Source organism: Neovison vison, chromosome X (assembly GCF_020171115.1).
Source record: "Neovison vison isolate M4711 chromosome X, ASM_NN_V1, whole genome shotgun sequence".
NCBI classification, from domain to species: domain Eukaryota; kingdom Metazoa; phylum Chordata; class Mammalia; order Carnivora; family Mustelidae; genus Neogale; species Neogale vison.
Genome location: NC_058105.1, coordinates 19,354,690 through 19,426,778, shown reverse-complemented (window position 1 = coordinate 19,426,778; position 72,089 = coordinate 19,354,690). Strand labels below are relative to the sequence as shown.

Genomic DNA, 72,089 nt, shown 5'->3' with positions numbered 1-72,089 from the left:
AAGGCTGATAGCTTTATTCCAAGGTGGGATGAAAAATGCCAAGAGAGGGATTCAAGCAAAGTGCTCAGGTTGGAGGAAGCAGAGAAGACTACCTGAAGAGGGTAGTATTTGAGGTGTTTCTTGAAGGGTACAAAGGGCCTTGGTAGGTTAGATTGGGAAAGAACATTCAAGGAAGAAGAAGTGGACTGAACAAAGAGAGGAGACAGGTATAGTTGTAAAATTATAGCAAACTCTTGCTGTTATTTTCAATGTACCAGGCACTGTGCTGAACATTCTGGATGCTGGATAAATTCTGGATAAATGACAAAGGATCATTTAATCGTTATAGTAATCCTATGGGGGAAGGATTCCTCTATTGTCCCTATTGTATGGATTAGAAAACCGAGACCAGAGAGGCTATATAAATTGTCCAATGTCACACAACTATGAAGTGGTAGAACTTGGGCTTATCTAAATCCAAAGCTGATGCAGCAACTAAACAATAAACTATTTGCAAGTCAGGGTATGGAAAGCAACAAAAGCATAGTGTGGCTGGAGCATGTGGAAAGGAGGAATGGCACCTGCTGCCAAACTGTGGAGCATCTTATTGGCAGCCTGAGGAGTGGGGGCTGGATCCTGTAAACAACAGGAAACCATGGTAAGTTTTAAAGTAGTGGAGTGACTGTCGAAGTGGTGCTTTAAGAAGATTAGTCTGTCAGCAGTACAGAGGATGGATGGGAGAGGGGAGACACTGGAGGCAGTTAAGAGGCTATTGCAATAGAATAGTCTGGGTATAATGTAGTGTATTAAGCACTTGAGCTAAGAAAGCCAAAGAGGGAAATGGACAAAGGAGAGACATTGTGAGGTAAAAGAAAAAGAAATCGTGACTAACTGGATATGGGAGTTGAGGGAGACAGAGAGGTGGGAATTAAATAGTTGACCTGAGGTGTGGGGGAGACTTTCTAACTAGAATGGTGATGCCATCACGGATTTGTGGGACTGCTAGTTCGGACTTGATATTGAAGCTGGGAGAAATCAATGGAAACTGATCCTGCAGCTATGGAAATGACTGCATTTAATGACTATTTATGGAAATAGACTATGGAAATGACTGCAATTAATGTGGGGAGAGACAAGAGCCAAGGGTAAAGCTTGGGAGATGCCTCCATTGAGCTGATGTGGCAAAGAGGTACAGTCATAAAGCAGATTGGCAAGAAATGCTATGGGGAAGGGGAGGAACTGGGAAATAGTGGAATAGGGATTTGAAGAAGATGGGGTGATCAACATTGTAGATATGGTAGAAGGTTCAGAGAAAAAGGAGGATGAGAAATGCTATGGGGAAGGGGAGGAACTGGGAAATAGTGGAATAGGGATTTGAAGAAGATGGGGTGATCAACATTGTAGATATGGTAGAAGGTTCAGAGAAAAAGGAGGATGAGAAAATATTATTGATTTGGATGACTAGAAGATCTTTAGTGATAGATAACAAGCAGTTCCATAATAGAGTCAGATCTCAATGGGATGATGAAGAGAGAGAGTAGGGGTCACACATCAGAGACAATGGCTATAAGGAATGCTCAGAAGAATTTTTGTGGTGAAATTAAAGGAACAAAATAGATACTTAAGGGTTCCCAGGATTATTGAAAGACCTTAGGGTAAGCATGATCCTAGCACATTTGTTAGTTGAAGGAAAATGTTAAATAATATTTGCTAGTGCACATGTAGAGATTAATGACTTGGGGTCAGGTTAGGAGTACTAGTGGTTGGAACAAGATCTTGATGAATGTATGAAAGGGTAAGATCAAGAGCTAGGTGGAATGTTTGCTTTGGCAAATATGGGAGTGATACCTTCTTTGGAAAATAAAAAAAAGAAAAGAGATCAACTGAAGTTACATAAATATTTAGAGATGGAGAGATGACATTAAACTGGAAATATTCTGAATTTCCAAGGAAGTTTGTATACCATGTGCTGACTGCTATTGGTGTTGCCAGTAGATTGTCTGCAGAAGGGAAGGAGAGTGGGCATAGTACGTCCGCAGCAACTGGCACAGTGCCTGGCACACAAAGTGATCAATAAATAGTTTTTGAATAAAAAGTGAATAAGTGGACAAGAGTTAGGGCAATTGCTATGAAACATGAGTCATGATGTCATAGTAAGTGAATAAAAGTATTACAGAACAACAGTCACCGGAATGGAGAAGATGAGAAAGATATCTACCAAATCTGAACATATGCATGTCCCATGATCCAGCAATTCTACTTCCAGGTATATACCCTGGATAAATAAGCACGGTAGTTTACCAAAAGACATGAACAAGAATGCCCATAGCAAGACATATAAAATTCATATACCCATAAAAGTTAGATGACCTGCCTGAAGTTGCTTAGGTCATAAGTGGAAGAACTGGGATTTGAACTCAGGGCTTTCCCTGCCCCATAAAGCCTATGCATTTGCCTCTACACCACATTTCTACTGGATGCCATTTATTATGTCCTTCACTTTACTTGTATTGTTGCGAATACTTACAGTCTCGCAATATGTATAGCATTACCTACACTTTACAAGTTAATAAACTGAGGACCAGAATCTGCTTGCACAAATTCACACAGCTAGTAAATGGTGGGTAAATTTTTCCCACTCAAGAACTGAAGTGTGAGGGACGCCTGGGTGACTCAGTTGGTTAAGCGACTGCCTTCGGCTCAGGTCATGATCCCAGCGTCCTGGGATCTAGTCCCGCATCGGGCTCCTTGCTTGGCAGGGAGCCTGCTTCTCCCTCTGCCTCTGCCTGCCATTCTGTCTGCCTGTGCTTGCTCTCTCGCCCTCTCTCTCTGATAAATAAATAAAACCTTAAAAAAAAAAAAAAAGAACTGAAGTGTGAACTCAGATATGCCAAGCTCCAAAATCCACGATCTTTTTCTTCCATAAAGAAATGAAGGCTTTTCTCAAGTTTTGAGAAGTTTTAAGAAGGAAGTATGGTAAACTGACGTAGTTGAAAACATAGGGATGGTTCAGTGAAAGAATCCTGGCTAGCCTGGTCTTTACTGCCCAAAAGGCAAAGACCAACATCACAGTCAAGTAATGTCCTCCTCCAACCTTCTGTGATCTACTCACTTTATTATAAGTACCTGGGAACCAATGATGGCTCTAGGTATACTGGTCAAGAGGACAACAATTGTTTTAGCAATAACCACTCACTTCCTTTTTCAATACTTTCACTTACTGTAGGTTACCCTCTCATCTCTCTCTCTCTCTCTCTCTCTCACACACACACACACACACACTCACACACAGTCCTCTAAAACAATCTCCTTACCAATCAACACTTTACTACAGAGGATTTGTTAAATACTCAAAGAAACATTAAGGCCTGAAGTGACTTAGTGGCTTTAGCCATCCAAGAACTATTCTTACTTGCCTATAATCCAGTTTGAACTCCTTCTCAGAGGGGATGTTCAGAGTTTAATGGTAAGTATCTCAGACTGTAGTTCTTCCCCATGTCAAGAGCACCAGTACACTCTAAGTGTAACCCTGATTCCCCACATCCTAATATCTTTTCCCTAAAGAGTCCCCTCTTTTACCTTGAATCATTGCCTTAAAAGAAGTAATTCTGGGAGGGGAGATCCCAAGGTGGATTGAACCTGAAGGCCAAGCAAATTTTAAGGATAAAGCAAATTTTGAGGATACCAGGTTGGGCATAGGTGCTCTGACCTCTGCCAGGTCTTCCCTTACTCTTAAACCAGAACCTTGCAGAACAAGCCCTATTACTCTTTCTGTCCCTTCCGTCACCCTCCCTCCCCTGAGTGGAATATATGAATTTGTTGCCATGACAACCTGTGGTGGTGCCTGATAGTGTATTTTCTCAGCCAGTTCTGGGCCCTGGACATAGGTTCTCAAGTTCATTTCTTCAAATATTCCCCAAGCTAAGCCCAGTACCATATCCCAAGTTACACAGTATTTGTGTATAGGTGATGGAGAGACACTCACCTGCATCCAAGGTAAGACAAAAAGAAAGAGGAAGCAGAGTACTTAAAAGTTGCTTTCTGGGGATAAGGAGGTGAGGACTACTAATTTAAGTTAATTAATGGCTTACTACCTGCCTGTCATGATAATGTCCTTCTCCTTCTTTTATTTAATTCCCTCAAACAGCTTTGTGAAATAAGAATCACTATCTTGATACACTGCAGGAATGAGGGAAATGGAAACAGAGAGAGGCAAAGTGACTCGCTTAACATTGCACAGCTGTGATTTCAACTTAGTCTTTATCTGAGTTTCTAAAACACAGTCTCATTGGATGACACTGACTTGTTCTTCATTTTTTGGAAGGAAAGTAAGAGCTGCAGAGAAGTCTTTGCTCAATCCATGTGCCTATGAATGTCTCATAGCCTTTCCCTGGGAATAGGCCCCCTCCTTCAAATGTGGCCCTTCTTCAGACATCACCATCTCTTTCATAGCTCCATTTCCTCTCTTCATTAACTTCTTTCTACATTCCTGAGCCTGTCTACAATTTCTGGCCACTTTTATCACATTCTCAGGAAGATCCCTGACATGGGGCTTCTTCCATGGCATGGGAAGGAGAGTGGGATGGGCTGATTTTCTTGATACAAGCAGAGCAGAGGACACTTTCATTAGTTTCCTATTGTTACAACAAATTACCACAAAATTTAGTGGCTTAAAGCAATACAAATTTATTCACTGGGCTAAAATCAAGGTGTTGGTAGGGCTGCATTCCTCCTAGAGACTCCAGAGAAGAATCTGTTTCCATATCTTTTATAAGTTCAAGAGATGCATTCTTTGTATTCCTTGGCTCATGCCCACTTCTTCCTTCTTCAAAGCCAGTAGACTATCATCTTCAAATCTCTCTGTGAGAGATGTCTAGGGCCTAAAACTGAGAAAAGAAAATAGCAGACCTACCTGAATAACCCAAGGTAATCCCCCCACCTCCAGTTTGTTAATCTAATCACACCTGCAAAATCTCCCTTGTTGTATATAAGGTAACATTCAGAGTTTACAGGAATTAGGAGCTAAATATCTTTGGTGGTCATTAATCAACTGACCACAGCCTCCATGACAAACAATTATATCCTTATAGTAGGAACTGATTGTCCTTCATCTCAAATAGATGAACTGGGACCTCAGAAATTAGAGACAGAGTAGGAGGCACAAGAATGTATGAAGTTAGGAGAGTATATAAACTTGAATTATTTTCAATTGAAGTGAAGGATGGAGCAAGTGACTCCTGCTCTCTGAGGATAGGTCTCTTTATTTGCATACTACCCCTGCAGAGAGATAGAAAAGAAGGTAGGACTTAGAGGTGAAGGCTTCTCCCATTCTCTTTTCCAAAATGGTTGCCTTCTTGTCAATTTTTGCTATTCTAACTGACTTAAGGTGGTACTTCAATGTTGTTTTGATTTGAATTTCCCTGATGGCTAATGATGATGAACCTTTTTTCATGTGTCTGTTAACCATTTGTATGTCTTCTTTGGAAAAGTGTCTGTTCAGGTCTTCTCATTTTTTAACTTATTTGGTTTTTTGGGGTGTTGACTTTGAGAAGTTCTTTATAGATCTTGGATACCAGCTCTTGATCTGAAATGTCAGTTGCACAATGTCTCCTATTCTGTGGGTTGTCTCTTTGTTTTGTTGACTGTTTCCTTTGCAGTACAGAAGCTTTACTTGTGGAGAAAGGGGGATTCTCTTACACTGTTGGTGGGAATGCAAGTTTGTACAGCCACTTTGGGAAACAGTGTGGAGGCTGCTCAAAAAATTGAAAATAGAGCTACCTTATGACCCAGCAATTGCCCTACTGGGTATTTAACCCAAAGATACAGATGTAGCGAAGAGTCACCTGTACCCCATTGTTCATAGCAGCAATGGCCACAGTTGCCAAACTGTGGAAGGAAACAAGATGCCCTTCAACTGATGAATGGATAAGGAAGATGTGGCTCATATACACAATGAAGTCTTATGCAGGCATCAGAAAGGATGAATACCCAACTTTTGCATCAACATGGATGGGACTGGAGGAGATTATGCTGAGTGAAATAAGTCAAGCAGAGAAAGTCAATTATCATATGGTTTCACTTATTTGTGGAACGTGAGGAATAACGTGGAGGATATTAGGAGAAGGAAGGAGAAAATGAAGGGGGGGATATCAGAGTGGGAGTTGAACCATGAGAAACTGTGGACTCCAGGAAACAAATTGAGTGTTTTAGAAGGGAGGGGTGGGGGAATGTGTGAACCTGATGATGGGTACTGAGGAGGGCACATATTGCATGGAGCACTGGGTGTTATACACAAACAGTGAATCATGGAACACTACATCAAAAGAGACTATGGACTCTGAAAAACAATCTGAGGGGTTTGAAGTGGCGAGGGGGTGGGAGGTTGGGGTACCAGGTGGTGGGTATTATAGAGGGCACGGATTGCATGGAGCACTGGGTGTGGTGAAAAAATAATGAATACTGTTTTTCTGAAAATAAATAAATTGAAAAAAAAAACCAACGATATACTGTGTGGTGACTAACATAACATAATAAAAAATAAAGTATAGTTATATTAATTTAAAAAAAATGGTTGCCTTAATGTTCTTCTGTCTGCCTGGGTACTTTCCTGACAGAGGAAGTTGGAGGAAAGGGTGAGGCTCTGGCTCCAGGGACAAAGGGGGACAGCTAGAACCCCTTTCTAGCTGAGATTTATTCTCCCTCTCCCTCTTCAGTATTCTCTTCCCTATCCTTGTGGCCAGTGAGGCACCTCCTGTTTTTGGTAAGTGAGGCTAAAACAAAGTGAAGTCAAGGGGGATAACGGAGAAAAGGAGGATTCTGTAGGAAAAGCCTTCATGTTAGCTCATCTCAGGACAGAGAATCCTCTTCCATCAAGCAGTCTGAGGGAAGAGAGGAGTTGGAGATGTCTGCCAAGCAGGGTAACCAGGAGTTACAGGGTCATTCATAAATAACAAATTATTTCCTTAGCACTGAATATTGTTATCTAGGATGTGAAGACCTTCAAAAACCCCTTTCCACAAACTTCTCTGCCTGATGCTTATCACAAGGAAGAGCTTCAATCACATGTGGCAGGATTTTGAGGTACTCAGATTCTGAAAACCATGAAAAGACTGGTTGGGATGGGAGTTTGCCTGGCCCCAGACTAAATTTTCATGGTCTTGGAGTGTCAGCAACAACATCACAAGCTCAGTGAGGTTTTGATTTATGAGCACCAGATGCAGAGTTGTGAACTGAAGTTTTTTTGTATAGTTTACAGCTGGCTTCCCATATTTCGTTCTTGTTCCAGGATATCACATATTATATTCCTCAGTGCTCCTCCTTATATAAAACCTCATGAAAAATTCTTAACCAAAATCAGCGCCAGGAAAAAAGTTTGTTTTTCTTAGTGAATGTGTCTGGTTTCCTCTGCCAAACAATGAAAAGAATGAAACCCCTCATATGGAAGTACCCCTCCTTCACACCCTAGCCAGAGGTTTGACAAAAACTTTCCAGCTGTGTGAAAAATTTGGGGTCTGCTGGGAGGAGGAGTGTCAGAGGTGAGGAAGAAGCCAAGGACAGCTTGTAGAACTCTCTCAAAATTGGGGAAACAAGGTAAGCCACAACTTCTGAAGAAGACTGACCAGCCATATCAAAAAACCTAACAGATTGTTATGATGAGCACTAGGTATTAAATGCAAGTGATGAATCACTAAATTCTACTCTGGAAACCAATATTACACTATATGTTAACTAACTAGAATTTAAATTAAAAATTGGAAGAAAAACAAACAAACAAACCTAATAGGGAGTCCAGAGAATTCCCCTGGTAACAATGATGGCATCATCAAATTCTAAGCTGAATCATGATGGGAATTCTCTACCAGAAAATTAGAAGCTGGGCCTGGCCTCCAGAGTTAAGAAGAAGCAGGAATATGTAGGAAACAAATCTCAGGTGGGTCTTTCCCTTGAGTATCACTGATCTGAAGGACCAAGAAACTCTAGAAACTGGTAGTGCTCAGGCAAACAGAGGAAAAGGCCTAATTGTCCACATGAAGTATAGGAAGATCTGTTGATCTGATAGCTTTATAGAAGTATACTGAGCTGGCCATGATGGGGTATAAGAAATATTTGATTTTCTAAACCCTACTACCTCCCAATTCAATTATACTTTCTTACTACACTTGTTAATTGATCATGAGGCAAATGGGTCACATATTGCAAAAATCCATGTGGAGACTAGCATGAATGATACTATCATAATCCAAGTGTTAACATAGTATTTTGATTTTCATCTTGTTACCAGGAAACTCAGTTCTAGATTGTATGCTCAATTGTTTTAGCATTCCAGAAATAGGAAGGGGGTTAGTGTACTTTTTCTCCATCTTCTTCCCTTTGCACTGCTTTTATTCTTTGTTAACAGATTTCCATCTAATCGTACCCAGAATTTACCAATTTTTTAAGTTTCTTTTTTAAGGTAGATAAAGAATAAATAAGAATATAGATATATGATATTTTCTTTGTGGGCTCATTAAATTCCTCATATGCCCTTACTTGGATTTAATGTGTTAGGGATACTGACTTTGACTCAGTCTATGCTCACCTTTGTTCTGAAGATTTGTTGCTATTGGCAATGAAGGGGTCTGGGCCAGTGTGTGGTTTGTTAGCAATGGGAACAGTCATTGCTGCAAAAGAAAAAAAATACTTCATTTTGTTAGATTTTTTTTTTTTACCCGTGGCATTACAATAACACTTTCCTCAGGCTTCTTGCCTTGGGAACACCTAATGGCAAGATGTTTTTGGTACTTCAGTAACTAAAGCTCCTTTAATGGGGTCCATGATGGACTTGCCTTGTTTTGTTCTATAGTGAAAAATGTTATAAGGAAGTTGCAGTATATATTTTGTTGGTAACAATGTCTTAAGCTATTAAGGTCGTTTGTTATTTTCTGAAAAGCAAGAGAGATAGATAATGCTGACTAATAAAATTCACCCCACTGCAGGTAGCTCTAAGTTTCTTCCCTACAAAGTGTTCCATAGCTTTTGTGGGTGTGCTTCCTGTATTCATCTTTCTCATGTCCTAAGATGGGGATGGGGCAAAGCTTCTTAGGTGCTGGGGAATTGGACTTCATCTGAATCACAAATAAGTCACAAGTAAAAGCCAGCTTAATGCAAACTGCACCACCTCCTTACAGTTCCCCTTTCTTGTCCCTGGCATTCCTGTTTGCTTCTCCCAGTCTCCTGAGTCTAGCTTGCTTGGGCCTCTGATTCTGGCATCTCCCTGAAGATCCTATCCTTTACTCTATTCCTGCTCCCTATCCAAGATTCAGGCATTGAAGTTCGCCTTAACCCAATTTCTCCCCGAATTGAAAATGCAAATGTGCCTGCTTTATTGTCTGTATGTATTAAGCTTCTACAAAAGGCTTTGTACTAGGCACAATGCTCTGTATGGGGCAGTACAGGAAAGTGGGGGTGGAGGGAGCAGAGTGGCCTCTGAACTGCTGTGGGTCAGCAGCTGGAGTGCTTTGCACTGTTTAGGCATTGATTGGGGTGAGAAGAGCAGAGAGGGTGGATGGGGACAGAAGCAGGGAGAGTTACTGTGGGCTCCATCAGGAAATCAGAGGGAGTTGAACTGGAAATTTGAAAACCATCTCAGGGAGATGAAGCTGTAATTTCCATCTTACTCCATCTCTAGGCACAAACTATTCACAATTCTACTGTCATAAGAACTTCAGCTCCCAGTAATGGGAGAAAATCACAGAAGAGGAGAAAAGGAGAAAGGTTGTGGGTTTCCCATCTTTTTTCCAGACCAAATCCAAGAATCTGGAGAATGTACTTTTCCTCAGATACAATTCTGTGTTATGTTACATAGAGGGACCTAAGGCCAACTCCACATGAGTGGGACTCTGACAACTTTTTGTGCTGATAGTCTACCTGTAATATTAATTCTAGACGTTTATTTCTCTAGTTTCTATTTTAAAAAGCCACTAGAAGTTTGACAATATAATGTTTCTACTTTGACTTCTGATAGATTAAACCTACTCTATAGGGCTAAAATTTTATAATCACTATCTGATTGGATTCAAGTGTATTAAAAACAGAGGTTTTCACAGCAAACAGGCAGGGGCAATGGCAGTATGCAATACATAGGTGAAAAAAACATATAAGTTATTTTCAGCCGAAATTCTCAGAAACACTATAGGAAATTAGTATAACTGATTGATGTGATCTAATCTAATATAAATGGGAGTTGAAGCTTTATCCATCCAGAACAGGTGATTAGAGGCAAATGAAGGGCAGGTTCCCATGGAAACAATATGGCTACCTCAGACCTAAAGGAGGTCTCTGAAGAGGAAGCTTTGAGAAGGAATATGGATTTTCAAAGGGAAGAGATAGTAGACCTTTATCTTTTAGGCACATGGTTAGGGAATTAAGGCAATGTGGAAGTACCTCTAGAGTTGTTCTTTGAGTGCCAGGGAAAGATTTTACTGTTCCAGTCTCTTGATGCCTGAGAATCACTCCTTCTTACAGTTATTCCTCTCACTTGAACCTCCTTTGAGGGGAGCCAATGTCTCTGGACAGTACTGTAAGCCTGCTCAGGGTCATGGTGGTTGTGGTTGTCAGATGAATTCATTATGCTCAGACCCCTCCATTTTCCCCACAGATCTGCCTTCTTCTTCTTTTTTTTTTTATTATTTATTTGACAGAGAGAGATCACAAGTAGGCAGAGAGGCAGGCAGAGAGAGAGAGAGGAGGAAGCAGGCTCCCTGCTGAGCAGAGAGCCCGATGGGGGACTCGATCCCGGGAGCCGAGATCATGACCTGAGCCGAAGGCAGCGGCTTAACCCACTGAGCCACCCAGGCGCCCTGCCTTCTTCTTGAACTCATAACCAGCCATTCTAGCCCAGAATGGAACTAGGAGAATCTTTGGGGTGGCAGTGCTTGTGCTGAGGGAGGTGACGCAGGATATGACATTTCTTTTTATGAAGATGTGTGACTGGGAGCTCCCTACTGGTGTCCTTTTAGTCAGTTAAGGTCCTATTTCATGGTAGCCACCAGGGGTGGGGGGGTACACACCCAAGGGGCATTGCTTTTCTTATTCTGGAGATTTCTCTAGTCTCCCTTAATCACTCCTAAACTACAACTTCTGCCCTGTCAAACTCTCTGTCCTGCCTTTCTCCTCCCTCCTTTCGTAAAAGTATTACACGGACTTCTGTTCTTTTCTTTCCCTAGCTACTTTCACTTCTCTGTGGTTCCACCTCTCACTCTTACCTGTTCTCTTCCTCCCACACATACTCCCAAGGACTTTGCTGACATCTGAGATGTCGGATTTGATAAAAATGTTTGTGTGTCTGCCCCCCAGGAATCTCTGGAGCTTTAAGGGGTTCCTGATCTAGGCCAACAGTATCACTGAAAAACAAGGATATGGGATAGGGTGTAATATTTTCTAAAGTCCTGCTATGTGCCTTCACATATGCTGACTCACTTTATCTACAGAACAACCTGGCAAAGTAGACTTTATTAGTCATTACCATTCTGAAGATGATGAAACTGAGACTCTCAAAATGCAAGTGACTTCCTCAAGGGATCAGAATTTGTGAGTACAGAATCAGGATTTGTATCCCAGTCTTCTAGCTCCAAATTTGGTTCTTCTCCCACTCCCTTAGGAGAGTGTGGAGCTTTTTTTTTTTTTTAATTTTATTTTTATTTATTTATTTTTATTTATTTTTTATTTTTTTCCAATTTATTTATTTTCAGAAAAACAGTATTCATTATTTTTTCACCACACCCAGTGCTCCATGCAAGCTGTGCCCTCTATAATACCCACCACCTGGTACCCCAACCTCCCACCCCCCCCGCCACTTCAAACCCCTCAGATTGTTTTTCAGAGTCCATAGTCTCTCATGGTTCATCTCCCCTTCCAATTTACCCAAAAGCACATACCCTCCCCAATGTCCATAACCCTACCCCCCTTCTCCCAACCCCTCTCCCCCCAGCAACCCACAGTTTGTGGTCAACTAATCTTCGACAAAGCAGGAGAGTGTGGAGCTTTGAGGGCAACTTGTTCCCAGGAGATGTTGCTGTCAATTCCTGAAAGCCACTGGAGCATGGGAGAGGGACCTTCAAAGACTCATTCTGTTTGACTGTTACAGCTCCAGGAGCCTTGTCATTGTGCCTGAACTTGAGGCCTCTATTTTCACTCAGGGTTACAGCAAGTAATTCATTCTCATTCTCCCACAGGAGAATATCCTATTCCTACCATAAGCCTTAGATGACCTGAGTCAGGAGTTCTTACTACTCTGGCTTATTGATTTCCATTTAGTCATTTTTCCTTCATTTGCACATTCATTCATTCAACTTCATTGAGTATCTTTTGGGCGCCAGATACTATGCATAGAGTTGGGTGTCCATTGATGATAAATCCATAGTTTCTGCTTTTCTGTAGTTTATGGATTTCTGAAGATTAGAGACTTTGGTAGATAAGGGCAATGCGATATGGTAAGAACAGTGATACAACTATGGACTGATTTGTAGAATGGAAACTTTGACCAGAGTGGGGAAAGAGGCCAGTTGTGAAGGTTTATCTTCATAGGAAACAACCTGGCTCCCAGCTACCCCCATCTTCTTCTCTTCCCCAGGTTCTTATGAGTAGCACATGCTCAAAGTCAATACTTTATTTTTAAAATAAGGTTTATTTTTTTGTGGGATGGGGAGGGTCTGTTCATCATATGAATCATCAATCAGTGTCTTCAAAGAAAACAGAAAAATGTAATGCCCAAATGCTCTTTCCCATTGAAATTCTGGGAAGTATGCCAGGAAATTAGCCCACAACTGACTAATGCAATCCCCTCTAAGAGAAATTGTCCTGTACAAACATATCCAATCAGTCTAGAGAATGTGGATTGCCTAGGTTCGTAAAGAAGTAAATGGGATGTATTTTTTTTAATTTACCTGCTTTGTAAATAAATGTACCTGCATTAGAACATGGTCTTTAAGTGCTGTCCTCTATGCAACCATTTTCCTGTCTTTCTCCCTAGGGGTAGGTGCCCATGTACACAGCAGTGACCTTTTCTCCCATCTAATCTCCTTCTTTGAAAGCTTGTTTACTCTGGTTATTTTTCTGGAACAGACCTGATATAGAAATTTACACTGTGGTGTGAATAAATGAAAACAACTTAGCTCTGTACCTTTCATATTTGCATTTTAATAAAGACCAGTCAATTTGGAGACAAAAAGTCTTTCTTTTAAAGTTTTCATGTCTACAATCAGTTTATTGTTTAGGAACTCATGCAGAAGTCTCCAAATTACAGGTCTTTTAGACTTAAAATTCTAATGGGAAAATTTCAAGCAACTGTAAATTTGATTTATGGAAACATTTTTCGGAGTAGAGGTAGCTCTTTCTCTTCCCTATAAAATCCCAACTCTGGCAGAGTTGCTTGAGTGATAGCTGTAATTTCTCTCCCTTCCTGGAAGTACTTTTGGCTTGGTGGATCTCTTATACCTTCATAGTCAGCCATTGAATACTTCTCGTCCATGCAGAGAGGAGTGGTGCCTCTTTCTTTTTTTGGGCATGACGGTAGGGAAGATATTATAATGCTGTTGAACAATCAACCTGATTCTGACTGGTAGGATGAGAATTAGCTTCTTCCTGTGCATAAGCTCTGTGCAGGTATGCTCATATGTCAGTTTATATATGTATGTGACCACATGTGCTTTTGTATGTATTGGAAGATAAAAGGGTTTGGGGGTATTGCTGAAAGATGGGTAATGATAATGGCTGACTAGGCTGTAGACCCTGTGCTAAGGGAGTTATATATCCTCAGAACATCCACATGAGGTAGGATGATTATTACTATTTATTAAGTAACCTCTCTGCCCAATGTGGGGCTTGATCTCATGATTCTGACATCAAGAGTCACACACTCTATGGACTGAGACAGCCAGGTGCCTGTGTTATTGCCATTTTAAAAATGAAGAGACTGAAAATCAGATACATTAAATTTCTTAAGATCACACGGTAAGTGTAAAAGTCTCGATCCAGAGCATATACTTTTTTTTTTAAAGATGGTTTATTTATTTATTTATGAGAGAGAGAGAGAGAGAGAGAGAGAGCCCAAGCAGGGGGAGCATTCAGAGCAGGCAGAGGGAGAAGCAGGTTTCCCGCTGTGCAAGGAGTCTGACAGGGGAAATCTACCCCAGGACCCTGGGATCATGACCTGAACTGCGAAGGTAGCCACTTAACTGACTTAGCCACGTAGGCATTCCCCAGAGTGTATACTTTTGGCCACTATACTGTACTGCCTTTCTGTGGCAATGGGTAGATGGATGAGGTTGACTATTTCAAACTGGGGGGAGATACAACTCTGAACAACATTCTAGGGATAAGGATGGCCAAGAGGTGCCCCACAGACACCCAGTATTCTAGTCCAGTGTGACTAGAGGCAAGAGTTCTTGTAAGGTAGTAGAGGGAAGAATTCCTATAACGGTTGTCTGGAGCCATGTTGTGAAGGGTCCAAAATATTTATCCAAAGAATATACCCTTTTTACTTCAGTTATTAAGGATCCAGTTTCAGGAGCTAAAGAAGTTTTCAGAAAATATTTTTCAAAATTGTACAGAGGACTTTGCAGATAGATCAAACACTAAAGACTGAACAGATACATATTTAATAAAAGTAATCATTCAGCACCATGAGGCATTAGATGAGGTTTATTGTGAATTATTTTCCCTTTGCTCATCACAAAAAAAAGCATCCAGTATTGTGATTACCAAGGTAATTTGTCTTAGGGTTAATAGGTGGTAGGAGAAAATGGTGTTTTGTTGTGTTCCATTCTACAGGGACCAAAAAGGTTCTTTCTGTTTGGCTTATATAGCATTTACAAAGAAGATTCTGGTCTAAAAATCCCCAAATGACAATCCTGGTAACATCAAAAAATGACTCCTATCTATCTATCTATCTATCTATCTATCTATCTATATCTATATCTATCTATCTATTTATCTATCTATCCCTCTTAGTGGAACAAGAGGAATTCTAGGTAATGATGGGAATGACTACCTATGTGATGTTTCCTGGCCTGGGAGACTAGGGGTCTGGATTCTAATTCAAGTTCTGCCACTAATGAACTGCATGACTTTGAGACTGTAACTCAGTTTATTTTGAGGTTGGTTTTTTCACTTATATAATGTGGGAGTTGCAGGAAAGCCCCTGACTGCCATCCTTGCCCCCTTTTTGTGTGTTTATTTTTTTTTTAATGTATTCATTAAATTTCATAAGTAATATGTGGGTCTTTTCTCAGAAAAAATATTAAACAATACCAAAGTTCCCCTTCAGCCCTCTATTTCATAACTCTTCCAAGATAGAAATTATATTTGTAGTGCAATATTCCAAATAACTGTTATATGTCTATAGACATATAGATATATATTGTTTTGTGGGGGTTAATTTAAAAATAAACGGTATGAAACCATATTTATTGTTCTACAAATTGATTTTTTCATTCAACAGCATGTCTTGGGGGTAGTTTCATGTCAGTACATATAAAACTGTCTCATTTTTAATAACTTCTGCATAGGATGCATATGCTATTGGCTTAGCTATTTTTCCCACTGATAAATGTATAGGTTGTTTACAAATGATTGTAGTTAATGATTCTGTGATGAACAACTTTAGACATTTCTTTGTACACATGTGCAAGTATTTCCTTAGGGTATATTTCTCTGGTGTGGAATTGCTGGATCTGAATATTTCAGTTTTATTAAACATTGTCAAATTGTTCTTGAAACCAATTTGTACATATGATAGAAGTTTCATTGCAACTTTATAAAAATTTTTTCATTTCATTTATTTCAATCACTCAGTGATTCTATTGACATAGATAAGTACTTTTTAAAGCATAAATCTAGTTATTCATTATTTTATGCATTTAGGTGTTAATCAAAACTTAAAAAAATTAGAGTGTGAACATGGTTGAATTATATATAAGAAATCTGAGGAACCTTGGAAGATAAGCCAATACAACTTTATTGGAGAGATCAAATAAATGATAAGATAGAAACTAAACTCTAAATAAACAAAAATAGAACCTTGGAGAAAGGGAAATGAAAAGAGTGAATTTTTAAGACAAATTAACCCAAAGGACCACATTCAAATACTCAATGGGAACATTGGGAGAAGGGAGGGAAAATGAAGCAGGGGAAATTGGAGTGGGAGTCAAACCATGAGAGACTATGGACCCCGGGAAACAAACTGAAGGTTTTAGAAGGGAAGGGAGTGGGGGATGTGTGAACCTGGTTATGGCTATTAAGGAAAGCGTGGATTGCATGGATCACTGGTTGTTATATGCAAACAATGAATTATGGAACACTACATCAAAAACTAATGATGTACTGTATGTACTGTATGGTGACTAACATAACATAATTAAAAAATGAGGTGTAATCAACATGGAAGAGGAGAATATGGAAGTATGGGTTACAACTAGAAGCTCGGTGCACTGGTTAAAAGCAGTAATGTTTTATGGGTACTAAAATATGATCTGCTACAATGGTGTGTTTCATGTTGGGAATAGCTCATTTCATGAAATAATTTGGGGCATCAAATTCTTGGTGATCATACAATTTTTATATCACAGTCTTTTAATGTAATGAGTTGCATTGATGAACTACCTAATATTAAGTCATATTCATTTCATGGGAAAAGTCTTATTGGTATTGGCTCATGTTGTACTTTTCTTTGAACACATTTCTGGACTTGAAGTGCTCATGTTCTGTTTAGTATTCTGCATCAAAGTTCAGAAGAAAGCTTGGCTCCATAGTTTTCTGTTTTCTGGAATCTTTGCCCAATTTTTGACATCAAAGTTATGCTAGATGGGCAGAATGAATGGAGAATATTTCTTTTTTTGCTATGTTCCAGAATATTTTATAGTGCATGAGAGTGACTTGTTAGTAAGGGTTTAATAGAACTTGTCTATTTAACTTTTGGGCTCTGTTCCTTTTTTACAAGGTAGATCTATGATTATTTTCCAGATTTTCTACATTTCCTTCTGTCAATTTTAGCAATAAGTATTGCCCTAGAAAATAGTTCATTAAGTATTGATTCTCAAAATTTTACTGTCAGAAAATTATGTATAAGTACGTTTAGTACAACATTAAATATCCCCCATATATGTATTTATTCTAGCTACTGTTTCAAACATTGTTTGTGCCTCCCATCTGTTTTTCGTGCTCAGACTACCCCAAAGTTTTATCTATTTTAGTACCTTTTTTGAATAAATTGTGTTAGGTTTTATGCATCCACATTACCTTTCTCTTTGGTTGTTTTTGTTCTTATCAAAATTTCTTTAAACTATGCTTTTACATTTATATTCACTTTTATTTTCCCTGAGTTAACCTTGTTCTTTCCCTAACATCTTGAGTTTTCTAACACGCTTATTTGGACTATGGTATTTCCTTTTAGAGCCATTTTGGCCATATTCCACAGGTTTGTTATACGGTACTTTAAAAAATTTTATTATTATTTTTTTAGTAATCTCTACACCCAATGTGGGGCTCAAATTTATAAACTCGAGATCGAGTCACATGCTCTTCCTACTGAGCCAGGCAGCCACCCCACTCAATAGTACTTTTATTTGTGTTTGTTTCTAAATAGATTGCAATTTTATTGAGAAAATTGGTGATCATTTGAGTCATTGAGTCATTGAGAAGAAACGTTAAAGGATTTTATGGAGAAATTCTCAAAACTTCTTTTCATTCAACAGTATTACTAATTTCCAATTGTACTGATATGTTCAGAGTATACAGACTTAATAGTCTTTGCTTTTCCTAATTTGTTGAGATTTTTGTAATCTTACACAGTCAAATTTTATGCATGGCCCATATATGCTTAAGGAATGCCAATTTTCTGCTTGTTGGATACATGCTTGTACATGTCTGTTGTATCAGACTCATGGGTTCTACCAATTTTCTTCTTTTGTATTCATGTTTCCACCTGATCTATCGTTAGGTTTCTGAGTGAGAGCTGTGTCAAAGTTTCCCATTATTGTTGTGGATTTCCAGTTTCTTCTTGTTTTTCTTATCCATATTTATTTCATTTATTTCAGAGTTATGTTTTTATGACTAATCTAATAATTGGTATAATTAATTGACTAATTGGTGTAATAGTCCAATAATTTGTATATTCTCCTGGCTTATACCAGTATGAAATATCCCTCTTGTCCCTTTTAATCTTTGTCTTTGTTTTCTTTTGCTTGCTATTACTACTGTTACACCTGACTTGAGGTTTTTTTTTTTTTTTTAAGATTTATTTATTTATTTGACAGACAGAGATCACAAGTAGGCAGAGAGGCAGGCAGAGAGAGAGGGGGAAGCATGTTCCCTGCTGAGCAGAGAGCCAGACGTGGGGCTCGATCCCAGGACCCTGGGATCATGACCTGAGCCAAAGGCAGAGGCTTTAACCTGCTGAGCCACCCAGGGGCCCCCTGACTTGAGTTTTGTTAGCATTTTCTTCATGTGCCTTTCTCAATTTGTTTTCAAGTTTCATGTGTCATTTTGTTTAAAATGTGTCTCTTTTAAACTGGATATGGCTAGATTTTATTTGTGCAACCTGAGATTATCTGTCTTTTAACAACATTTATCTCTGTAGACTGATACAATTCTTGATATTTATGATTATCTTTGTGTTCTTGTTTTACCTTTTCTAATGATCATAACTTCTTGTTTTATTTTTTCCTTTTCAGCAACTTCTTGGAAGATAACATTTTCTATGTTTTATTTTGTGTTCTTTAGTAGTTTTTTTGTAAGTTTTATATAATACCTCATATTCCAGTTGTTACCTTGATTTTTTAAAAAATTTATTTAAACATATATTTTCCATACATTTCTAGAATGTATAATTATCTATATCCTGATCTTGAAAAAGACAACAACCATAGCAATATTTTACCTCCTGTTTCTCTTTTTTCCTAAACCCCTTAATTTTCCATGTAAAGATCATCTGGGATTTAGTTTCATATTGGTTTTTCAATGGTTACTTAGACTTCATTATAATTTCTACACACTTTTGGATCTCCTTGCTTCTTTTACTGCACATAATTTCCTTGGGTTCGTTTTTCATTTTGCTAAAGCACATCTTTGGTAATTATTCAAAGATAAATCTCAGGTGGGGAAATATCTGAATCTTTATATGCCCAATGAAAAATATCTTCATTTCACCCAGGCCCCAACCCTCCAACTAAAATACTGTTTTTTTCTGAGCATAACATCTTTAATTCTAAGTTGTTTTTTCTCATTAATTGAGGCTAATCCATTACTATTTTTAAACATTGAGTATTGCTGAGCTATCTGATACTATCTCAATTCTCATTCTTGTGTAGATCGTCTATTTACTGCTTTGGAAACACAGATTTCTTTTTCTTTCTCCTTGTAGTTCTGAAATTTCACCATGATGTGTCTTCAGTTTGGATACCTCTCCCAGTAATTGATGTGTACTTTTTATTTGGAAATTTTTGTCCTTCCTCAACTCTGAGAAGTTTTATACTTTTCTTATTAGATAATTTTCCCTTTCAATTTTCTTTGTTGTTCTTTAACTCTTATTTACTCTGTTTCCTGGGGTATGAGTCCTGATTCTTGAGTTTGGCGACTTTTTGTTATACTTTTTCCCCCCCAAATGTTCGTGGATTTTTGGTTAGTGCTCACCTTGGGTTTGAGAACCCCTGTTTGCCTCCAGATGATGTTTCTTTTTCTCACAGCTTGCATACCTAACAAAATTTTAAGAAAAAAGCAGGGCATACTTCTGGGTGGAATGTTTAAGTAGCTCATCTTCAGGTCATGGATGCTTCCTTTTTCTCCTGGGTATGGTCAGGCACTTAGGTTCCTGTCTTGCTTCTCCAGCCCAAGCATCCATAATAATTATTCTAGCCTGGGATAAGCACTTATGCCACCCATTACTTGATACAGCTGTACAGAGAATTCAGGGATTAAACCACTTAGTCTCTCAAGATGGAGTAAATATGTAAAGTAAAAATCACAAATAATGATTTTCCCATGGCTTCCATATACTACGTGTTTCTTTTGTCTCTGGGCTTGGAAAACATTTGAAGTCATACACACCTTATTCAGCCATCCTCTACATTTTTAGGCTGTTCTTTTCTTCATTAATCTTATTCTTTCCACCTTAACCCTGAAAAGGACTCCTCAAACTTTGTTTTAGGCGAATTATAATTCTTATTTTTAATTTCTTTTGGAGAGATATTAACATCAAATATATTTTTTCTGCCATTTATGAAGATTTAGGGCTTGAGGGAAAACCTGACATGTGAACCCAGTCCATCTTTAGTTACTTTCTGGCTATAGGCATACTGCCTTTACTCCCAACTACATCCTACCTCCAATACAGAAAATTTTTTAGGAAGTGCTTCATGTGAACTTTGAAATTGTGAGCAAAGTTGAACAATCCATAAGATGATGATTTGTGAGGAATGTTCTGGGTTCAAAGGGAGTAATCCTCATATACTACAGAAAATGACCTGCACTCACTTTTAAATTTGTTGAGTTCAGAAACAATGCAGAATCTGCCAAATTCTTAGACAACTTTGTTGGTTGATTATACTCATAGAACACTAACTTAAGACACCTGTCACTGAGAGTTTCTATTTATTTATTTAGGTTTTTAACTTGCCCTAATACTCAATCATTCTTTTTTCTAGGTTAATAAACATAAATCATCATTTTTAATGTCCACATATAATTTCTGCCTATTTCTGTGACATAATTTTTAAATAGTAATTTTTGTGTGCTTAGATATTTTTTCAGAGTTTTTAAATATAAATTTTACTAGGTAATGTACAGTGCTATATTGGTTTCTGGAGTAGAATTCGGTAATTCATCACTTATATACAACACCCCGTGCTCATCACAAGTGCCCTCCTTAATACCCTTCACACATCTAGTCCATCCCCCTGTCCACCTTCCGCCATCGACCCTCAGTTTGTTTTCTATCTTTAAGAATCTCTTATGATTTGTCTCCCTCTCTGATTTCATCTTGTTTTATTTTTTCCTTTCTTCCCTTGTGATCCTCTGTTTTGTTTCTTAAATTCTACATATGAGTGAGATCATATGGTATTTGTCTTTCTCTGACTGACTTACTTCACTTAGCATAATATACTCTAGCTTCATCTACGATGTTGTAAATGGCAAGATTTCATTCTTTTTGTGGCTGCGTTTTATGTATATATGTGTGTGTGTGTGTGTGTGTGTGTATACACACATATATATGTATATATACACACACACATACATACATACCACATCTTCTTTGGCCATTCATCAGTTGATGGACACTTGGGTTTTCTCCATAGTTTGGCTGTTGATAATGCTGCTATATATAAACACCGGGGTGCATGTGCCCTTTCAAATCTGTAGTTTTGTATCCTTTGGGTAAGTATCTACTAATGGAATTGCTGTGACATAGGGTAGTTATATTTTTAACTTTTGAGGGACCTCCACAGTGTTTTCCAGAGTGGCTGCACCAGTTTACATTCCCACCAACAGTGTAAGGGGGTTCCGCTTTCTCCACATCTTCACCAACACCAGTTTTTTTGTTGTTGTTGTTGTTATTAATTTTAGCCATTCTGACAGGTGTGATGTGGTATCTCATCATGGTTTTGATTTGTTTTTCCTTGATGATGAGTGATGGTGAACATCTTTTCATGGTCCGTTAGTCATTTGTATGTCTTCTTTGGAGAAATGTCTATGCATATCTTCTGTCCATTTCTTAACTGGTTATTTGTTTTTTGGGTGTTGAGTTTGATGAGTTCTTTATAGATTGTAGAGCTTTTATTAGGAGGGCATGTGATGTGATGAACACTGGGTGTTATATGCAACAGATGAATTAATGAATACTATATCTGAAATTAATGATGTTAGCTAATTAATATGTCAGCTAATTGAATATAAAAAATAAAAAATATCCATTTTCTTAAGGAAAAAATATAACAAATAAAGAAAAGATAGTTTTAAAATTCAAATTTGTAAACATCTGCATCTTAAAAATTCAACTCTTTCCACAGATCTGAGATCTTCAATTGAAGGTAAGACACGAATCCAGTGTGTTTAGTGTGTTAAGGCAAGACGTTTTATTATTTTTTAAAATATTTTAAGGACTTTATTTACTTATTTATTTGTCAGAGAGAGAGAGAGCGAGAGAGAGTGAGCGCATGGCAGGGGCGTGAGAAGCAGAGAGAGAGGAAGAAGCAGGCTCCCTAATGAGCAGAAACTCAATGAGGGACTCAATCCCAGGACACTGGGATCCTAATTTGAGCCAAAGGCAGACACTTAACTGACTGAGACATCCAGACATCCCAAAGCAAGAAATTTTAATGGAGTCAGGTCATATTGGAAGTAGTACCAGTGAGGCAGTTTGGTGGAATTGGATAAAGACTGTTTTGCAGGGCACCTGGGTGGCTCAGTGGGTTATAAGCCTCTGCCTTCGGCTCAGGTCATGATCTCAGGGTCCTGGGATCAAGTCCTGCATCGGGCTCTCTGCTCAGCAGGGGGGCTATTTCCTTCTCTCTCTCTCTCTGCCTGCCTCTCTGCCTACTTGTGATCTTGCTCTGTCAAATAAATAAGTAAAATCTTTAAAGAAAAAAAGAGACTGTTTCGCAGTGTTAAAGTGGCTTCACTAAAGAATAAGGAGAGGTGATTTGCAGCTAAAATCTTCAGATGCACTATAAAATTAACATACACACCTGATGGGTTCTCATCTAGTAAAAAAGGTGAGTGCTTGATATCCCAAAGGCAAAACTACTTAAAATTAATCTATAGTGTTCCATGTGCTTAAGTACTGCAAAGCTTCAGTGGTGCATTTTTCATTAAGTGATTGGGTAAATAAAATTGTCTATGCTAGAAAGTCTAAGTCCCTATTCTAATTTATTTAAATTAGAAATAAAAAGACTTAATAATTCATCAATGTTGGAGAGACAGAGAAGGGGCCATCTTTTTATTGTGGTTCCCATGACAGGATTAAGAGGGACACTTTGAGTTCTAAAAAGGCTTGAGCCAACGAGACTATTCTAGGACCCACTGATTGCTTCCAGATACTTTTGTCCCAGTCCAAAAGGGCTAGGCAAACCTCCCGCTACCCCCATCTAACTTTTCCAATATATGATGAACTCTCTGCCTTTATGTAAGAACCATACTGAGCCAGGAAAAGGGGAGCAAAGCTAGAGAGTGACCTTTGTATTTCTGCAATGATTTGCAGGATAATCTTAGCAAGGGAAAGGACAGACCAGGAGCAAAGGCAACCTAGCCAGTGATATGTGTGTTGGGGGAAAAGAGAGGACTTAAGGAGCAAGCTCCTGCTTGGGTTGATGTGAAGAAGACCCTAGGATAGAAGTCTCTTGTCCCGAAATATATGCCTCATTTACCAGGCCGTTTTACCAGAGATTCTAACATTTGTTAGTCATTCAATCCTTTAAGAAGTCTCCTTTTCACGTGCAGGAACTCTGGAGAAACATAAATTATTTATATCATACCAGTCCCCTCAAATTCTGGAATCAGACAGGTCCATATCCAAACTGTCACTTGTCTTAGGTATATTCTTACTCTAGTCACAGTCTACCCATCTGTCAAATGGAGATGATAATCTCTACCTCAAAGATTGATATATATTAAATAAGAAAAGCAAATGTGAAAGCACCTAGGTAAATGCCTGATGTGCAAGAGATGTATCCTCACTTCATATGAATCAGTCAACTCAGGAGGGAAGTGCCAAAGTGGGGTACTAAAATGGCCTTCCAAGTCTCTAGAGGAGTGGGGTCTGGCCAGAGAAAGTAATATACAGAAAGGCCAACCCTGACTCATTTATATCCAGAGGAGGAATTTCTGTGGACTTGGGGCCTAGAGATAACAAGCAGCAGGAGCACAAGCCTACTGTTTAGTAGCACAATGGTTCAGAATAGGACTTCTGGGCTTAGCCTTGGTTCTCAGCCAGTAAAGGAGGATTCTGCTTATTAGTTGAATGATATTGGGCAAGTTACTAATCTCATTTTCCTCTTCTGTAAGACTGAGAGTATCATAGTGCTTTACTAAAAATTATTGTTAGGCTTAAATGAGCTATTCACATGGTGGTTGACAAAAAGTAAGTGCTCAATAAATATAGCTTGTCATTAATATCATCAGCCTGTCTATTATAGTGATTATTTTAATATATATGTGCATATATTTATTTTACAGGACCTTTAAAATATTTATATTTTTCTCAATAAATGCTATTTCAATTCAATTCAATTCTGGAGTCTTCTGGCTCATCACTGAATATTACCTAAGGTTAATAAATTAGTGGGAATTTCCAGAGCGTTCATTTCTGGGGCCAGATTTCAGATGAATTTGGAGAAAACAGAAGATTCTACTTCTTGTTTCAGGGTCTTTTTAGGTCTGGTGGTACTCTATCCCTAAGGGTCCAATGCCCTGTTTCCCTTTCTATTTGCTCTTTCCCAAACTGTCCTCAGAGTTTCTGTGAGGAAGACTCCAACACTAATTCATGCTAAGTAAGATATGAATGGGTATTAACTCAAATGCTACAATTTCCATTGAATATACACTTTTTTTCCCAATTTATTTATTTTCAGAAAAACAGTATTCATTATTTTTTCACACACCCAGTGCTCCATGCAATCCGTGCCCTCTATAATACCCACCACCTGGTACCCCAACTTCCCACCTGCCCCGCCACTTCAAACCCCTCAGATTGTTTTTCAGAGCCCATAGTCTCTCATGATTCACCTCCCCTTCCAATTTCCCCCAACTCCCTTCTCCTCTCTAACTCCCCATGTCCTCCATGCTATTTGTTATGCTCCACAAATAAGTGAAACCATATGATAATTGACTCTCTTTGCTTGACTTATTTCACTCAGCATCATCTCTTCCAGTCCCGTCCATGTTGCTACAAAAGTTGGGTATTCATCCTTTCTGATGGAGGCATAATACTCCATCGTGTATATGGACCACATCTTCCTTATCCATTCATCCGTTGAAGGGCATCTTGGTTCTTTCCATAGCTTGGCGACAGTGGCCATTGCTGCTATAAACATTGGGGTACAGATGGCCCTTCTTTTCACAACATCTGTGTCTTTGGGGTAAATACCCAGGAGTGCAATTGCAGGGTCATAGGGAAGCTCTATTTTTAATTTCTTGAGGAATCTCCACATTGTTCTCCAAAGAGGCTGCACCAACTTGCATTCCCACCAACAGTGTAAGAGGGTTCCCCTTTCTCCACATCCTCTCCAACACATGTTGTTTCCTGTTTTGTTAATTTTGGCCATTCTAACTGGTGTAAGGTGATATCTCAATGTGGTTTTAATTTGAATCTCCCTGAGGCTAATGATGATGAACATTTTTTCATGTGTCTGATAGCCATTTGTATGTCTTGATTGGAGAAGTGTCTGTTCATATCTTCTGCCCATTTTTTGATGAGTTTGCCTGTTTCGTGTGTGTTGAGTTTGAGGAGTTCATTGTAGATCCTGGATATCAACCTTTTGTCTGTACTGTCATTTGCAAATATCTTCTCCCATTCCATGGGTTGCCTCTTTGTTTTGTTGACTGTTTCCTTTGCTGTGCAGAAGCTTTTGATTTTGATGAAGTCCCAAAAGTTTATTTCGCTTTTGTTTCCTTTGCCTTTGGAGACATATCTTGAAAGAAGTTGCTGTGGCTGATATCAAAGAGATTACTGCCTATGTTCTCCTCTAGGATTCTGATGGATTCCTGTCTCACGTTGAGGTCTTTTATCCATTCTGAGTTTATCTTTGTGTACGGTGTAAGAGAATGGTCGAGTTTCATTCTTTTACATATAGCTGTCCAGTTTTCCCAGCACCATTTATTGAAGAGACTGTCTTTTTTCCACTGTATATACACTTTTTAATAAGGACTTAATTTCAGAGTCCATTAGTTATTTCATTCCCTTCAAACTCCGGGAATGGATTAGCAATAAACAAGTGCCTCATGTACAGACTTTTATGGTCAATTTTTCATACAAACTAGGAAATGAAAAACAGCTTGTGATGGAAGTAACTTAGACCAACATGACCAGGGCATGTGAGGAATGACCTGGGTGCAAAGAGAGAGATTCTAATAAACCAGGAAAATGACTTTCTTAACCCCCATTGCTCGTTGACGTCAACACCCAAAGCACAGGCCCAGGTGCTGAACAGGTTTGAAAGTCACACCAATTCAAGATCCTTAAAATTAGGGTTTCTTTTCAGCCAGACAAAATGGGGAAGAGAGAGTTTGACGATATGCATTTAAAAACCTCAAATCAGAAGAATGCAGGGGTACATCTTGACCTTCTTTTTGCCATTTCCTTCCCCCACAGTACTTTTAATCTGGTAGATGTTAAATTTGGAGTCAACAGAAGATGAGAAGGCACTTTGGGCATCGGAATCAACTATTAGATTCTTTAAATAAAAATAGAATACCCATATGTTTTTCAAGATAAAATTCTCAAAAACACTCCAAAGAAATTAGCGTTTAACAGACTGATGTAATTTCCTCTAATTTAAATAGTTCCCTACAAATATGTTCAATGAGTCTGGAGAGTCTAGATTGCTGAAATTCTGGGAAGGGTGTGTAGGATGATGTAATTTGTGATTAAGCGGCTTGGTACCTCAAAGTACCATGTTAGAATGTTAGAATTGAGAGTTTTTGTCATAGACTTTTGTTTTGTTTTGTTTTGAATTAGGCAACAAAAATTCACACTGCCATATGAATGAATAAAGAAACTCAGCTCAAGGAGATATTTACATTTTAATAAAGGACATCAAGTCCTAAAGATAGAATTTCAGGCAGTAGTAATCATGGAGTAGGGGGCTTCTTGGCCAGATGGAGTTTTATTATATTTCTTTTTACGAATTGCCTGCAATGTTTAATTAGTCTCAGGTCATGTCTATCTAGCCTTTTAAGTTAGCTAGCTTGGGTAAGAGGTTATAGGTACAAAGCAGTAGCTGATGAGAAGAGGCTCCCACTGGGTTAGCAGTAGAGTTAACAAAATGTGGCAAACGGTTACTAATTGACTTCCAGCAGTCCTTTTTCACCAGCAGAGGAAACTAAAACCATATCTGGCATTCGTTCAACGTGTATAGACTAAATGGTATTGTGTTCCAGGCACAGTGTTAGATGTTGGGTTACAACCATTAGTAAAGTAGGGCTTTTTTCTTGGAAGAGCTCAGATTCTAGTGGAAGGGACAAATGAAAATTAAAAAATACAAAGTGATTACACAACTGGCTAGCCATTCAAATAAAATACCTGAATGTGTATCTGATCCCTTACACCAAAATAAATTCTGTATCACTTGACTTAAATATCTAAAAAAGGAAAAACCATAAGGTACTAGATGAAAGCAAAGGTGATTGTTTTTATAATCTTGCATGAAAGAGACATTTCTAAATAAGTGTGCTACAAAAACCAGATACTCTAAAGGAAAAGATTAATACATTCAACTACATAAATATTATCACTTATATATGGCAATAGCAAATGAATAAGGAGGTCAAAAGACAAATGATAAACTATGAAAAAAAGGGTTACATATTTGACAAGATTTTTTCAAGCCCTTTTTAAAATTTAAAAACAATAATTAAAAGTTTGTGTACCAAAAACTTTTACAGTGCATGAAGGAAAATGACCCCACAGAAAAGTGGCTAGAAATTTTTAACAGGAAAAAAATAAATGTCAAATGAATATAAAAATTTGACTCAAATGTGCTGATGATTAAGGATAAATCAAAACAGTGAGGTATAATTCCCCCTACCACGCTTGAAACATGATAAAAACCTAATGCTTTTGAGGATGTAGAGATACAATAACTCTTGTTTGCAATCAGCTGGAGTATAATTTGGAGGTACACTTTTGGAGGGCAATTTGATGTGTTTTTCAAGACTGTAAAAGGCCATATCGTTCAATCCAGTGGTTCTACCTCCAAGAATGTATCCTAAGTGCATATTCATATAAAGAAACAAATATATATCCATAAGAAGATATTCATTACAACACTGTTTCTAACAGCAAAGAAAATCAAAGCAAGAGCCACAGTAACAAACCAAACCAACAACAAAAACAGACTCTTGGATAGGTAAGGAAATCAGGATATGTCTATGCTTTGAATATTTTATAACAGATTAAGAACACATATATATTTCGATAAGGGGAGTTCCCCAAGATCTTCAGAGTGAGAAAAGAAAGGTGCAGAACAATATGATCCTTCCTGTGTGAAAATGAAACATATACAGATAGTCTTGTATATGCATCCAACATTTCTGGCAAAATACATAAAAAACAATTAACAGAGATTATTTCTGGAGATTAAGACTGTGGTGGGAGGGATATAGAAATATTCTATTTTTCACTTCATAATCTGCACTGCCTGTGTATTTTAACCATGTGCATTTATTGTTACTAATATTATTCTGATTAAATAATACTATTTTAGACAGAACTAACATGCATGCAACAGGTGTTTATATATATATGTACACACATATATATATCCATATAGATGATTTAGAGAGATAAAAATAGAGCTTCTCTAATAGCACAGGGGTTAGTCCCCTAAGCCAGACCGTAGAGCCCTGTGTGTGGTAGTATGTGGGTGCCTAGGAGAAGTTCACTGGAAGGAGGTTGGCATCTGTACTGAATTTTCACTGACAATTAAGAAGTAGGTAAAAGAGACAGAGGCTATTCCAGGTAGAGGGAATATTAACATATTCAAAGTTGTTGGTTTGAGCTGGAGTGTGGTGGGAGGTGTTACGATGGAGAATGGGGCAATTGAAGCTAGAGATGGAGATACTGTGAAGGGCTTTGCCTATATTCCTAACTATGTTAGGATGAGGAAGTTTCAGAGACAAGTTCTCTTGGAAATGATGAACTAAAAGATTCACACTGTGGTGTAAATGAATCAAAACAGGTATTTGCATTTTAATAAAGTACAGAATGTTCCAAAGGTCCAATTTCAAGCATTGGCAATTAGGGAGGAAGAATTTCCCTCATGTCCCTCAATTCACACATTTATGAGAAGATGACACACCTGGTTCTCTGGGTACCAGAGTGTTCTACTCAGTGGGGAAACTGCCACCCTACTGGAGGTGGAAGAGAATTCTATTTTCCTGAAGCCCCCTTGTCTGGGGTTGATAATAAGAGCCTAGGGGAGAGAGGGTGGCTCCCATGGTAACCAGTCAGCCGTGCTCAGAATCCTGCAGACTTTCACAGACTTCTGTAGCTGAGAACTGGAAGGCAAATAGGTGTCCTAACCAGCTTGGTCAGCAGGTTTCCTCCCATTGCCATTGCATGCGTAGTACAGGGGGAAGTGCACAGGTTCTGGAGTCAGATATATTTGGATTTTCATACCAGCTTTGCCACTTGTTAACCCTATGACCATGGGCAAGTTCCTTAATTTTCCTGAGGTGCAAGTTCCTTAGGGTTGTGTAGAATAATACATACAAAGCACTTAGCACTGATGTGTAGGGAGTAATTGTTAAGTATTGCTTTTATAATCATGATTATTCCCTCTTCTACATGAGCCTATTAAGGATTACTGTGATCTTTGCCATATTAATTATAATTCTCATGATTCATTCTTATCTATGAATCTTCCCAGAACTTTAGTCCTCTTCCTTCACAGGCCTACCACATATACTATTCTTGTTGGTTTTATGATCATACTTTCTTCCTTATGAGCCTGTGGTGGATTATTGCTACTGTTGTCATTGTTATTATGGTTGTCATTGAGGTTATTTCCCACTCCTCCCACCATCTCCACCTCATGACTTCTCCAGGCCCAACCACTGGAGGGAGCAGTAGAACTGACACACCACTGCGCTCTTAGCCAGAGCTGCCCAGTGTGCTTTTAGCAGGTGTAGAGGAGGGGCCAAAAAGGCAGACATGGAATGATTGCCTTTCTGTGCCTCCCATCCTGCCCCTCCCACTCTTGCTCGGTAGGGTTGCAGGGTCTCTGACAGTTTTGGGGTGTGTTTCCTCTGCTTCTTTCCTCCTTGGAGTGATTGAGATAAGTAAGTTCAATGGACGGGTGGAAATATGTCAGCTTGTTGTCCCGGAAAGCAAAAGAGGACCTAGGAGGAAAGAGAATGTGAAAGAACTCCTCAAATGTGGATGGTATCCATGAGCACAGCCCTAGAAAGTCACAGACTCAGGAGGTAGGAACATAAGCTAATTAGAACAACTTCTTTTTATTGAGCTCCTATGCTCTAACAAACCCATTACATCCTTACTGCAGCCATAGGAATTGGGTACTTTAGTTATTCTTCTTCTGCGGATGAGGGAACTGAGGCTGGGGGAAATTAAGGGACTTGTCCAAAGTCACAGAGCTGGTAAGGGACAGTGCCGGTATGTGATTCCGGGTTTGTTTGACTCCTAGACCAGGGAACTTCATCTGCAGTTTAACGAAAAAGCAAAAATCTTGAACTTCAGCACGCCTGGGGCAGAGACAGCTCAAGGTTATTTCTATTCATATTTCAGTGATTGCCTCAGGTTGTGATTTTTTTGATTTTTTTCTTATATGTTCCTTTCAAATTGTTGTGACTTTGTAGCCTTCAACTTTTGTTTACGGTTAGTATCTTTTAAACCTCACTAGTTGTTTTCTTTATAGTTGCCTCAAGAAAAGTCTAGGGGGAAAAAAGCTACTATTTATTGGCCATTTACTTATTGCATGCAGTTGATGCACATAATAGCCAATCTCCATAACAACCCTTTTTTTTTCCAATTCAGTACTATTAGTATTCATTTTCATTTGACATGAGGAGGGACAGAGGTGCCAAGAATTCTAGTGGGAAGCAAGTGTGTGCAGCTGGTAAGTGGCAATGGGGGATGCAAACCCTGGGTTTGCTCCCTCACTCCAAAGCTCATATTCTTCACCAAATCATAAAATGAACTGTTTGTGTACTGTGCCACTTCAGAAGGGTTTGTGGCTTGTTTTGTTTTTGGACAGATGAAGAGGTTTAAGAGTATCATTGTGTGCTAGCCTTGGGAGATTGAGTGGGTGCAGTCTAACAGAGAGCATGGAACAATGCTTAGGGACCATGCAAGAAAAACCTCTCAGACTAGGGTTGTCTCTTTCAGAACGGTGATCCTTGACCTGCTGATGCCACACTGAGTGGCATCTGGAACGAAAATGTGTTATAAGGGAGTGATTTGTTTGTTCTCTTTGATTTACCAGGTTGATGGAAGGTTTAGGATGAAATGTTGGAAGAAGTGTGGAGGTGTGAAGGGAGTGAGATGTAGGGATGAGCTCAGTTCTGAAGGAGGGAGCTATAAGTGCAGTCCCATCTCTTCTTTGCCTTGGGAGGTTCTCCAGGAGGAAATAAGTCACTGGTAAAGCTTCTAACAGGGTCCTACCTTCCTTGCAGGAGCTACAAATTCTCCTTCTGAGGCCTTCCATTTTTAGATTCTCTAATGTATGCTCAGGACATAAAAAGAAGGAATTTGCTGAAAGTTGACTCTAAATGTTGTAAAATGGTCGGTAGTGGAATAACGGTGATCCTATTAGCAGGCCTCAGAGTGGCCCTTTTCCACATTGTCCCAAAGGATTGTCAGGTCTGGCGCCAGCAAGAATTGCTGCTGAGGGAGGATTCTTGCCTAGAACTTTTTTGAGACCTGCCACCATCCGGTCTGCTCTTTGTTCCTCTTTGAGCCTGGCCTCATTTGGCTGTTCTCCCTCTGGTATGCCCCTAGCTGGAGTGCCAGCCAAGCCATTGCCCTTCACACACCCCACCCGCAGACCGATAGGCTTTCTCCCTGTGCTTGGCTGCCAAGAAGAGGATTTACATCAGCATTGCTCAACTAAGAAATGTTCAGATCTGTAAAATTCCAATGGCTGCTCTCTGTTACTTTTTTGTTCTTTTATAGTGTTGATCCTTAACCTTTATGTTGAGGAATCTTCATGGAAGACTATACCTTTCAATGACTTGTCTTTGAATCTTATGGTTTCATATAATATGTCTCAAATTCTTTCTGTTGCCTGGGCTAGCCTGTCTCTGCTGTCATTAACCCGCTATCAATAAACACAGAATTCATTTAATAATAAAGCGTATTCTATTTTACATGTATATTCACTCTGATCAAAAGAGAGATGTTTACTATAAGTGGAGTTTTCTGTCTTTGTCTAAGCCAAACCACAACCTGGCCATTTCTATAGTAGTTTCTAAATTGTTGTACAAGTGGTATTATTATATAATACAACCCACTGAGGAAACATGAGTTTTTATTGCTACAAATCTATTTCTTTTATTATTATTATTATTGTGTTATGTTAGTCACCATACAGTTCATCAGTTTTTGATGTAGTGTTCCATGATACAAAACTATTTCTAACCTAACCTTCTTCCCACACATGTCATCCTACTGACTCCTCAATTATGGTAGTAGGTAGCAGTAGGAAAGCAAAAGTAACCCTAAATTTACCAACACTGAAATATAGTCTCTTACAACACTTCCAATACTCCTGGTTAACAATATTTACTGAAAAAGAATATCTTTATGCATGGGCTTATAATAGGTAGGTGCAACAGTTGCATGAGTCAAGGCATAAAGTTTGAGTCCTCCTAAAGACTACTGGCCAAAAGATTAAAGATAACTAGTTTTAGGGGAGTGCTCTCACCCTTGGCTGTACACTGGGGTAACTCAAAGAGCTTCAGGAATACCTATTCCTAGGTCCCAACCCCAGAGATTTTGCTTTACCTAATGGGGGAACAGTTTGGCCATGGAGGTTTTTAAAAGCTCTTAAGGTGATTCTAGTGTGTAACCAAGGTCTAGAGTGATTAATCTAGAGCCTTGCTATGCAAAGTATCGCCTGTGTAACCACAGCATGGATACCACCTGGGAATTATGCCTAAATTTACACTCTGCCCCAGATCTACTGAATCAAAATCTTCACTTTAACAGGATCCACTGGTGATTCACGTGCCCATTAAAGTTTAAGCACTGCTCTAGAAGTGTGAGCTCTTGTAAAGCATCCCCTGGAAAGGACACTTTCATTGTTAACCAATCTACCATTGACATTCTGGGTTTTCTAAAATAAAGCATATAAACTCTATAACCTCAGTTACAGAGGGCGTCTACATCAGTTTAACCAAAATGAATTCTACCACTTCAATAAAATGAGGAAAAGTGAAAGACAGCTTAGGAGCTAGCATTGTTTCTTTTTGGTCTGTCTTATAAACTTGGATGTCTCGGTAGTCTCCAAAGACTCATTGATAAGGAAAGAGTTGCCAAAAGACTAAATAAAACAATCACCCCCCCCCAAGACAAGGAGAATCTACAAATGCTATCCTGGTGAGTTTGACGTTGATCTCCAGCAAACTTCTAGAATGGATTATTAAGAAGATGATTTCTGAGCCCTTAGAAAGGTCTTACTAATCATGAAGAACCAGCGTGGGTTCATTAAGAGCAAGTCATGCCAGACTAAGCTCATTTCCTTTTGGATGGGCTTACAAAAGGAAGCTGCAAAAATTATTTACCTGGGCTTCAGCAAGAATCTTGACAAACACTTCTCTGATGTCCTTTCAGACAGAGTAGAAAAATGGGGTAGGCTGATAGTACAGACAGTTGAATGTTTAACTCATTAAATGATCATATACAAAATGTAGGCATTTGATAAATTACTGCAAACCCAGAAAGACATGTACTTTCAATTTTAATGAGGATGAAGATAAGACATTGACCAAATTTGGGATTAAGGCCAAGTTTGGGGGGATATCTGAGTACACTGTACTATAGAAAATAAGAATCCTCGTTGTCATCACCATTAGGCCTTATAGTGGCATGATACTTTTCTAACTACAGAGCACTTTCACATATGTTGTTCATTTCATCCTCACTATAGCCCTGCAAAATTAGAATAGTGATTATCTACATTTTACAGATATGAAAACTGAGGCTCACAGATTCAGTAATTTGCCAAGGGGACAAATAGCTGGAAGCCAAACATCCAAAACCAAAACAAAACAAACAAAACAACAACAAAAAAAGACCTTCTTACTCTAATGTAGTTGGGACAAATATGAAATTGTATGTTTCAGCTCTAAAATTAACTACATAAACTCAGAGTGAAAGCAAGGCTTAGAAATACTTCTCTAAAAGACATAGGAGGGGTGCCTGGCTGGTTCAGCCCATAAAACATGTGGCTCTTGATCCAGGTGTTGTGAGATCAAGCCCCACTTTGGGTGTAGAGATTAACTGAAAATAAAATCTTAAAAAATAAATAAAAAGCACGAGAGTTTTGGTTAGCATGAAGTTCATCATAGTGTTATGTTGTTGCTATATATACTATTGAGATTTCAGGGTTATATTAATGGAAGTATAGTGTCCATCACAATGGAGGTGATTTCTTTGTATTTAAAGTTAGTTAGAGCATCTCTAAGGCATTATTTTACTCTAGTTGCAGCATTTGAAGAAATGTTTTACTTGGAAAAGCAAAAGCTTAAGGATATATTTTGTGTTAAACATTTTCTGTGGGACAATGGGTACAAAAGCTGAAAGAAGGCAGTTTTCAGAACATTCAAAGAATTTCTTCACCATTCCAGTTACCTGATAATTGAAGGAACAACCACTCCTTATAGGTAGTAAGAGTCCTTTACCCTATACCCTCCACCACACCCACACTGCCTGTACCCCTCTTCCAGAAAGGTTCAAGCAGAGGTTGATCAGCCATTTGGTATGTTGTAGAAAGTCCTTGCATTGCATCATTTCTGATGACCTTGCCAATTCAAATATTCTTAAGTCTAGGATTCCTTCACTGTGTCCAGATGAATATGATCAGTTCTAACTTTGTGATAGCAATTGATAGACTCCCCAGGATTGACTGCTGGGTTAAAATGGAATAACTGTTTGGGTAATGATCCTGCAAAATAAAGGAACTTTGGCTAATTTTGAAAAGTTTCTTATGACATGCCACCCTTTACAGAATTTATCTCTAGCTCATAATTAATTCTGGCCCCTCAGATATATTTTGCTAGCATCCTTGGGCCTTTAACCTGTGCTGCCAAAGATGGCCTTCTGAATTTCCTCACTAAAATTCATCTTCAATGGGCCAATAAGTTGTGTGAATGGCTTCAATTTCTACACACTCATTTATCATGCAACATTTAAAACATGACTCTAGATATGATCCTATAGACTTAATTTACCATAGTCTGATATAATGGTGTGTGACCTAGGGGTCTATGGGGTGACAAAGGGACTGAGGGAACATCCTTCTTCTCCAGGCCTCTACTGACATGCCACCATCAAACAAGTGGGCTTTTTTTTCAGATATTTATTCAGAATAGGGGTCATTTAACTGAGTTGGGACCCTTCTTAAGAAGGGGCTTGAAAAAATTGGTCTGTGTGAGAGCAATGTCATGGAGTCCTGGGAAGGAAGTGGAGAGACCAAGACTAAATTTGGGGACATGAGCAAGTCTTCCTTCTTACTAAGCCTGGAGACCAGGTTTCGTCAATAAGAAAGGGAAACAGAAAAGAGGGAGGCCCAAATGGATTTCAGCAGGAAGGCTGTGGGTTTAGTACTGGGCAGTGGACGGTGAGCTAGACTGAGGCACTTCCTTCCCTTGAGAGTGCAAGTTCAAGACCTCAGAATACCATGAGGCAGCATAGCTTAGTAGTTATAAACACAAACTCTGGAGCCAGACTGCCTGTCCCCAATACTTGTTGGCTGTGTCACCTAGACAGGTTGCTTCATCTCTATCTCTGTTGCCTTCTTTGTAGAAAATGTGAATAAAGATAGTACCTATCTCATAAATTTATTATAAAGATTAAGATGCCTAATAAATATAAAGCTCTAAAACAGAGCACAACAAATACCAAGTGAATATGAGTATCAGCTCAATAATATGAATAAAAAGTAAGATGTGAAGGGGGGCAATTTAATAAACATTGATGATGCACCTACTATGTTCTAGATACTGTGCTACCCAAAATTTAGCATGGGAGAATCTGGCTTTGGAATCAGGCAAAACTGGATTCTAATTCCAACTCTTTCCTTGGTTATGAGCTTGGTGGCCTTGAGCATGTTACATAACCTGTTCAAGCCTCTGTGTAAAATGGGGATGATAATAGCACAGGGCCACACAGAATTGCTTTTAGGGGTAAACAAGGTAGGTAGTGGCTATATGTGGGAAATATTGAAGAAAGCTCACTAAGTGGTAATATATGATGTCTATAAGCTAGGGCCTATTTGATGAAATGTAACAGGAATAAATGTCAAGTCTCACATCTGAGATCAAAACTCAGTTGCAAAATAGTACATCACCCTTACAAGTAAAAAACAAGAAAGGATTGAACTGGGAAGAGCTTGTGAAAGAGAGCTGTGGGTTTTAGTTGACCACAAGTTTCCTATGAGCCAACAGAGTGACCTGGCCATCCAAGGACTAATGTAATTTTAGATGGCATTAATAGAAATGGTGAATTGAGATCCTGGAAAATGATGTTTCCCTGTCCTGTGTTCTCTGTGCCAGTCAGGTCACTTCAGATGTACAGGATTGCATTTTGCTCACAGTGTTTCTAGAGAGACAATGACAAACTCATTGACGAACTGTCCAGAAGTGATGACCTGGCTTGGGAGGGATTGGAAAACTCTTTCTTGAGGATGAGATCAAAATAACGCAGGGAGGGAAACACTAAGACAACATTTGAAACAGTTCTTCCTTCTAATGAAAATGTTTACAGAACACACCCCACATCCAATCTGTTACCATATTCTGTTGGCTCTTGGCTCAGATTACAGCAATAATCCAACCGTTTCTCCTCACCACTCTGCTACTGTACTGACCTATCTCCCCCTCTCTTGCCTGATTATTGCAATTGCCTCCTAGCAGATCTCTCTGCTTCCATCCTCACCCCTCAGTCTTCTCTCCATGCAGAAGACCAAATAGTCCTTTGGAAATGTGAGTCTAATCATGTCACTGTGGTGACTTCCTATTTTACTCATGGTGTAAGTCAAAATCCTTACAAAGACCTATAAAGGTCTTGCTTGGCCTGGTTCCCACAACCTCTCTGACTTCATCTCCTTCTCTCCCTCTTACTTAATCAGCTCCAGCTACTAGAGTCTAGTCACAGTTCCTCCAACTAGCCAGGCATTCTCCTATCTCAGGGCTGTTGCACTTGCTGCTCTCCCTGACACGAAAACGCTTTACTTAGATATTTGCATGCCTTGCTCTGCATGCCCTTCAAACCGTAGGTCAAATTTACCTTCTTGGTGAGGTACTCTCAGCTACCCTTTTATTTTTTAAAAAAAATTTGTTTGTCAGAGAGAGAGAAGACAGAGCACATGCAGGGGGAGCAGCAGGCGGAGGGAGAAACAGACTTCCCACTGAGCAAGGAGGCCAGCCTGGACTCAATGCCAGGACCCTGGGATTGTGCTGAGCCACGCAGGTGCCCCTCAGCTACCCTTTTTAAATTGCAGCAGTTTCCCCACCAGACACACACTTATGTATCTCCTTTCTCTGCTTTATTTTTCATCACATCATTTAATCACTGTTAAATATTCTATAGCATATTATTCTATACAGTAATGGATATATAAAATATGTAAAAGAGTTTCTGTCATTGAACCTGGCAGGAATTGGGTGGACATGAACCCTACCCCCTCTGAAGCCTGGGTAACGGAGTTAACGACATAGAGACACATTTGCAAAAGAATGTTGGCCAAACCCTGGAAGCACCACTACTGAGATATTCTGAACTCAGGGAGGACAACTCATAACTGTGGACATTGAAAGACTTTTGTGTGTAAGAAGTAGACTCCATCTGGGTTGCAACTTGAGGCAGAACTAGAGACAGTGAATACAAAGGGAATGTACACAGACAGATGTGGAATCAATCAAACAATTTGAAATTCTCAGCTTGTGTCATGAAGTGGTGGGTTCCTCAACCCTGGAGGTGTACAGAAAGAGACTATTAGCTCTGCTGTGAAGGAGACTGTGTACTGGGTTGGGGATTGGACCACACCACCTTGACAATCTTTGTAGCTGTGAGACGCTTCGGCCAAAGTTATGTGAGCTCACGGATCAGGGGTAATTTGTATTTGTTGTTTAAACATGGGGAGAGGATCTTTGGCCTCTGTTCCTGGCATCCCTGAGACAAATTCTGTTCCTAAAGGTTCATTCCACCCTAACAGAGATTCCATTTCCCAGAAATTACTCGATGCTAGACTGATGATTAGAGGCCAGCCAGGGGTAAAGGGACTGATTCCCATGGCAACCAGGTTGAAAAAAAGTGCCATGTGGAGCATTGTCAGCAACAAGCTTAGGTTGCATTATAAATAGATATTTAATTCATTGAGATAGTTTGTGACGACTTCTGCATTATAAATAGATATTTAATTCATTGAGATAGCTCTGACAGCAAGTAGGAAAGTTAGCTCCCAAAGTCGCTCTTTGTCTTTAAGTATTTCACAGTTAATTGACAACTGTTTTTTCCTTTCTAAAACATGTAGAACTTGGTTCTCTAAGTGAAAGAATGGTATATGTGAGTGTTTTTAGAAAACCAACTAACAGTCCAGTGTCACAATATTTCTCACTATTTGTTTCTCATTGAAAGGTTTATCAAAATTTTATCTGATTTCATGAGCACCCGTATTTAAATCTTTTTGACATAAAAGACCCCAGATTCAATGTCTGGATTTCACAAGAGTCTTTTTTCTGTCATTTTTGCCTCATCTTCTTCCTGCTCTTCTAACTCAGAGGCTCCTCTAGATTTTAGACCTTGGCCCTCTGCTCTTTTCTTCCCCTTTTTCTTTCCTTTGGTTAACAGCTATGGTAATGACTTGTTAACTTGTACAAACCTGCCATTAGCCTTGATAATACACTTTGGAACACCTGATGACTGGAAAACAAAATCAGACCTGAGCAAAGGACTTCTATCCTAAAACCAAGGACCAAGAACAAGCCTCTCGTTAGTGTTCAAAATGTACAGCTTGATCAAGGGTTAGGGATTAATAGTTTGAAGGCAGAGAGTAGTGCTCAGCAGAAAGCAACAATTACGCTTTGCTAAATTCAAGTGTAAAAACACTTTTGAATGCAATTTTTAGAAACACCATAAGAAATTAGTATAAGCCACTAACAGAATCTCATCAGATGGAAATCAGAGCGAAACTTTGTACTTCCACATTCCAAGAGCTTAATACAAATTAGTCTATAGTGTTCAGTGTTTCATTCTGTAAGGATTAAGGGAAATGAGATGCATTTTTCCCCATTAAGTTGCTGGGTAAATAAGCTCCTTAATGTAAAATTTTATTTTATTTTATAATAAAATTTTATTGTAAACTGGGATTTAAAAAAAAAACTCACTGTGTGCAGCACCCCTGTGCATTGCTCTACTGAACTGTGTTATCTTAGAATTAAACAGTGTTAGGAGGTAAGGAACTTTAAGGGTTAGGTTTGAGGAATCATGACCTCCTCTAGGACCTGTAGGTCAAGAACAGGTTTGAGGAACTAGGTAAGCCCCCTTCCCTAACCCAATCCCCCTGATGTGTACTGAACTCCCACCCATAGAGCAAATGGTATGTTGATCCAGGGAGGAAGATCAGGGGTTCGGAATGCAAGTTGGTATCCATCTGGAGTCCTGGGAGCATGCACCCCCCACCCTTCCTGCTCCAAACAAACCACTTCAGCCACCTCACTTGCTTACTCACTCTCTGAGATCCCACTACCAGAGGCCCATTCTTTCAGAAAAATAAAACTCTCTTCAGGGAATGGCAAAATATTCAGCTTTTATTAATCATTTACACTTAAGAGTGAATTAGCGTACACTCCATGATTGTTAGGTAAGGGCCACAAAGCACACTTCATCAATTTCAAAGTTCTGCAGAGGGCTAATCCTAATGTTTGAAAGCAGGCATATTATGGACCTAGAATTAACACAGTGAAAAGGATATTCTTTCTTTTTATTTTACTTTATTTATTTTATTTTATTTAAATTCAATTAGCCAACATATAGTACATCATTAGTTTTCGGTGTAGTGTTCAATGATACACTTTCAATGTTTACCCTCCTTGGGCTGAACTTGGAGGGAATATTCCCTTCCCTTCCATCCATCCATCCATCCATCCATCCATTCATCTGTGAGATTGAAGGACAAAAGGACATTCTCCTCACTGAACTGTGTCTCAGACCAAATTGGGAAGTACTCTTTTGGAGCCTCCCCTCCTCCCCCACCCCATTCTTAAACTCCTTCCTTTGTGCTAGAAGCCCATGCTCTCTTATTCTGCCATGGAAGTCAGCTCCAATATAACATTTCCAAGCTATAAGTGAACACACCCATGGAAAAACCACTTATAGTTTTTGCAGTTAAATAGTGAATACTTTTTAATTCAGAATACATTTTTAACAGAATTTCATGCACCAGTAAATCAGTACAGTGAGGAGTTATAGGGGTGGGGAATCTCTCTTCAGGAAACATCTCCTCCTGGTAGAGCTCTCAACTCCCAGAATCCCCTTGACCCAGCTCAGATGATTAGTGGCCAAAGAGCAGTAGATGGGGTTGACTCCCAGTATAACCAGTTGGATTTGCAGGTCTCTGAGGATAAAAGAGAGGAGAGGAAAGCTCTTGTAAAGGAGGAGACTATTATATTGGGACTGGCAGTTCCACTGAGGTTCCCTGAGAGCCTGATGAGGGAGAGCTGGTGCTGGTGCCTGGTTCTCCTTCTTGATTACACTCTTCCAGGGCTATGGTCTGGTCTCTTCCATCTGTCTCTGAGTCCCTGTGTGGAGAAAAAGACATAACTAAGGGAGGATCCAAAATTATCAATCTGAAAACAGGTTGTGTTATGGGGCTCAGATATTTGAGGAACATTCAGATCATTGTTTTTCCACCAGCCCTGGGTTTATAGAAGGAGGCTGACATGAGGCATTTACCTGGTTCGGAGTCGAGGCCACTTCTTCCACTCTATGGCTAGCACCACCCCCAAAGCTACAACTACCACCACAATCAGACTACTTCGGACAATGTTCCCCACAGTGCACTCCTGAGCAGCAGGGCCTGTGATGACAAAAGGGCAGAAACCAAGGCCATGGAGATTAGCACATATACGTTCCCCCGATCTCTTGTTGCCCCCTCATCTGGCCTTCTCCAGGCTTCCCTTGGGAGCCACGTTGAGAATGCAGAGGGGTTGATGAGAGCCCGTGCTTATGCTGAGGCAGACACTGCCCTCCTTTTGGGGGTGGAAGAGGCCTTGAAAGTAGAGGCCTGCTTGTATCTCTGGGTGGATCTGAGGTCTACCGCCTCACCATCCCTAGAAGAAAGATGACCACACTTGAAGTCTCAGACCCCAAATCCTCCCTCTTCCGTCTTTGATGGTCACCATCCAGACTATCACTGGGATCCCAGGAGGGTCATGCCAGGGCCATGGAAGGACTATCCTCTCACCTGCAGCCCCCACCAGCTCCAGGGCATCACTAGGCTCTGACCAGATATCAGGGTAGGCCTGGAGGCGGTAGCTGCAGCTGTAGTTGCCAATGCCTTTTCCTTCTATGTTGCTGATGATGAAGTCCCCATCCTCTGAGAACTGCTGAGGTGCTTCTTCTCCATCATGTTCTAGGACAAATTCAACACCTGGCAGGGGTCCTCGACACTGAAGGGTGATGTCCTTCCCCAATTTGAAGATGGTGCTGGGCCAGGCTGACAGCAAAGGCTTAGGGGGTTTATCTGCAACCAATCAGGACAACCAACCAGAGTTAAAAGTGGTTTTGAACCTTCTTAGGGCTAATTACTTCAAAACTACAAAATCTAGATGATTACTGAGGTCTCCAGGACCTTACCAGTCACCCAGATCTCCAGGAAGTCACTGCGATTAGAGGCCGCAAAGGGAGCAGAGTCCAAATAATAAACACAGCTATAGACCCCAGAATCGTCACCTCTCACAGCTGGCATCCAGAAGTCAGCCCTGTACCCATTTGGGCTCCGTTGCTCCAAAGGATCTTGAATGCCCTCCTTCAGCAGGACAAATGTTGAGTCTGGCAGTTCCCCTTGGCATCGAAAAGTCATATTTTCTCCAGGGGCCACAATGGGTCCGGGCTGGGCTAAGAGGCTGGGTTTAGGGAGCAAACCTAGAAGAAATTAACTCCTGGTCAGAGAGAAGAGGCCACTTTCCAGTGTGCCACCCCCAGAGTCTGTTCAATAAATAGGAGAGACTATTGCTTGCCTCTCCTTGACCTCTTCGAAAACTATTTCCATGAGCCCTCTTGCAATCCATTCTCTCTTCTCTATGCTCTCATGCGTGCTCTAGAGCACCATCGCCTTACCTGTGACTATGAGTTCCAAAGTGTTGCTAGGCTGTATCTTGATAGAGCTGGTCCAGTCAGGGTGGTAGCAGCAGCTGTAACGCCCTGTGTTAGCACCAGATATATTGGTGATGGGAAATGCCCCGTCATTACTGGTGGATCCCCAGAGCTGTACTGAAGGGGTTCCTCTTTCTTTTTGTAGGATGTACCCTACTCCATGGACTGGCCCCTGGCACCAGAGAGTAACATTCTGCCCCATAGGAACCACAGAACTGGGTTCAGCAAACAACAATGGCTTGGGAAATGTGTCTAAAAAAAGACCAAAGATGTAGTGAGTAAAGTTACTTATCACTCGCTGCATTAACCCTTCATCTTTCTCCTTCTGGATACAATAGTTCCCCCCTCCATGGTCTGGCCTAGCCTTCTACACTTCCTAACCCCTACTCCAGGTGTCTCTGTCCCAGTCTCATAACTTGTCTGTTCTTTTTTTCCCCATATCATTAATTAGTTTATTATTTTTTCTTTCTTAAATTTTTACTTAAATTCTAGTTAGTTAAATATAGTGTAATACTGGCTTCAGGAGAATTTACAATTCATCACTTACATATAACACCCAGTGTTCATCATAAGAGCTGTCCTCCTTAATACCCATCACCCATTTAGCCCACACTCAATCCACCTCCCTCCATCAACCCTCAATTTGTTCTCTATTCTTTAGAGTCTCTTATGGTTTGCTTCCCTCTCTCTCTCTTTTTTTTTGCCCCTTCCCGTATGTTTATCAGTTTTATTTCTCAAATACATCTTGTCTGTTCTTACCAGTCACCCAGATCATAATAGGCTTGCTGAGATATGATCCCCTATTTGACATGGTTGTCTCATAGTAGAGACAACTGTAGTTCCCAGAGTCCTCTGTTCCAACAGCATGGAGCAGAAAGTCAGCTGAGTTCCCAGAAGTGCTCTGGAACTGTAAGGGAACACGGGTTCCCTCCTGCAAGAGGGCAAACCTCATGCCTTGGAAAGCCCCTTGGCAGCGCAGGGTCACATTATTCCCAGGAAGCACCACAGGACCTGGCTGTGCCAGAAGAGTGGGTTTGGGGTAGAATTCTGAAATTCAAGAGATCACAACATGAGAGAAGCCTGCCCTCCACTTTCTGCAGATTACTTTTTTAGCATTATTATAACAAACAGTATGTGTATATTTAGCAACTTTAAAAATACAGAAAAAAACTAAAGAAATACAATTTTACCATTCAAAGATAACCATTCTTTATACATGTCTCTATATCTCTTTTTCATTTTTTTCTCTATGTGACCATGTCATTGTAGCTGTAACTATTTCCATAATTAGGATCCCAATGTTGCACGGTTGTGTAGTTTAATATTTTTCACTTAACTTTATGTAGTAAACATTTTCCTATGACATTAATCAGCCCTTGAAAACTATCATTTGTAACGGCTGCATAATATGCAGCTGTCATTTCAAGGTCTTTGCCCTTTCTCTGAGGGCCATCCAGCCCGCCAATCTCTGACAATCCAGTTAAAGAAAAAGTGAACATTGAGCCTAAAGCTTAAGGCCAAGCCACCAAAAGATTTCAGATATAGGGCATGTGAGCTTGGCATTGGGGATTGGACACCCCCCATCTGCCTCACTTCTTTCCCTAGAAGTGAATTACTTGCCTCTCCCCTCTCCTTTGTCCCTTCTCTCTGTATTAGTAATAATAGAATCTGCTGCCTTTCGTGGACTCTTTACCATGTGCCGGGCATTTTCCTAAGCATTTTCTTGGTGAATTTTATTTTTGCTTATTTATTTGTTTGTTTGTTTGAGTAGGCTCCATACCCAATGTGTGGCTTAAACTCATGACCCTGTGCTCACAGAGTCCTGTGCTCTAACCTGCTGACTTTTAGAAGGAGCACCTTTCCTCTCCCACTGACAGCCCTTCCAATCACTGTCCCAGGGTCAATCCTGTCTCCATCTGTGTTTCCCCACTCCTGACCTGTCACCACGAGCTCCACAGGGTCACTGGGCTCAGACCAGATAGCGAAGTCATAATAGCGGCAGCTGTAATTCCCTCCGTCACCAGTGCCCACAGAAATGATCAGAAAGTGAGCTTCACTGGCCCCTGGACTTGCCCAAGACTTGTCACTGGATGCTATTTCACTTCCATCTTTGTAAAGAATAAAGCTCATGTGCTGCTGGGGAGTGGAGCAATTGAAAGTCACTCGGGCACCAGGAGTGACCACAGGGCTGGCCCATGTCTTGAAGAAGGGCTTGGGGTACATTTCTAGAAGGCAAAAAACAAAAACATGACACAAAAGCGAATTAATAAAAAAGATAGCTAATATAGCAAATATTGGTTCCTGGAAGCTGCTTTGTTTTCTACATTACATTCAGAAGTAGGTGCATTTAAAAATCAAGGCAAATCCACTTATCCACTTTGTAGATGGACTTTTCCCAGGGACTCCTGCCCCCCCACCCCTCACCTCCTCCAGCTGAATCCTCCCTGTCATCAGGGCAGGCAATAGAGGCTGGTTAAAACAGTGAACTGTCATGAGGGTTCTACTGGTCCCCTGAGGCTCAGTTTGCCCATTTGGGCAAGAAAGGGAAATGGTACTTGCTTTGCCTCCCTGGAATATTTGGCCTATATCTAAATGAGATAATTGATATGAAAATAATTAGAAAAATTAAATCACCCTCCACAAACCCCAGCTATTAATAACGATTATGGCTATTAATATCGTGCAGCCAGAGGCCCTGGCACTCCCAGCGCCACGCCTGCCTGGCTCTAAGATTGGACACAGGCTCCTAGGACCAGCAGCAAAGTTTGCTGTGGGGAGAGGAGTATCTGACCCAGAGCTTTGCTTTCCCCCCACCCCCTCACACACCCTTTTCAGCTCTACCTTTTATGACAAGCTCTAGGGGCTCACTGGGCTCAGACCACTTGAAGGGGCGCTTTTCAGTGTGGGTACGGCAGCTATAATTGCCTTGGTCTTTATCCTCCATTCTTTGGATTGTAAAGAAGGCTTCTCTCCCAACGGCACCAAGTTGCTGGACAGGTTCCTGCACTCCCTCCTTATACAGAACAAACTCCATGCCTGCCAGCCATCCTTTGCACCGGATTTGCAGTTTCTGGCCCCGGACTGGGGGGGAAGCAGACATGACAGGTTTGGGGAGGATGTCTGGAAAACAAAATGGGGTGGAAAAGGAGGCAGAAGTTTGGAGGTGCCTAGAGGAGACACTTTGAGTCACTTTGTCAGGAAAAAAGAAATCCATCCTGGCCTGGCCTTTGGCTCATCCTATTAGCCTCCTTTCACTCTCTTCCCCACCCCCTCCCCCATTTCAGGGCCCCTCCTCTCCTACTTGCAGCTTAAGTCCGGTGGGCTCCAGGTTGCTGTGCATTCCCCCACCCTTAGGAACACTTTTGAAGTCACAGGGCACTGAGGGTCACCCCGAGAGGAACCTCTGCCCTTTCTTACCTGTCCCCACCAGCTCAAGTGCCTCACTGGGCTCCGACACAGCCATCTCCTCCCACGAATGACAGTGGTAACTCCCAGTGTGGCTCTGGGTCAGGGCGCCAAGGGGGAAGGCAGCCCGGACCTGTTCTGAGGCCGGGCGAGTTGCAATCCACCCGGTCCCGTCCTTCAGCAACACAAACTCCTTAGTTGAGCCAGAAGGGCTTCTGCACCAGAGGGTTAAGTTCTTCCATGGGGCAAAAGGGAAGTTGGTCTCTGCCCAAAGCTCAGGCTTAGGGGTTGGCATGATTATTTCTAGAAACAGCAGAGTTAATGAAGCCATCATCCCTCCTCCCTCCCCTCCCCCTTTCTTTGCCCTTGAACCCCCTACCCAGATAGATCACAGTGCCCACCTCCCCTTTCAACACAAACCCAAACTCTTTCCTTCCTTCTATAGGTGCTGGGGAAAGGGGAAGCTTATGTCTCAGCTGAGCCTCAGAAAAGTGCAGAAGCTTGGGGGAAATTTTGCAGGCAGAAAAGCAGAGTTGGAGGCTGAATTTTGCCAGCAGCTTTAGCAAGTGCCCCTTCCTGGCTGTCCGTCCCTCCCAACCAGTCACTCCCTGGCCACTGACACTGACACTCTGTAGTTATTTCGGATCTCCAGGAAGGAATGTCCCAGTCTGGAGCAGGAAAAACTCACCAGTCTCTTCTGTCAATACCCCATTGCAAAGTCCTGCAAAAGAAACTGCTGCCAGGGCTCTGCCCCCTCCCCCACGGGACTTCACCCGGCCTTCTGCCCAGGCCCCTTCCCCACCCCCTTGTACTCACCACAGCAGAGAAGGGCTGTGACTATGAAGAGCATGGTGACCCCTTGAGCTGTTCCCAGCAACCAGGCTCCTCTAGTGAGACCAGAAAAGAGATGAGAGGAGCTGCTGGGGTTAGGGGGAGGGCGGAGAGAAGGGGGCGGCAATTTATGTCATTGGCTTACTCACCACCCAATAGGGATTGGATTTGGGCAGGATAATGGGATATAATCTTTTCTGACATCGATGACTTTTCTTTTTGAGGGCCTCACCACCTACAAACCTCTTGCTCTTTCATGACCCACGTGCCCCCCGCCCCCTTCCCCCTCCTCAGCCTATATCAGATGTCAGCTCCCCATGGCCCCTGATTAGGCTGTTGCTGGAATTGAGTTGTCAGATGTGAAAATGCTTTTGTAACTCCAGCTCTCAGAACCTCTGGAGCTCAGAGTGATCGGCAGCTCTGGGTGGTGGGTGTGGGGGTGGAGGAAAAAATCTTGGGTGTTTCTCCGTCATCAAGTTTAAGTTTGGAAGCAGTTTTTATTATGGCAGTATTGGTCCTCAGACCGACCTGCCTCACCTGCCTTTGTTATGGAAGGGTTGCCTAGGCAGCCGCAGTGAATTACCCGAAGATTGTCAGTGCTGAGCTAAGCTTGTCAGAGAGTGGGATCTCTCTACCCCCACCCAGATTATGACTAGCAATGTGCAGCAGCTTTGGATTATGGGTCCTGTAGAATTAGATGATATTAAGCCAAAATCCATTTGACAATTTGTACTTAGAAAACACTGACCCTCCTTCCCAGTCAGGAAAACATGCTTTTCAAGCTGCTTTCTCTGAAATCTGTTTCCTAAGCTCATTCTTTGATGCAATGGTCCTGAGCTGAGGTGGGGCACTTGAAGGTACATTTGTTTTCTGACCCCTGGCTTGGAGGTTACCCCAAGGTGCAGAATTCAGGATCAAGTCTGAGGATTACTAAGCCTGGCCCCCCACTGAGACTTTTTGAAAATGCAAAGGGTGGTGGGTTTTGCAGAAGATTTAGGGGACTCCCTTCTAATTACCCAAGCCTTCTGTCCCTCAAATCCTGGTGGGAAACACAAACACACACAATGACAATCATCATCCATTGCGTATTGAATAGTTCCAGACACAAAAAGGTCCATGATCATGGTGAGGGGGCTACAGCCAGGTGCAGAAGTTTGGGGGGTAGTAAGTAAGGCCTTCAGGGACTGAGGTCCCCACCAACCTAGTAGCTGTCATTTCCCTTCCTTTTGTCAGGCAGAATCGCCCCGAGCACAGGCTATGGGGATCAAGGAGTGAGGAGGATGGCCCAGAGGACACCAAAGGATCAAAGGAAATGGCAGGATGACCTGTTTGGTTCACCATTTTGTAGCTCAGAGGAAGTAGTTTGATTCCCTGGACCAATCTACTGCCTCATCAGATGCCCATCCAGGTTAGGATTATATTCTCAGGATGCTCTGCACAGATGGTGGGAGGCCAGAGTGGCAGAGAGACTGGTTTCTGTGGAGATTAGGATGGACCATGATGCTCTCTAGCCCTTGAAAGCTAGGGTAAGGGTGAAAAGTTGGGATGGAAGTTAGATAATACCCAGGGAGACAGTTTGGCTTTTTACAAGAGAGGAAGTTCAGACTAAGTTCATTTGGGAGACAGGGTGATTTGGGAGGGAGACTGGGACGCTCTCCTGGGTGGGGGTAGAGGGACAGGGAATCAGTGAATGAAGTTCTGATTGCTTTTCCCTCTAAGAATAATGCGTCTCTATCTTCTGGCTTGGGTGCTGACTTCTCTGTGAGGTGAAAGAGGAACAGCTGGGATGAGAAAGTCTTGTTTCTTAAGCCCAGAAGGTGGGGGATACAAAGAGTGTGACCCTGTGGCTTATATCAACTGGAGTATGACTCATTCGGAGTCTCTGGGGAGCCTGGACTCAGCTAGATTGAAGAACAGGGGGCTAGGACAAGACAGTTACCTGATTCTGAGTCTCCGACACTTCCACCTTATCCACAGCACTACCAACAGCAAGGCAACAAGCTGTACGATTAGGGACAACCTGATAGCTTCATTCAGAACATAATTCCATGTGAGAAAGCCTGTGGCCAGAAAAGACCAGGAGCAGGTGTCTCGATAGGGAAAAGGGGAGGTGAACACATTTGGGATTGGGGTGAGGAGGAGGGAGGAGGAGCTGGTTACTGAAGGCAAAGGAAAGATGAGACAGTGTGGCTTTATTTTTCATGAAGAATGGAAGTTTTGAAAGTGTCCTGCTCAATGCCTTTGAGTGATTATGAGACCACCCCAGGGGAAGTGTGTCCAAACCCAAGAGCCCTGATTTACACGCCCCTGACTCCCCTTTCCATAGCTTTCTGGGCACTGCTTCAGGATCCCTGAGGTATCATGACCAAGGCCATGGAAGGGCAACCCTAGGAAGAGTTGTCCTCTCACCTGCTGGCCCCATAAGCTTCAGAGGTTCACTGAGATCTGGCCAGATGTTGGGGTGTGCCTCTATGTGATAGCTGCAAATGTAGGTCCCTGTGCCTTTTCCTTCAGCATTACTGATGATGAAGTCTCCATCCACTGAGAATTTTTGGAATGTTGCTCTTTTTTCCCATTCCAGAGAAAATTCAAGTACTGGATGAGGTACTTGGCACTGAAGGGTAATGACCTTTCCTAGCTTGAACATGGTGCTGGGCCAGGCTGACAGGGAGGGTTTGGGGGACTTATCTGCAACCAATCCAGAAATCAGAGTTAGAATAAGTGACCTTGAACTCAGTACCACTTCCCCCAACAAGCTTCTCACCTTCCTATTTGATCTTTCCTGTCTTTCCACTTCTACTAAATCAGTGGTCTCAAAATTTGACCATGCTTTAGAACCTTTTGGCTCACTCCTCAGTACTCTAAAGATTCTTGGGTTTCTACCTTCTATCAGGGAGACCTCATACCTACAAGTTTTCCCTGGCCAGAAGGAAAGTATCATTTCCAGGGGGCACAATGAGCCTAGGCCATGCCAAGTTGCCGGGCTTGAATAACAATCCTGGGAGAGAAGATAGGTAAAGTTTTTGGAAAAAATTCTGCACCAACTTCCTAGTATATTTTTCCTTGGCTCATAACTCCAAAAGGGTACAAGTCTGCTAGCTCCTTCTTAGAACACTGTAATGCTGATAAATACAAATGACATTTGTTAGCACTTGCCTACAACCACGAGCTCCACAGTGTTGTGTGATGTCATCCTGATGGAGGTCTTCCAGGAGAGGAGATAGTGGCAGCTATAGACGCCAGCATCACTATAGGTCACATTATGGAGGAAGAATGACCCGTTGTCATCAGTGTTGGTGGTATCCAAGAGCTGAAGTGGTTTGTCTTCTCCTTTCTTATAGAGTGCAAGCCCCACTCCATTCACTGGCCCTCGACACCACAGGCTCACGTTCTGACCCATCTGGACCACAGGACTGGGCTGAGCAAGTAGCCAGGTCTTGGGGAAAGTGTCTAGGATAAGACCAAAAATATAAAGGGCTAGTGGTCTGACTCCCCTTTCACCACTAAGGGTTCTCTTCCTTCAGTACACCCTTGGAAAATCCTATCCTAAGCCCAGTTGTACAAATTCTGCTCCCATTCCCACTGTTAGCCCTGGCTGCATGATCACGTTCTCCACGTGGCCCAGAAGTTGTATATCTTTAGCCCCTAACATAGGTCTCCTGGCATTCCCCTCTCTTACCGGTCACCCAGATTTTCAGGATATCACTAAGAAGTGAACCCCTGTATGACCCATCATAGTAAAAACAGAAGTAATGTCCAGCATCGTGGATTTTCAAAGCCCGGAAGAAGAAGTATGCCTCATTTTTTATTGGCCTTTTGTGGTAAAAGGATTTCTCCAAGTCTTCGAGCCTTATTAGAGCAAAGGTCATTCCATAGATAGGCCCCTGACATCTGAGCTTCAGGCTTTCTCCAGGTGCCATAATGGGCCCAGGATACGCTGTCAGAGTTGGTTTGGGATAGAGTCCTAGAAAGGGAAGAGACCCTGAATTAGAGATAGGATGATTCTTCCCTATTATCTCTTAGTTTTATTTTCCCAGTTTTTCCTAAAGACAAGTAGTGGTAGCTGAACTTTAGCCCCTACTCCCTCTCCCTTCCTTGAAACTTAGCCTCTTCTAGGAGATAATCAAGGGCATGTCCTCTCCTCTCACCAAACTTTATCGGCTCCACTGAGTTCTAACTATGTATAATGCTGTGTCTCAGTGGAATATCTACATTTGTAATTGTCTGTATCTTTAGGTTCCTGAAATGCCAAATGTACTTCTTCCAACCACCCAAGAAATCAATCTTCTGAAAATGACTTTGATTTCATCTTTGTAGAGCATGAATACCACTGCAGAAATAAAAATGCCCTTTGAACACATTAAACCCACATAAGACTCTACTTCCAACATGAGATTGGAAGAAGCCAATGAAGGATCGGCCAATAAGTCTTTGACCCAAAGAAATCTCTGTCAATGGGGTCACACCTTCTTTTCCATGTATTGTTCCCCCAAGGGGATCATACTACAAAATAGAGGGCGAAAGTTATTCTCATACCATTCCTTCTTACCCACTGTAATCCCAGGTAGAGCCACCAATCTGTTATTGGAAAGAACAGCCCTGTCATACGCTCACTGAGCATTTAGGATGTGTCAGGCATCATGTAGGTCTAAGGATGTACAAGTAAAGAAGACACAGTCCCTATCAGCAAAGTGAAGGATATCAGTGAATAGTTAACCACAAAAGTGAATGTTAGTGGAATCTACTCAGGAAGGACATTCATACAACAAACATCCATAAACACTGTTCAAACAGTTTTTGTTATTCAATCCTCAATAAAAAGCTATACTAATAAAATTAACATCTACCATTTATTGAGAATGTATATGCCAGGCACTGTACATATATTATATTTAGGCAAATCCTCACAACAACCCTGTGAGGTAGGCATTATTATTATACCAATTTTGTACATCAGGAAACTGAGGCACAGAGAGGCATCATACAGTAGGTTGAATAGATACTGTTATCCCATTTTAGAGTGGTGGGGGGAACAGAAGCACAGAGAGGTGAAGTGGTTTGCTTAAGATCACACAGGAAAGAGGTATAAGAGATGGAACTAGAAACCAAGACTACTGCTTCTAAGTCCAGGTTATCTCCTGTGGCACCTATTTTGACTGATGGAGGAACTAAAGCAAATTTCTAAAGGATCCAGGCCACAGGGTGGGCAAACTGGGATGGGAGTGTGTCTCTGGCATTTGAACATTTTGGGGAGACTTCTGCTGTGTCTAGATCTTGATACCGTCTTACTCGTTCTACATACACAAGACTAAAGTAATTTGTATAAAGCCATTTCTAAAATACGAGCTGTCACTTTTTATAATTTTTGTTTACCACTGACACTAGCACAGTTCTATTTTCTATGCTTAAAAATAATAATCACAGATACAATAAAATGCAATTAAAATGTAAAAACCAGTTTATAAGACTGCAGTGGCAGTGCCTGGCACATAGTAAGTGCTCAATAAATATTAATCAAATGAATGAATGAAAGCATGATATTCCACAAGTAGAGAATAACAGAGCTATGACGAGCTGAAGCTGCTGGACATTTGACTGGGCTCACTCACTAGCGTGAGTGAGCCTAGGTGATTGGCTTCTACACATCTGCCTGGTAGCATGTGTGATTATAATTTGCATCTCAGGAAAATATCAAATGACTCTAGCTTACAGGCCTTGCAGGGCCTAGGACCTGGCTAAAGAAAGGAAAATTGGAAAGCCTGGTTCATCCAGCCATGATTCCGGGGACAACAATCATCAGACCCCAGCAGCCATAGCCACACCCACCTGCAACAATCAGCTTCAGGGGGTTGCTGGGCTCTGACCACAGAGTGGGGAGCATCTGGATATGAGTGCGGCACATGTAAACCCCTTCACTTTCAGGTGTCATGTTGGCAATGGAGAATATGGCCACTGTCCCAGTTGGGATTTGGTAATCCACGGGCTCTGCATATCCCTCTTTGAACAGCATGAACACCAAATCCTGCAGCCAGCCATGGCAGAGTATGTTAACATTACATCCAGGAAGAGGGGAGGTCTCAGCCTGGATCCAGAAGATGGGCTTGGGCAGCTGGCCTGGAAGGAGAGAATGAACTGGAATTCAGATAGAGCAAGGACAGCACTGCTCAGTGGGCAGGAGAGGAGAGCGCTACTTAAATGAGAGTTCTCTGAATAGTCCTTATTTACCACCCTTCCCCCTATCTGGGGTCTCCCCTATGTTGAGAACTTGCTCTCTAGATCTGTTCCAGAGACTGCATCCTCATCTGCATTGCCAATAGAGAGTAGGCACTTACTAACTGTGGAATGCTTGCATGTATGCATTCATGCATTTAAGGTGAATGAATGAATGAATGAATGAAACAAATATTGCTCTGGGAAGATTTGAATTTCAGGAGCTGGAGTTTATTCTTAATTATCTATTACTGTCTTCTTACCTGGTGCCTCCAACTCTAAAACTTTACTGGGCTCTGACCAGCCTGTCTCCTTCCAGTAGCAGCACCTGTAGAGACCTGCATTGGACTTAGTAAGGGCACCTATAGGGAATGAAACTTGGAAGGTCTTGGAGGAAGGGCGGATCCAAGTCATTTGTGTCTTATCCTTCAGCAGCAGAAACTTGCTTGAAATCCGAGAGGGGCTTTTGCACCAAAGTGTGATGTTCTCCCAAGGGGCCTGGGGGTAGTTGGTCTCTATCCATAGCTCCGGTTGAGATTGCACCACTGTCATACCCAAAGATCACAAAGATATGAGCAGTCCAACCCTCTCCCTCCCATAACGTGCCTTGCAATGTCCCTTAAAATTTGCCCTGACCCAGATTCTTCTTTTTGTCTTCCTTTGGGAATAAGAGTGTCTGCTTATGTGGGAGGTGGGATAGGGCCCCTAGGATATTTGTTTGAGGGATTCAAGTGAGTTGGAGAATACAGTGCAAGTCTGGCTTCCATTCCACCTGAATTAAAGTTTTTTACTTTCTGTGGGAAACCAAGTCATGAAGTGAGGGGTTCTGGTCCCCAACCAGCTCAATCTGGGAATTATCTTTGTGGTCTCAAGGTAGTTATATCCAGGGCCATGGAGGCAGCTGATGTCTTGGAACTTCCAGGAAGGAAAGTACCTGAGGTGGCAGGATTCACTTACCTATTGATGTCATACCCAGACTCAGCCCTGAAAAGAGAGATAATGGTTAAAAAGGGCCCCCATGTTGACCCCACCAACCCTCAATTCTCAATACTCTCTTCTTTCTCCCTCCCCAAAGTTCCCAACCATAGGGGTACCTGTGACAGGGTCACCTGCCCCTCACCGCTTCCTTGTACTCACGAATGCAAAAGAGCAAGACACTGAATGTCCACAGCATGGCGGACCGTTCCCCCAGCCTGTCCAGGGTCGTGGGGCCTCTGGTGCTCAATGTGCGCTTCAAGTCTGGAAGGACTTTGCCCCTCAGCAGGTGGTGAAATCTAAATGCAGAGGTGTTTTTACTCAGCAGACTTGTCCTGCTCCTCAAAGTTTAGTTTGGATCACTAAAGTACTTGACAACCCTACCTTCCACTCCTTCAGAGGCATGAAAAGTACTACAAGGTTACCTTGCCCCTTTTCTCCACCTATTTCTCCTTGCACCCAAGGTCTTTGCTGGCATCTAAGATGTCAGATCTGTTGAAATGTCTGTATAGCCCTGGAATCTCAGAGGCTCAGAGGGTGACCTAATCCAGGCCAGAGGGGAGTCCTTGGGAGGAGAGAGATGGGAGTCATCTTCTTAGATCCTGTATTATATGTATATATGGTCTGTATATATGGTCTGTGTCCTCCAACAACCTAGCAAAGGAGGCTTTCCTGCCATCCCCATTTTGCTGACAAGGAAACTGAGGATTAGAGGGGGTATATTTAATTTGTCCAAAGTTAAAAGATTAAATACCAGATATTAATATAATAACTCCAATGTCTATTCTCTAAAACTGGTATTTAAACACCCCCTTTCTTACCTTTCTTCATCCCTTTGATCTCACATCACCCAGGCCTCCCCTTCTGTGGATTGCCTCAGATGCAATATTACTCTCATTCTTAAACCCCCATCTCAAGTAGATGTTGGAGAATCAAGCTACTTGAGTTAATTAATGTAAGGTGTAAATGATGTATTTGCTGCCTGTAATTTATAAGCATTTTTGTTCATTGGTCCTAAGGAAATATGGTAAAGATATCTGAATTCAGGGAAGCCTTTTCATTTTCCAAAAAAATCACTATTAACTATAACTTTATCACTATTAACTTTCTTGCCTCTTCTCTACCACTGCACCCAAAGTATCCTTTTGCCAAGGGAAAGTGTATCCCTACCACACAAACTCAAGCTAACTCTTCTCCACCAACTCTATATCAGAGTCTGAGACCCTGGCTGTTTCACCCTATCTCAGTAGAGTGGGTGTAAAGGCAGCTCCCAGAACAGAAAAGGGCTGATTGCCCTTCCCAGAACGGATAGCAGCACTGTAGCCTCGAGTTTGCTCCAATGCTAACACTGGGTGGGATGGTGGAGCAAAAAAAACCAAGAAGATTCATTTTCAAACATCTGGGCTGTGGGGAACAGGTGGACCTTCAGAGATCCAAGGAAACAGTTAGTTACCTTTTGCATTTCTGGATGCTCAAATTACTCTCGCTGAAATTTTCATCTGTAAAGTTGGGGAGTAATACTTACCTAGGATTGTTTTTGTGTTGGATCAGAGATAATGTACAGGACACATGGTAAACATTTCATTACAAGGTGGCTATTTTTCTTCTTACCCAAGGGGGTATTAACCTGGTGTAGGACCCTAAAGATGCTCTTTCACCTCATCTCCTTGTCCCCCACTTGCCTTGGATGGACCTAGCCCAGGCCTGGGTTTGAGTTCTATCCTGTTGCTTTGTTCCCCCAAGGATTTATTGGTGAAGCCATGTTCTACTGCCAAGGGAAAGGTTCAACCTGGGACTCTGCCCAGAAATGCCAGCTGAGATTCCAGGCTTGCCACTTAGACCCCTAAACCAGGATTTTGCCTCCTGGGGACTTGAGTGGAAGGAGGGAAGGGGGCTTCTCAGCATGGCTAACCACTCTCCAATCGCTAAGGAAACCGTACCATTTACATCCAGCCCAAAAGATGAATCTTATGCCCAGGGAATGTGGGAAACAACAGCAAGCTTCAGGTTAATTGGATACGCCCATTTTTGGCCTTTCACAACCCCACCCCCACCGCCAACTTCCATAGTCTAGTCCTTTTACCCTCCCCTTCTACTCAACCCCAAGCACTTTCCCCACCCCTAGGCAGCGCCGCAGTGCTTTTGAGGGTGACATACCCGAAATGTCTAATGGCTCGCCCCCTGCATAGCTCTGAGGGCTCCAAGAATCAAAGGGCTTGGGCTCGGCAGGGTGCGGGGTACATGCTTCGCTGGGGGTTTGGAGGGAAGACTGAGAAGGAAAAGGGAAGGTATTTACGGTGCCCAGAGATTCTTAGCGAGGCAATGCTGGATCCGTGGAGGGACGGAGAAAGGGAGGGATAGACTGGGGAGCAGTTTGATTTGCTGCAATTAGTTACAGCAGGGAGATTATTTCGGGGTTTTGTTTAGGATCTGAAGGATAGTATTTAATCTTCAGCCACTGGGCAATGCGCTCATTTGCAGGTACTTACGGTAGTTGAAGGCCCGCTCCGGCGTTGGAGATTCTCCAGTGAGCTCCCCCAGATGCAGCAAACTGCCGGGCATGAGAAGAGCTGTCTAAGGACAGCCTCTAGGGCTCCGCGCCCCGCCTCTCTCTCTCCCCCGCCAGCTTTCTGGTCCGCTCCAACCTCGTCCCCGCCCTCCGCCAGGCTCTGGAAGCCCACCTACCCCAACTCTGCCTGACACCTGCAGTCCTCTGACGACCCGGATTTCTATGCCCTTCCCAGCTCTCTGCCTCTCCTGACTCCCTGCAGAGGTTGCTGGAGCCAAATTCAGGCCCCTGCCCCCTCTCCGGTCGCTGTGAGTTTCACTGGGTCACTGTATTCTGGAGGGGAGAGGGCCAGCTCTTCAGACTGCCAAAGCTGTAGATCCCTCCTCTGCAGATCCCCAATGCCTTTAAAGGGATCTCAGGTCTTCCTCTGCCCATTTAATGGCCCACTTATGCATAAACATGGCCACCATGGTTTAAATGCCTCTGGGCCCTGGGCAGCTATTAGTTCTAATCTTCCTAGCAGCCCTAGGAATGTGTTACTTCCCTCAGTTTTACAGATGAGGAAACTGAATCTCAGAGAGGGTTAAAAGACTTGGACAGCCTCCAGAATCCAGCTTGGGAGAAAAGCCCAGGCTTTAGAGACATACTAATCTAGATGTCAGTCCAGGTTCCACTATGCAATAGCCCGAGTGACCTGAAGAAAGTGAGTTAAACTTGCCTGAGTCCCAGTTTCCCCATCTGTAAAAGAAAACAGCAGAAGAGGTTGCATGGGGCTTTGTTGGAATCATGCAAATCAAACTTCTAACAGTATGCCCGGTACCTGGTAGGTGCTCAATAAATGGGAGCTGCTGCCACCAGTACTGTTACTAATCTGTAAAGCATTCCCCACATGTCTTAGAGTAACGTGCTTTCAATGACATAGACAACCTTCCAAATGTAGTTGGTCACGAAAGACTTTTTGAAGTGAGAAATGTATCGATAAGATACTAACCAAAGCTCCTGACATATATCATACGATGGGATTAAAGTGCAGCATCCAATAAACTGGCAGATCAACTGATCATCGGAAGAAAGAGCCAACTTAATGATAGAAGATTACAAATTATCTAAAGGAAAAAATATTGCAATTTAAGAGCAAACCACATAAAAATAAAGCGACAGCTCTTTTTAACAGACGAATTGAATATCATCTCTTTGTGCATCAGGTGAGATCAGTTGTGGCTTTCTGGCATCCTTTGTTCCTACATACCATTAGAAACTGCAGATTATCCCCCAAGGATTAGCATAGCCATATGAATATAGATAGATGTTTTTTGGGGGGAGCAGTTTATTTAAACTTTCCAAGACTCAGTTTTTATTTGTAAAATGGGGATAATACACAGAGTACACAGAGTTTGGGGTCGTATTGAAAAGCAATCCCCCTGTAAACCACTCTAGAGTGCCTGGGCCACAGCAAGCTTCCATTAATTCCACAAACATTTGTTGAGTATTTCCTTTGTGCCATGCATTGTCCTACCAGCTGATGATTTAGAAAGAATGGTAGTTTCTGCTCTTTGATTTCTTGTTTTTATTCGTTAGTTTCTCCTCTTAAGGAGTTTGTAGTCTAAGGATAAACAGCGGTGGAAAACCCATAAAAGATAGCTAAGGGAGGAGGTGTCGTGAGAACCAGAGGATTGCAATAGGAAAGAGCAGTAAGGCCTGGAGAGCTGCAAGCAGTTTGCTGTGCCGAAACTAGGACAGTGGAGCCAGTGAATGAGTGGGGAATAAAGGTTCCAGAAACATCTGAAAGGTAAAATTGGCTCAACATGATGATCATTTGGAACTTGGTAGTGATAGTTACTATCTGTCAGTATAACCAGTGCCAGTTTTCAAAACACGTGTATAGACATCACTATGATAGTACCAGGCACTAAGTACTTTGTAAATCTTGACTCATTTTCTGCCCATAACAACACTATGGGATGGCTATCATTATCAGCCCCATTTTACAGATGGAGAAACTGAAACATAGTCAATTGAGCAAATTGCCCAAGGTCAACAGAGCCAACAAGGGGCAGAGCTAGAATTCACATCCAGCCAGTCTGTATTTACAATCCCATGTTCTTATTTGTCTTGTTTTTAACATATCTATAAATCGGTTTTATATAGAAAGGATTTCTAAAAAGTTTTATGCAAAATAAGTGAACCTCTTAGCTTTTTCATGCTTTCTTTTTAATGAAGTATAATTGACATACAACATTATATTAGTTTCAGGGGTACAACACAATGATTCAATATTCATGTACATTTGTGTACTGCAATCCCATGTTCTTTTTAAAAAAATTTATTAATATATTCATTTATTTGAGAGAGAGAGTACGCGGTGGGGGGGAAGAGGGCAAGAGGGAAAGGGACAAGCAGACTCCCCACTGAACAGGGAGAAGTGAGCCCAACTGAAGACTACACTCCATTCCAGGACCCTGAGATCATGACCTGAGCCAAAGGCAGACGCTCAACCAAATGAGCCACCCAGGTGCCCTGCAATCCCATGTTCTTAACCACTACTCTAGGCTACCTCTACGTTGGATGTTTAGAATGAAAAAAACTAAACATAACTAATAAAAGCCCAGTGATGGGTATTAAAGAGGGCATGTATTGCTTGGAGCACTGGGTGTTATACACAAACAATGAATCACGGAATACTACACCAAAAGCTAATGATGTACTACTGTATGATGATTAACATAACATAATAAAATAAAAAAATTGAAAAACCAGATTTTACTTAGTAAAATAGAAAAGCGCCAATCAAATGCGCTGTTAATAATGTAGGAAAAAGGCAATGATAGTGTCCCCCTGCTCTTTGCAAGTCCTTGGGCTAAAGCTTGTGCTTTGGACCAGCAACCTGAATCTAGAGTCAGATTCCCCAGTAAAATTGGCTGTGGAAGCCTGCAAAAGGTCTTGGGACTCTGTAGGTAAGAACATGATTCACCCTTACCTGTTGTTCTGGGACACCATGAAATATTGAAGGGATTTATTATTCAGGTTTCTTAGACGTGAACTCATTCAAACTATAGCTGGCACTTGAGATGGGAGAGGTTTCATCTCTAGGCTCCCTCTGTGGGTCTTGAATCTTACAGCCTGCCTGCAGAAGGAGAAACAGTCTCTGGTCGACTTTCTAGAGAAAGCTTGAGTAACCTAATATTTTAAAGCTAGTGATAGGGGCCAAGCAACTCTAGGGCTGAGACTTAGCTAGGATAGAGCTCTTGACTTTGGCTCTGCTGACTTTCCCCCATCAGGAATCCACTGGCTCTGTGACTCTGAATCTTACACACACACACACACACACACACACACACACACACACTTGCACACCAAGAAATCTGGGATTCTCTCCTGGTTGGTTAGAGTTGGCTGGTACTAAACAATTCTCTTTCATGGAATGTTTTAGGAATGATCAGTCTCATTCCTAAGGATCAGACCCCCCCACCCCCCAGCCCTCCATCCCCTTAAGCTGGCCAGAGAGATATGAGAGGGCTTGTATGGGACCTCCCAGCCTCACCATCCTGGGGCAGGTGTGATAACCAGAAAATATTCCAGAGCCATATCCCTTCTCACTTTCACATCTTGAACATGGGGGCTGGAATAGGGTTTCTTTTGCCAAAGCTTCAGAATCACTTCTTATGGATTATGAGACAACTGTTAAATATAATATTTTATTGAGTACATACTATATACATTGAAGTAAATTGTGTGGTTGAGTGTAGAGGTGGGACTAATGTAATTTATAAGAAAGACTTTTCTAAGCTCCAAAAACTCTCAGTTTAGAAGAAAAGAGCAACTCTCTTACAAAAGCGTAGTGAGAACCAGAAGAGTGCTAGAAAAACTTCAAGGGACTCGAAAAAGGAAAGGCATCAAGGGCCTGATACTGCACACAGGGTGGTCTGGGAGTCTTTTTCCATAACTGAGTGCAGTGTAGGAAGAAGAAATCTTTTTAAAGTTAAATCTGACTTACAGTAGCCCAGGCAGGAGAAGCACAGGGCAAAGCTGACTCTTCCCAGTGACGTAATGGAACTGGCTAGCCTTGGCTCAGGAGAGCTGAATGCGCACACCTCATCCCAACCCAGCATTCAGTAATATTATTTTGGCATCTTAAAATTGGCTATGGCCAGAGAATTTACAGGACTGAATAAGCAAATGCTACCAATCAGTTTTTTTTTTCTGCCAGAATGTTTGTTAAACATTTACTAGCAAACCACTTTCTTTCAGTTTTATGTTTTAAGACAGTGATTCTCACTGGCAAACAGGAGCTATCAAGAATCCTGACAATTTTCTTACACCCTCAAGAGAGCCATGAGCATTGTGGCCCCTCCCCCCTTCCCCCACTTCACTGCTGTGGCAAACCACCCAAGGACTGTGCCAGACCTTTTGAGTATTCGGTGTGTTCAGAAGGTTGCTAATATTTTAGCACCCCTTTCCCTCCCTAGTAACCCCTCAACCATCACCCTCTTCTACAAGGGAGAGGGTAGGTGAAGTAGATGAGTAAGCAATTAAGGGAAGAACTAGACAAGTGGTGGTCTGGGACAGTGGGGAGACCCAAGAAGACAGATTAGGTTCCCACAGCAAGACCTGGTTGAGGTTTGAGCTCTGGAGGTGGGAGGCACCTCCTTTTGGTGGTAGAAATGGACGCTGAGGCCTGCCCACAACTTGAGTTTCAACTTATCCTTTATCAAGCATTTCAATTACTAAGGGCACAGTTGGGGGCACTAAGTCACTTCCAGAAGCTAGAACCGAGGGTGTTTTCAGGACCTGGAGGGAAGATTCCTAGAATAAATCAAATATAAGTGATGAACCAGAACTGAAACATTTAATCAGAGCACACATTGGGAGTCACGAGGCATTGTGAGCCAGAAGGCAAAGAGGCCTGCACCATCAGGCTCCCAGTGCCTGTCACAAAGCAAACCAACAGTGTGATTACCCAGTTGAATTTAACTTAAGGTTAATGGGTGGATAGAGAAAATGAGGTTTTGTCCTGTTCCAGTCTAGCAGGGCCACAAGGTTCTGTTTGGTCTACGTAACATTCACCAAAAAGGTAAACTACTGACCCAGTGTTCCCTACCATAATCCTCCTAGTGTCACAAGTTGCCTTTTATTTATATGAGGAACAGAGGGAAGATGCATGTGAGTTTATACGTTGTGAGTGTCTGGGTACATGGGAGTAGGGTTTCAGGGATAGATGAATAAAACAAAGGCGGTCTCTGAGGGTAGGCTGCAAAGTATTTCAGTGTCCCCTTTTCTGGTGTTGGATGAAGTTGATGGCCCCAGAAGGAAAGAGGTGGGCCCAGCCCCACTGGCTGATATGGGCAGGCAGAGCAGCCTCTAAGAGTTTAGGTCTGACATAGGCAGGATACTTAGAAGTGCCGGTGCCAGAAAAGCTTTTTTTCTGCTTCCAAGCCTATCTTGCCTCCAAGTCTGTCCAAATTGTAGGCATTTTCATGAGTTGGGGAGGAGGAGGAAGAGGGGAGGGCCTGCTGTTTGGGAGCTTTTAATCACTTGTCCAAAGGAAAGTGAAGAAGTTAACAACAGGGTTCTTTTACTCCCCTTTATTGTATGATTAACCAATTATATAATTAAAGTTAAATGGAGATGTGTAAACGGCAAGAGCAACACAAATTAGCAATTTAAAAACACATCATGGCAACATCACCCACTGTTTACAATCTGTTTCTAAAAATACCAGTTTATAGGCAATCATTTCAATGTGCATGCATCTTTTCCAGTTCTACTTGTTTTGTGCTCTAGGATCCTGTCAAATTTTCTGAAAGGTCCAAGTACCCTTAGCAGAGAGGAGGGAAGACTCTGTAAACAAGTATGTTAATACAGTTTATTGCTTTTGTATTTACAATAAAATTATTTTTCCTATTTTAACCATCAGATTCCAGAGTCTCCCTATTCCACCAAATTATTATCTTACTATGTTCACATCCTCTCCCCCACGTATCCCTCTTTCATTCTTCTCCTTTTTCATTTTTACTTTTCTCACACAGAATAGCTAGCTAGCTATTGGTCAACATTACATTTGTTACTTCATTTTTCACTAACTACGCTGGCAAAAATGCAATTAATCACCCAACTAAGATCCACATTCTATTAAGGAACTTGGCTTTGTAAATCAGTTTAGTCCACTTATCTCCAGGAGCACCCTGTCCCTGGGCTGCAGGTGTTTCCAGTAAAACCAAGAGTTGCAGAGTTCTGCTGACAAATGACTTAAAGCCATCTTGATGGTCAAAGATTCTTCTTTCACAGTCAAATAGGTGGCTGGATGGTTCACTCAGGGCTTTAGATCCCTGACCTTCATCTGGTAGTAGATGTTGCTCCAACGTTCTCTCTCTTCCACTGTAAGCAAGGCACAGGGAAGCGTCAGCCCCTTCTTCACCTTATTGGAAATCAACTCACCATTTTTTTTTAGCAACTTGCAAGATTATTTCTTTTTCTTTCAGGTTTGAGAACTGTACAAGTAGGGTAACTGGGTGACTTAGTCGGTTGTGTCTGCCTTTAGCTCAGATCATGATCCCAGAATCCTGGGATCGAGCCCCGTGTCAGGCTCTCTGCTCAGTGGGAAGTCTACTTCTCCCTCTCCCTCTGCCCCTCTGCTTGTGTGCTCTCTTTCTCTCTAGCTCTCACTCTCAAATACATAGCTTTCACTCTCTCACAAATACGTAAATAAAATCTTTTTAAAAAGAGAACTGTACAGTTATGTGTTTTGGACTGTTACTTTGAGAGTTGTATTTGAGTAGGGACCTGTAAATTCTTTGTATATGTAAGCTGAGTTCTATGCTTAGCTCTCAACAACCTTTTCCGGTAATTTCCTTAATAATGTTTTTAAGGTTGCTCTCATTCTCTGTACCTTCAGGGATGCCAGATACATGAATATTATAACTCTTTGATGTGTTTTCGAGATCCATTACCTTTTCTTGTACTGTGAAGAGCTGTTTGCTTAAAGTTTTAGACTTTTGAGACTGAAGCTCAATTTGGTCTTCATTTGGACCAGTTCTCTCTTCCATGATATTTATTCTGTAATTTTCCTTTCTTGAGGGTTTCTTTAAGCCCTGTGACCTCATTCATCAATGTCCTATAGTCTTTGATGAGCTTTACCTGCCTGCCTTTTAAAATGCTCACATGGTCCTGTATCACTTTCCAGGTGGTAAACATCAGCCCCCTCCTGTTGGCCTTTTCTTTGGCTTCTGCCTGCTGCTCACTCTTCCAGGTCAGCGGTATGTCTTGATCCCTGAGGTCCGTGGTTCCTCTGCAGCACTGTAATACTTTTTGCTTGTTGTCATCATTTTTCTCATTCTCTTTTAAGCTTAGGTAGTTTTTGTTTCTTATTTTCCTGCTCTCGTAGCTGAGGCTTCTATTGGCTTTGAGGTGTTTCCAGAGCTCAGCTATTTGGTTCTGCACACAATTGCTCTCTCTGTCCTCTCCCGAAGAAGCTTAAGAGCTGAAGGGGGGGGCGGAGTCTTTCAGTTGAAATTCAACACCAGGTTGAAGCTGAAATCCTCAGAAATACTGTAGGAAATTAAAGTATAATTAATTGATATGATCTCTTCCAATAGCATTGGGAGTAAGAGCTTCATAGCCCTACAAGTAAGATAAATACATAAATGCATAAATAAAAAATAAATGCCCATGTGTATAAATACATGAGTGTGCAAGATACCTGAATATATACATATACAAACACACTGGAAAACATCATATAAAATAAAGGTGTAAATAGACAGCGAGATAAAGATGTACATAAAATGAACCTCATGTATTCAGAATATTTAGCTTCTTCCTGACTGATGGTGCACAGAAAATGTTACTGGTTAAGCAACTAGGTGCATTCGAACTATAAAGTAGAAAGTGAGAAGAGTTAATCTAAATGTTCTAGTGTTTGCGGAAAGAGAATTAGACTTTGTATCGGGGGCTTGAATTTCAGTCCTGGCAGAGCCATTTACTAGCCGGGTAATCGTGTGACATTTGGCAAGCTGCTGAGAGTTATTTGAGTCTCCATCTCCTCATCAGTCAAATGAATATTCGATAACTGTGAGCTAAATCTTAATATAGAACTCTTGGTTAGCCTCAGAGTAATCATTTTTTTTCAATATCTCTTTACAATAGTATCTGGGATTTCAGTTGGTGATGATGGTGCGGGTGGAGACAGGACAGTAATGAGGAGCGGGGGGAATCTGAATAGGACTCAAATGGATACTCTCTTGGGTCTCATCCCATCATCCTTCTTTTCAGACAAGTAAAACACTTGTATTCAGCCCAGTTGTACCAAAACATTATAAAAAGTGATGAGAAAGATGAGAAAATAAAGATAGAACTCTCTTCAAGACTATGATCTAGTGGGAAATGTATGCCATTCACAGATAAGTATAATATAATGCAGATCGTGGTACGCTTTGAAAGACTCACTGTCAAAGCATTATGGGAGCATAGTGGAGAAAACAGTGAATTCTGATTGGCAGCACTTAGGAGGTTCTCCACCTAAGTTCCCCAGACTCAAGTATCCCTATCATTTGGCCTGGTGAGGGCACCTATAAGGCTTCCTACTGCAAAACTTCTGCCTGCTTCGCCCATCTGGTGTCTCCCTGATGTTCCACTGTGTGATTCACTTTTTGGGGGGAAATACAGGGCAAAGAATTGCAATCTATGGCAGCACAAGATGTGTGGAGAGTGGCTGGAAATGAGGCTAGAGCCCTGGATAGAAGTCAGATCATTCAGGGCCATGTGTGTCCCCTAGAACTTTCTGGTAAAATTTCTTATTTGTTTCATATTGAAAAGCCAGGTTATGATCTAAGTCTAAAGGGAGGGTTTCCAACCAAGAAGAAAATGACCTTCTCTCTCTGCCATTAGTTATGCTATCCTGGGCACAGATCCTCAGGGACAGGGCTCAGAGGCCACTTCTAGAGCTGGCAATCCACCTGTCCCTCTAATTCAGGCTCATAGTAGTTCAGGTTTCTGTTTTAAAAGAAAACAAAAACTGAAGATGGGGGAGATTACAATTAGAGTTACACATATTAAATACCCATGTATGAAAAAATTGACCCCTTTCAGAGGTCTGGTAATTTTTAGATCAGAGTCTGTGTGAGATTCCAATGTGTCCAATCAGACAACTGCCCAATCAGCACATCAGTTAACCATGGGATTTGGAAGAGGACAGTTTAGCGAAGGAGAGAGTGTGTAGGGAAAGGAAAATCAAAATTAATTGCAATAAATTCAAATGCAACAGGTGATTTCATATGAGTCTCACCTGAATTCTCAGAAATACTCAAAACTCCTATAGGAAATTAGTATAAGTACTTGATGGGATTCACCTGATATAAATTAGAGCAGCTGTTTCGTATCTGTACTTTAAAAAAACTAAACAATTGTCTTCAGTGCTCAATGTGTTTAGGTACTATGAGATCTTAGGAAAATGGGTTTTATTTATTTGTGCAATTATTAACAAATATTCATTGCACACCTACTTTGCTTTCTAATTCTGAGGATACATGAATAAGCAAAACAGGAGAAAGCCTGCATATTAATCAATGAATAATTTTACTAAGTATCTGGGCAAATACATTCCAATGCTTAATTATGAGAAACTATTTTCACAACTTTGTCAGTACTAAGGATACAGAACTGACTTGCTGCAAACTATGGCCACTGAATTTTTGGATGTCATTTCGTGTCTGAGATTGGCTGGGGAGTAGACGGCTCTGGAGAGATTGGTGGATGGCCCTATCAAATCTCCTTTCCTTAAACCCCTGTGAGCAAGTGGAGGAGGAAGGGTAGGAATGTAGAGAAAAAATATGGAAAGTCTTCTACGTGTCCTAAAAGGAGTAGAGGAAAAGGTTTGCCTACTTGGCATTAAAGATCTTTTTGGTTAACTATGTGGCCTTTACTTAAGATTTTCTCTTACTATTTTTAACAAGCTCTCCAGTAACTTAGGATGGCATAATCCAGTGGGGAAACTGCAGTGCCAAGGAAACCTACACTATGATTGCCGTTAGGCACTGTGATGTTAAAAATATATATTAACTAATGGAAATAGTGCTGGACGCTTATTAAAGTATCCAAATGACTTGTCATTATTAATAACTCTGTACTTCAACAAGGAGCACTTGCTGTGGAAGTTCTGTGACTATCCTGGGCACAGCATGACAATATTTTAAAAATATGTACACCACGAAAGAATCCCACTTGAAATAGCTATAAGATGGCGCCAAAAAGTTACCAAGTGGAACTCAATGCAGACTCAACCTGAAGTGGAAGTCTGTTCTTATGACCTCAAGAAGTAGCTTAAATTTTATACTTTTTGAAAATACATGAGACAGACTTGGTAACATATGTTTTCTTGAACTTCATATGGTTAACTCTAATGCTTATTCATTTAACTGACCTTTATTAAATGCCCATTATAAACATGAAAGATGGAAGGAGGGAGGAACCAAAGAATGCAAAATGCTCTGTGCGTATGTTGGCAGCTAAAAGATTAATACAACACATTCACTGCCTTTCTAGTAACTAAAAGTCTAGAAGTGGGAACAAAGACGTGTAAACAAAATTAAAAGTACAATGTGTTAAAGTTTGATAAGAAAAGTGCAGAAAAAAATGGTCATGGAAGTTTAGTAAAGGATAATATTCTTAATATTCTTTTTGGCCAAGAGGATCAGTGAAGGCCTTGTGGGTAAGTTCACATTTGAACTGAACTCTGAAATTTGGTCAGATTAATCTGACAGCTGTAAATACTAGATGGGTAGTTCTCCAAAAGTGGAGAGGGTGACTTATTCATCTGTGTATCTCCTATGCCTAATACAGAAAACATTAATACAAGCTGCCATTTATCATGCACTTCTCATTTTTCAGACACCATGTTAAGATTTTCCATACATTGTCACAGTTGCCTTCACAACACTCCTGCTGGGTGCTTCTAACAATGACGACAAGGACATTTGTTGAATGCTGACTGTGAGGCAGGTTCTGTTTTCATAACGATGCATCACTGTTAGAATTCCTTTCTTACAGGAAGGAATTTCTGGTGTATAGCCAGAAAACTGAGGCCCAGAGAGGTTAAGCAGATTGCCTGAAACCACACAAGTTAGTCAGCAGTGGAGCTACAATTTGATCTGGGCTCTCTGATTCTAAAAACTGTGTTGTTATAGTTCAGCATCTGTCACCTAGAAAAGAGGAATTTTGAGTTAATAAAGTGGCTGAAAACTGAAAGAGGAAGGGAGTTATTTTGAAGATAGAAACCACTGAATCTAGAATGTTGGTGGGGAGAAAGAGTGAGAGGCAAGATTGTCACTGTTTTTACAGCAGAAGCTAACAAATGCAAATATTTTCCCCGATAAAAGATGTGCTGCCATGCACTGGATTTTTAAAAATTATACTGTATGGTGACTAACGTAAAAATAATAAAAAGTTTTTAATTATAAAAATTAAAAAATAAAATAAAAATTATATTGATGAAGCTTTTGAGAAATGTTATATCTTTTACAAATATGTGGTAATATCCTGTAATCCCTACATAGAAAACACTTCAAAGAAAGCAGTATGCTCATCCTGCTCATTTTTTATGTGGTGGAGAATTACTGGTGATACTGCTCTTTTTATCTTCATCCATTATTTTCTGCTGAGACAACAAATAATTTATGATTAAAAAGAACTTTAAAAAGTTGTGGAACACTTTAGGGCAGATTTAAGAAATAACCAGGATTCTTTGTTAGGAAATATGCACCATTTTGGGGGTGATGTGAATATTATATTTTCAACTTATTCTTAAATGGTTCAGGAAAAATATATTATATGGTTTATATATATTATATGGTTTATATACATATATAGAGAGAGAATTATACTATATAGTGAGTAATAGAAATACATATATTAATACAATATAAAGATAGAATATATATATAGAAAGAACAAATATATTAAAATGTTGAAATTTAGAGGATCTGAGAACGAGGTATGATCTGGGAATTTTTTTTTTTTTGATCTGGGAATTTTTTATAGGGTTCTTGCAACATTTCTTTAAATCTAAATTTATGTTCAAATTATAGAAAACACACTAGTTTGAACAGGTAAAGCAAAAAAGCTAAGAGGAAATGTGTGTGTAAAATAAGTATACATATATAGTGTGTGTATAATTTATAGTTCATGTATATAATTTATAATTCATATATACACATTACAATTTTAGACATGATAAAGAAAACTAATCAGAATCCTAACATTTTCTGCTCTTCTTGTCACATTTATTTCTGTTGATTTTCCTTCCTTGGCATTACCAATCTCTCCTTACTTTAGTTGTCAGTTATAGTGGAAGAAACCCATTCTTAGTTTGCAGTTGGCCATGTTACCTACAATGTCATCTCAAAGGCTAGCATCTTCAAATCATCTTGAGATAGTCAGGTCCTAAGGCATTTGAACCAATTTTACTGCATTAACTAGTTGTTTAGTTGAACTTACTTGTATATTTGTTTAAAGGGACAGGTGGTAGGGGACTTTTGGAAAATGAGGTGGAGAGAAAGTTTGGACTAATGGTGCAATTAATCCCAATGGTGAGCCTTTTACACAAATAAAGATTTCCATGGAAACAAATAGGAAAAAAAGAAGACAGTTTTGAAAGGTTTGTAAAATTGCTTTTAGTTCTGCTGTCCAATTTCCATTAGGTCAGATCTGATGATTATTATTTTTATTATAATTCTTTATCTATGTATAGCACTGTTGTTCCTTCCTCCCCAAATGCCCATAAATCCATTTTGTTAATTTACCTTTACAACAATGCTGTTAAATTTAGAGCCTAGGTACATGAGGCTAATGCTTATTTTCTTAGCTAGCTTAGTATACAGCCCCTAATTGCAGAAGAAACAATCTGTTCAGAGGCAATGGTGTCTTTGAAGTGGATTCTGATATGCCATATGTACATAATATAGCTATTATAACTGATAATGGACATAACAACTTATGATACTTTTGAAAGATGTTTTTGAATGGTATTCTCAGTAGTTATAAAGGACTGGGCATAAATTGAGCAGAGCTGGAAATATACTAATTATGCATTTTAGTTTGAGAAAGTTTTCTTTGAATTTGTGTTCCCTCAGTTTAGGGAGAGAAACAAAAGCTAACAACAACCTGCATTTTCCCTTAAAATGAGAAGACCATTCTGTAATTTTATAAATCCATCACCTTATAACTTAATGACATCTGCTAGAATCATTCAAATGGAAATATCAACAAAGAGATTTTTCTAAGACTCATGTTTATCACAAAGTAATAAGGTTATATTGAGTTATTTTAATGTAATTTTAATTTTGGCTCTAAATAATTTGTATCTTTTCCAAGGATGAAAACACAGAAAATACACATAAACACTAAGAAAGATCTAAAAATTTCTTGAAATACATTAACCATCTCACTTATGTAACAAATAACTTATTTGTTTCTGGCCCATCTGAACATTCAGCTAAAGATAAGTAAATGCAAAAATAAAGGGAGTTTGATTCCTGATGCTTCCATTGCCCAGCAACAATGGACCATGGTTGTTTTTGCAGCATTGCACCATTTTAGGATGGAGACAGTCTAAACATATACCACTTTTTTTTTCCACCTCAAGCTGAAATCGACGGCAAAATGAATTTAAATCTGTTATTTATCAACAGGTTAAATTTGAGAACATTTACATTTTAAAGATGAATTTTGAAAATCTAAATGTCCGTGAAAGCTTAATTATCTGTGTCTTCATTCTGAAAACTAATTTTCAGAATGAAAACAAAACAGGACATTTACTTGACTGCAAAATTAATGAGTTATTTTCAAAACGTTATTTTCAAAACCATCTGAAATAAGCTTAATAACACATACATCAAAATAATTTTTAAATGTTCACAAACTATGGAACTTAAATGCGAAATCCTGCATTTGGGTTGAAAAACAACCAGATGCACAAGCAAAGGAGGAGACATGACTAAGTAGCAGCACATGTAAAAAAGATTCAGGGGTTTTCAGGGACTGTAAGCTCAATATGATTCAGTTGTGTGTTGTGGCTTCACAGAAAACTAAATCCATCTTCATCTGCATTAATAGAAAGGTAGAGTGGGAAACAAGGGAGTGATAATGCAGCCCAGCTCTGTGCTTGGCAGACCTGTACTTGAAGTGCTCAATGAAAATAGCAGGATGAGGGGAACATTTGGGTAGTAGCCATAAGCTAAGATGCACTTATTTAGCGGGGAGACAGTCGGATGCTGAATAGTCTGGAAACCAGGCAAGTAAGGGACTGCTCAGTGGCTTGGCCTCCCTTAGCCTTTCTCCTCTGCTTTGTCCCTTCTCTCCTCTCCCTTTCCTTCTCCTGTCCTTCCCTAAAACTATTTTCCTAAGATAGTGATGTTTCAACTTGGTTCTTTGATGCTGTTACTATTTCTCTACATACACTAAACACCATACTTCCCTGTGGCCTCTTTCACTTTCCCTTGTTCTTGGGCTTCCTCACTCACAGCTAGCAAGACCAAACCACCATAAGTCCCCCACCTCTGTATTTCATTTAAGGATGGGCTTCATGATCCTGGGAAAGGAAACAGAATATGAATTAACTAGCATACTCTTAAGCCAAAGCCTTGTGAAAAAGAGCCTAGGTACAAAAGGAGCAATCCTAATAAAGCTATAAAATAAAGTTCTTTAGTCCCCCTAATGCTCACTGTCATTAAACATGGGAATCTGAGCATGGGTCCTCGTGGGTGGGCTGAAAGTGCACCTGTAACACTAATCTAGGATGCTTAAATATATCAGGTTCCTATTTAACAAGAAAAGAAATGGGGGAGTCTGTTAATACAAAGTTTGTACATAGAACATCACCACCTGAATGATTAAACCTATTTCAGAGGGCTGTAATACTAATGACTCCAATTTGTCAAAACATAGGCGTTTTAATGGGGGGCAGGAAGGGTTGGCAGTGGTATGCAGCATAGGAATCAACAACTGCGTATTTTAAAGCAAAACATAAAAGCTCTAATCTGCTGAAATTTTCAAAATTGCTAAAAGACATTAAGTGTAATTGACTGATGTGATCCAGTGTAATAGAAATGGAACTGAGTGCTTAGTTTCTTTCCAGTTAAAACAAGTAAATAAAATGACTTGGCAATGCACAAAATGCTTATGATATGTAACAGTTCACATAAATTGGCTACATCCTTGATTTAAACCTTTTGTAAATACAAATTTCTATAGCAGAAGATGACAGGGAAGGAAGAAGGAAATGAAAGGAAAAAGAGAGGCGGGGGTAAGAGGAAAAGAGAAGAACAGATTGAAAAGATAGGGAGAGAAGGAAGAGAAGAAAAAAGGAGAAAAAGGAGAAAAAAGGTACAGAAACCAAAGAGAAGTACATGTAAATGGGAAAATACAGAAAATGGGAAGGAGAGAGAGAAGATACAAATACAAAATCTTCGTGCAATGAAAAATGACTATTTTTAAAATTGTGGTCAGCAATAAAAATACCCTTATAAATGGTGCTGCTGATGGATTAGACTGGGTGAAGGGAGAGAGGAATGTTAAATCCTCATGGGTTCTTAGTCCAAAAGTCTCTCTCAGGGGCCGTTCATCTCTTGCCAGTCACCTTTGGTCTGAGTTGAGGATCTAGACAAGCACAGCACCACTGCTACTTGAATGTCCACAGCAACTTTATTTGTAATAGCCCCAAACTGTAAACATTTCAAATTTGCCCATCAGCTGGTGAATAATGGCCCACTAATAATGGTAACAAACATAAATGAATCTTAAAGACGTATTATGCCACATGAAAGAAGCCAAGCTTACAAGGCTATATATTACATGATTCCATTTATATGGTATTACAGAAAAGACAAACTATAG

General features: G+C 40.8%; 1 protein-coding gene across 1 annotated transcript; it reads right to left on the bottom strand.

Annotated features, from left to right (window-relative positions):
• Window positions 1-39,927: 39,927 nt before the first annotated feature.
• On the bottom strand, window positions 39,928-63,250 carry IGSF1 (immunoglobulin superfamily member 1). Its single transcript, XM_044234690.1, has 21 exons — window positions 63,094-63,250; window positions 56,188-56,272; window positions 53,861-53,997; window positions 53,681-53,707; window positions 52,987-53,268; window positions 52,340-52,627; window positions 50,193-50,477; window positions 49,670-49,963; window positions 48,923-49,201; window positions 48,453-48,573; window positions 46,499-46,569; window positions 46,371-46,403; window positions 45,695-45,985; window positions 45,119-45,397; window positions 44,215-44,502; window positions 43,037-43,324; window positions 42,242-42,529; window positions 41,759-42,046; window positions 41,367-41,645; window positions 40,856-40,979; window positions 39,928-40,701 (listed from the first exon to the last, which is right to left on the bottom strand). The coding sequence occupies exons 1-21, from the start codon at window positions 63,248-63,250 to the stop codon at window positions 40,566-40,568; spliced, it is 4,320 nt and encodes a 1,439-aa protein (XP_044090625.1). The 3' UTR covers window positions 39,928-40,565.
• Between the last annotated feature and the right edge of the window lie 8,839 nt (window positions 63,251-72,089).

What these genes read in the sequence shown, in the direction of transcription:
- IGSF1 (XM_044234690.1), bottom strand. Translation starts at nt 63,250, where the DNA reads ATGGAAGAGAGAACTGGTCCAAATGAAGACCAAATTGAGCTTCAGTCT. An exon ending in CCTGAAAATCTGGGTGACCG is followed by an intron (nt 49,964 to 50,192) that starts GTAAGAGAGGGG and finishes GTCTTATCCTAG; the next exon opens with ACACTTTCCCCAAGACCTGG. An exon ending in GAAGCTTATGGGGCCAGCAG is followed by an intron (nt 48,574 to 48,922) that starts GTGAGAGGACAA and finishes TTCTGGCCACAG; the next exon opens with GCTTTCTCACATGGAATTAT.